The following is a 72,089-nucleotide window of genomic DNA, read 5'->3' as shown; positions in this document are numbered from 1 at the left end:
AAGCCAGGCGGCATTATTTCTGGCCCACTCTGGAGTCAAATGTAATGGAATTTGTTAGAAAGTGTGACAAGTGCCAACGATTTGGCAAGCGCATCCATCGCCCGGCTACCTGACGGCAATCCACAACCCGGTCCCGTTTGCTAAATGGGGCATGGACATCTTAGGTCCATATACGCCTGCACCAGGCGGAAAATGCTATATACTTGTGGCTGTGGACTATTTCACCAAGTGGGTGGAAGTAGAGGCGGTAAAAGGCATCAAGACAAAGGATGTCATCTCCTTCATATGGAAGAACATTATCACCCGGTTCGGGGTACCTATGTCTATGGTATTTGATAATGGACCACAATTTGAGACGCCTCAGCTCAAAGCTTGGTTAGGAGATCAAAGGATCTCACACTGTTTTACATTAGTCGGCCGACCCCAAGCAAATGGCAAAGTTGAAGCCTTCAACAAACTCATCGCAGACATTATTAAAAAGAAAGTTGAAAGGGCCGGTGGTTTATGGGCTGAAGAGTTAATTCATGTCCTATGGGCCATCCAGACCACAGAAAAAGGGGCAACCAGCGAGACCCCGTTTCTCATGGTTTATGGTGTTGAAGCCGTCTTGCCCATTGAACATTATGAACTGACTCTTCGAGTCATGTTATATGATGAAGAGGAAAACTGGGAGGCTAGGCGGCTGGCATTGGACTCGCTCCCGGAGCGCAGGGGCAATGCCGCCTTGCGTCATGAGATTTACCGTCTGAGGATGACTCGTGCTTACAACAAGAGAGTGCACAAACGACCCTTGAAATTTAGGGACTTTGTGCTATGAATGATGGAGGCAACCGGTAGGGCCAATGAGTAAGGGAAGCTAACTCCTAGTTGGGAAGGCCCCTACCGGATCTATGAAGAAATAAGAAACGGCGCCTACCACCTGGAAACTCCAGACGGCAAACGGCTGCCTAAAACTTGGAACGTAGATAACTTTAAAAAGTACTACTTCTGAGACATGTAAATTTTTGTAAATGAAAAGCCTATCAATGAAAAGCTTCTTTTTGTTTCCATATCAGTTTAATTGCTTTGTATGCATGCGTAATTTAGTTATTGTCTGTGAAAAACACAGGCGAATAACAACTTAAATAAGCTAAAGTTAAAACTTAGCGGCTAACATAATGCTTGCAACAGAACCTCCGTCTGGGTAATGCACAGACGGACATTTAAATATGAAATTAAACTTAGTTAAAAGACATAGTGGCTAAAATTAGAATTAAGATTGAGGCCAATGGCCGGATGCAAAACTGTTTTTATAAATTCGTCTGCTCCGATTTGAGTAAGGCATCCGGCGACGCCCCTCCGGGTGTTAACGTCGCAGGGGCATTCTATCGTCTCCTCTAACAGAATATGCAGACGGTAAAGATTGAACGACCAAATTGGTCAACGCATAGTTGTCTGACCAAAATAGTTTAAAAGAATGATCAAGTTTAGGAGCTGAATGTCAAGAGACATCAGCCAGCAAATACCGAAGTTCTCTGTTAGATTATTGAACAAGTTGTGCCACCTGCTCCAATGGGGCGGGCGATGAAGGTGCAATGGATTGGGAATGTCCCAAACGACCACTATGCTGTCTGAGACTCGACAAATAGGCGAACAATGTGTCTTGTTCCATAGACAGACAAGCGGAAGCATTCCGCTTGGCTATCAGATAGGTGGACAATGTCCCCTGCATTAATGACTAACAAACGGTTGTCGTCCGTTTGCCTAGTAAAGAATCCTATGAGGATGCTCGGATTGGATATAACGACTGCTGGATGTCGGTTGTGCACTTGGTTTGGGGACCGAAACTAATTACACAGCCGTCAGGGGCAAGAATAGCTGGTATACAGTTCTACTGTCTGAGATTGTCGCATGATTTAAAAAGATAGGCAAGATATTTCAAAATGCAAAATATATATATGCATAAATCAAGACAATAAAATTTCATAAAGTCGACGTAGTTGGCATACTTTCATTCAAAACCGGCAAAAGCCGGATAAATATTGTTACCGGATCACATCCGGGAAAAGAGAAACTAAATTGTTTATCGACTTCATAGTCGGTAAAGAACATAAATACTCGACACGCTGGCCGGAAAGAAAAAAGCATAAATGGCATCCTACTGCTGAAATCATGGCTGAGAGAGGTCCGCCTGGTTCTCCGAACGCTGAGCCCCTTCGTTGGTAGCCACCGGGACCTCTTTCGTGTTCTGCTCGTCAGAAGGGAAATCAATGGCTTCCCCTTCCTCAGGCAGTTCCATGGGAGGCTCGGCGAACTCTTTGTTCATCCAAGGGGAGAAAGACTCAGGCTCCGGCTCACCCTTCTCCCTTAAATAGACCATAGTCTTGGCATATTGAAAAGCCAAAGACCACAGGTGGTAGTCTTTGTCAAGATAAAGGGCAGCCCAGGCGATCTTCATCCGAGTGTTAGAATCCTCCTCGTTCTCGGCAATCACCCGATCCTCAGCCACCTCTATGGTTGCCTTAAGGTTTTTCTAGACCTACACCGCGTCCTCCTTTAGCTTCTCAACCTCCGCCTTAAGTTCAGCATTCTCTTTGGAGACTCCCTGCAGGGTCAAGAGGTCATCCTCCGCCTTCTTGAGCTTGGCCTCAGCCGTGCTGGTTTTCTCCTTAGCCTCCTCCAGAGCTTGTTTGAGACCCTTAACCTCCTCCACCCGTTGCATCAAGATGGCTTTAGTTTCAAGTTCACTAATTGTACACTCACATCCAGAAACATCTTGAGAATCCATAGCCGATTTAATGGCTCTTTTTACCTCCTCCCTCTTCCGGGCATAAGGCCGCTTGAGCCCCTCAACCCTGAGCATGGTCTGCAAAAGCAAGCGGTGTCAATCATGCGTGATACTTTATGTTTAATTGGAGAAAGATTGAGTTAAGTGTACCATAGACAGAAGTGACAAGATCTGCTCAACATTGAACACCTCAATGCCGGGAATAACATCCTTCTCCCTCTTATGCACAGCCGCCAACATGGCCCGGGCATGCGCCTGGACATCCGGCCATCTGGGGGATTGATCTACACCAGACATTAAAGGTGAGTGATCCATATAGGCGGAACCAGATTGATACCGGCTGTCTAACGAAGAAGTCTGTTGCGAGTGTGATTTCACTCGCAACGGCCAACCCAACTCAGGCAGGGATTCGAAGGGATTGAGTTTACCTTCAGAAGCTTGTGGGATTGCTCCACCCACAAGCGCAGAAAGGTCTGATGGGACCAATTCAAAGCCCACTCCAAAGCCTCCCACGGTGGTGTTCTTCCCCCCGATGCCGAGGCGGTTCTTTCTAGAGGACCCATCCGGGCCCGTCCTACCTGAAGCTGCTCTCGCAAACTTAGCAGGTTTGGTGGGGGTAGAGTCGTACTCAGGGCCCCGTTTAAAGAGGTTCTTGGTGAAGGACTTGGGAGGTTCTCCACCTTAAAATGTCAATAACGAAGCTTAGCATCCGATAGCGCCTGATAAAATAAAGAGATGCAAAAGGAATTTACCTCTGCCCTCAGTATGGCAGCTTTGGCCTTCGCCAGGTCCCTTGTTATCTGAGCGGAGGACTGTTTGGGGGTTTTCTCTTCAGCCACCATGTTTAGAGCTTCTTCTGCAAAAAGAAAACAAAAATATTAAAACTCTGATTAAGTAGCATATATACAAGCGTCATTAAGTCTGATGCCAGTCAGACATACGTTTTGGAAACATGGTGCTGAGGCCGCAGGCGGACAAGAATGCCTCGTCCTTAAACCATGCGCACATAGGAATCTAGTTGTTGGGGACTTTGATTACGTCCCCGGTAGAGATAGTCTCTGGATGGAGCTCAAAAAACTCTATCTCCATGATTGCGTCATAGTCGTCTCCCGGTATTTTGGGGAGAGCGCACTTGCAACCTAGAAGGTCAGGTTTCTTATTGTACCGGCGCATCTCCCGGTTCTCCCTATGGGTTGGGGCAGACAGCAAATAAAATCGCGTCTTCCAACCGTCATACTTGGACACCTTGTCCAACGTTATCTTATATTTTAAAAGGGTGGTCAGTGTGTACCACGCCCTCCAGCCGCCTGGGTTGCGACTCAAGTAGTGCATATGGGTAAACGCCTGCCAGCTGGGATTCAAGTTCTGCATCTCACAGGCGGCAACATACCCCTGAATGTTGGCCCATGAGTTTTGAGAGAGCTGCCAGACTCTTAGGCCATAAGCCCTAAGAATAGCTCTCACCGCATGGTGAAGAAGGAAGCGGAGACCTGCCAAAAACGCCGTCTCATAACATCCAAAGTAGGCGTCGGCGTTCGGTTGGTCATCCTCCCAGGCAATAGCGCCCAGAACAAGCGGCATCCATATGGTGTAATCTTCACAAAGCCCTTTATACCGTTTATCATGATGTCTCTGTCCTCAAGAGAGACATGAATCTGGAAGGGATTGTCTTTATCCTCCCACTTTTTTCTCTCCTCAACCTCACTATCCTTAAGCGGAGGGAGGGGAGTGTCACTGTCATCCTCAGAGCTTGACCCCAAGGCGGAATCTTCAACGGCTGACCCAAGAGTGGACTCATCCCCGTTTTGGTGTGCAGGGTTCAGCTTGATCAATTTCCATTTGGGAAACGGTTTTTTCACCGTCTCCACCCTCATTTAAAATTGTATCGCTGGGGGTTCTTGGGATGCTAGATGGAATACTCCCCAGAACCTTTGTTACCCTGAGACCCCTCAACCGGGGTCACCTCTCTAGACGATACCTCCAAAGTACCGTCTCCTCGACGCCGTCTGGTGGCCGTCTGTTTGGTTCTAGCCATCGTGTCTTGCACAGACACATAGATGGTCGGTTGGGGAGTATAATGTTGCTCCATGCACCAGAGCCGGCACTCCCAGTCCTCGACTCAGCCGTCCCAGGTGACTGGCTGACTACTGACCTAGAACGTGTCGTGTGTGTTGGTGATGAGTCCATTTATTGAATGAAATTAAATAATTAAAATGAGTTGAAAGGGGTAGAGGCGGTACCATACGTTTGTCTCTGAAAGGGGGGCAAACGGCGAGGTCCGATTGAGTTGCTGCAAAAGATCCTGCTTGCTTGAGGCAAAGGCGATTGGTAACCGGCTGACGCAAGCGGAGAAATTCAAAGTTTGTGTTCACACACAGACGGTAGGCAGACTCTCTCTCTCTCTAGAAGCTCTTTGACTTTATCTCTCTAGAATGTTTTGGAAACATTCAAAACTACAAGGGTAAAGTTAGTATTTATAGAGTGGTAATTTGAGGGTAATTTTGTAATTTCCCCGGAAGGTGAAAAGATAAAATTTACATAGTAAAAAAACACCTTTTGAATCGCCACCTATGGAAGAGTGACACGTGTCACAGATGCAACGTAGCGTGCCACTTCACATTTGTGAGGGGCAAATGTTTTGGGTAATTTTACCCATGCCACGTGACCCAATCAAGCCCTAACACGTGTAATACCCTTGTTGGTCCTTCTTGGGCCAATCTCCTTCTGACACATGTCTTTCTTAGAACTTGGGAGCAAAAGGCGGCCTTCAATGGCCCAAATCCTGAGAAAGCTGCAATGCGGCGCAGCCAAGAATAACTAGGTTAGAATGACCTAATCGGGGGCACATTTCCCCATGACCCTATAAATAGGGAGATTTCCCCCAATTTAGGGACATCTACATTTATTACAGCATACCCTACACTCTCTTACATCAGAGAATCACCTGATCTCGAAAGCCGAGAAGATCTCACCTATTTCTCCGCACTTTCTCCCATTGTTCTTCAAGTACTAACTTGATCGTCAAAGGCGGAGCTCCATCCACCTGGAGTCTCCGTTGTTTTGCAGGTACAGGCCGCGCGCAACCAGTCTCTGAGCTGTAACTCTCCCGAGGTACAAAAACACCCAAAACAACAACAACAACAACAACAACAACAACAACAACAACAACAACAACAATAACAACAACAACAACAACAATAATAATAATAATAATAATAAACTAAGTTAAAATACTTAGTAGCTAAACTAACGTCCAAGTGACGTGAGGCCAATGAGTAGCTAAACTAACGTCCAAGTGACGTGAGGCCAATGGCCGGATGATAAACTAAGTTAATAACTTAGTAGCTAAACTAATGTCCTAGGGATATGAGGCCGATGGCCGGATAATAAACTAAGTTAAAAACTTAGTGGCTATACAACCGTCTTTAAAAGACATAAGGCCAATGTAGGGAATAATTTCAAGCGTTAAAACCCTAGCTTGAACCCCACTGTGATCATACACTAAAGTACGGTGGCGTCCAAAAGAGAAGAAGATAGAGAAAAAGAGTCGCCAACAAGTTTTTTTAGGAACTTGTAAACCATTCACAGGGTGAAGGTTACACCCCTTAACGATCCAAGAGATCGTCAACTCCATAAGGTCTAGAACCAAATAAGGGTTCGGGGATGAAGGTACAAATCCAACCTAAAAGAGATTGAACCTGCCCTAATAATAGGCCTCTACTTTATTCTGATCGTATTCATGTGCGCTTTCTGACTAACATGCAATCAATAGGATTACTCTAAACCTGTTTGTCTATGTTGGTTGAATATTAATGCACAAATAAATCTATTATTGGCGATCACTTGAATTATAATCAAATTAACCCTAAACAAGATTATTAATTATCTTATTAAACGTTATTACAAGTACCAAATTCCCCTTTAAACATGCATAAAAGGTGTGATCAAGCAATAAAAATAAATATCAAGCAACATAATAAAAAATCAATATCATGACAATAAAATTATAATCATCATCAAAATAACAAAAATCATAATCATCATAAATTATAACAATTATAATCATAATCATGTTCATGTTAATATTAAAGCATAATAGCAAGATCCTAGGTATGATACTAACAAGATTAATAACAAACCCTAGCATGTCACTAAACATTAAAAATCAAATCTTTAACCCTAACATGATACTAACAATCATAAATATTAGGAAGAAAATAGGAAGCATCGCAGGAATCATATTTAATATTAAAATTACCCTAGACATAATACTAGGAATATCATAATAACAATTTAAACATGATTTCTACATCATAATGTCAATTAAAACCATTAAAGTACTTACTTCGATGCCTCGTACCTCTTTCTAATAACAAAATACACGAGTTAGTAACTTCAAGGAAAATAGTAATCAAAACAATCAAATTAAATAATTGAAATAGAGATTTGGGACCAAACCCTCAGAAATTAAACCTTTCACGTCTAGGGCGAAGGCAACTTCGAATATGGCTAGGTGTTTCTAGGTCTAATGAATGCGGAATTTTGTATGCAAAAGCAAGGTTTAGAAAAAGGGAAAGAGGGAGATGGATGAATGATTAAAGAAACCTTGATGAGAATTAGTGAATGATTAAAGAGAATGAGAGAGAATTGAAAAACTGATTGTAGGTGAATATTAATTAAAACTGATTGTTGATGAATGAAAACGGAGTTTTTACGACGTTATTTATAGAGAAAATCAGCCAAAAAGATAATATTAACATAACAGAGTATTGGCACACGAAAAACAGAGCTGGCGCCAACCCAGGCTAACTGGCGCCAGGCACAAACACTAGCGCCAGGCGCCGGGCCTAGCTCCAAGCGCCAATGCCTGGAGTTAGGCGCCAGGCCTGTTTTTGACGCATTTTCGAAAATCAGATTAGTTTGTCGTACTGGAGATTAAAATCGTATATTTTCCTCAAAAATGCTATTTGATTTTAATTAAAACTCTGAAAAGTTAACAAAGGTCAATTTATCAATGCTAATTGAATTAGGAATGAAAAGAACCTTCTAGAAGAATCTAGAAGACTAAAACCATTCCTAATTGCATTAGGAATGATAAATCATATTAGGCCCTCCCCTAGATCATTGGGCCGCATATAAGGCTCAAACCGGGCCCAATTTGGTAAATTGGCCATAACTTCCTCAATATTCATCGGAATTGGGCTTATAATATATCATTGGAAATCTCTTTGCAAGCCCCATCCAACTACACTACTAATGGACCCATGTCATGGATCAACCAAACTGGATTGGTTGTCTTCTTAAAATAAGTTTTTAAAAATAGAGAGAAGAGAAAAGAAATTAAAACTTTCCGCAACACTAAACTTTCCACACTTTCGCTTCATTCGATTATGATTCGACGTGAAAGGTACTCATCACCGGGTCTGGTTTTGGGGAGACACAAATGGGTGTCTACAGCCAATGGCCGGATGGTAATCTGTTTTTTACAAATCCGTCTGCTCCAGCATTAGTAAGGTCGTCTTCTCCAACATGAGTACGACAACCAGCGACGCCCATTTGGGTGAATTCGTCGAGGAGAGCATCTCCCATTTGGGTGGCACATTTCTCTACAAACACATGAAGGCGGCAAAGATTGAACGACCTAATTGGTCAACTCTTAGCCGCCTGACCTAGGTAATCTAAAGAAAAACTAAGTTTTCGGGAAGCGAATGTCTAAAAGATATCAGTCGGTGACCGGCCGAAGTTCTTACCTAGATTACCTTCCGGAATTATACGAGTCCACCCAATGGGGTAAAAATCACATTGAAAGTATAATTACAAACTTGCCATGTGGCCATTTGTCTCATGCTCTATGATATGCCAGGCGGCCATTTTACCTCCAGTCTTACCAGGTAGCCATTTATCTTCTGCTCTATGATATGCCAGGCGGCCATTTACCTCCTGCTCTATGATATGTCATGCGGCCATTTTGCCTCATGTCCTACCAAGCGGCCATTTGCCTTCTGCTCTATGATATGTCAGGCGACCATTTGTCCCCTGTCCATCTAGGCGGCCATTTGCCTCCTAGGAATGGCAACAGATCGGATTCGGGTCGGATATGGCTAAATTCGAATCCGATCCGTTTAGTAAACGGACCCTGGACTTGGATCCCAATCCGAGTCCGAATCCGAAAAATCCGAGTCCGAATCTGATCCGACTCATAATTTTCGGATCCGAATCCGGTCCGTTTATTCGGACCTCCGAAATGGTCCGAATATTTTTTTTATTATTATTTTTTGTAATGTCATATACCTATAATTGCTTGTATTGTCATACCAATTAAAGTATAAACATAACATATTTAAATTATAAACTAAGTTACATAACAAAATTTTGCTACAAAACAAGTAAATAATTGTCCCAAGTTATAGAGCATATGCTTATACTCTCGGATTCGGACTCGAATCGAACTCCGTCGGACTTTGCGTAGGGTCCAAGTCCGATCCACCTCCTATTCGGATTCGGATCTATTTTATCGGATTCGGATTCGGACTAATTTTAAACGGATTCGAATCGGAGTTTTTCCTTCGGATCGGATCGGATTTGAATCGAACTCGGATTAAATTGCCATCCCTATTGCCTCCTGCTCTATGAAATGTCAGACGGCCATTTGCCTCTTGTCCATCCAGGCGGCCATTTTGCCTCCTGTCCTACCAGGCAGCCATTTGCCTCCTACTCTATGAGATTTCAGGCGACCATTTTGCCTCTTGTCCTACCAGGCGGCCATTTGCCTCCTGCTCTATGATATGTCAGGCGGCCATTTTGCCTCATGTCCTGTCAGGCAGCCATTTGTCCCCTGTCCATCAAGGAGGCCATTTGCCCCCTACTCTATGAAATGTCAGGCGGCTATTTGCCTCATGTCCATCCAGATGACCATTTACCTCCTGCTCTATGATATGTGAGGCGGCCATTTTTCCTCATTTCCATCTAGGCGGTCATTTGCCTCCTGTCCTGTCAGGCGGCCATTTACCCCCTGTCTATCCAGGCGGCCATTTGCCTCCTACGCTATGAAATGTCTGGCGGCCATTTGCCTCTTATCTTGTCAGCCGGCAATTCGCCTCCTACCTTATGAAATATCAAACCTCTGAAATATATTCTAAGTCACCCAAAGGTCATATGACCACCATAGTGGGGCTAAAAGAAATAAAGGTCAGCATCTGTCTAGTTCAGGCGGCAATCATTATTATGATTTATTAACTTAGAAAATATCATATCATATAAGGTATCAAATTTTCCAAGTTAATCAAATCTCTCTTTTATTGAACTAGACATATGCCGACTAAAGAGCTTTTGAGCAAATGGCAAATTAAGCCTTAATTTCGAAAGGAGCAATTCCTCTTGAGAGAGAAATTACCCCTTCCGAGGAGCTAATGTTTAGGGTAAAAATACCCTATATATATGTGCCAATGCCACCGCGACACGTGTCCGCAAGCTCAGCGCTCAATGAGCCAACTAGAGCATGACATGTGTCACTCAATGATAGAAGGGTGAAAATGGGCTCTAAGCCCACAACCTAAGAGCCAACTAGAGCATGACATGTGTCACTCAATGATCTTCACATTAGGTCAAGGGGAGTTAATTCATTCTCCAAGGGCATTGCCCCCCACAATCACTATCCCTTCTCTCTACTTTCTCTCTCTAAAATACATCATTTCGATCACTAACTTGATCGTCGGAAGAGGACATCCGACCCCGCTTGGGTCCGTTTTTTTGCATGTGACCGGCCGTTTGAGTGTTGCATTGCGGATCTGTCTCCCGAGGGACGTACACACCCTCCATTTGGGTACGTACAAAAAACCCCAAAACATAGGGATCTTCCAGATTCAACATGTTCAAGCACAGACGCTAAACAAGCATGTCCTACTCTACCGTTTGCAAATAAAATCTTGCTAAACACGCAAAACAAATATAATACCTTTTACTATATACATGATAAGACTCAGAGACCGGACGATTGAAATACAAATTTGCAAGCTTTTCTAGATCTACTTCATTACCTCACATGTGTTTGGGTGTTTTTGTCCCTTGGGAGAGTTACGTCACAAAGACTGGTCCGAATTGAGCTACACCTGCAAAAACACGGAGACTCCGGTTGCAGGAGCTCCGCCTCCGACGATCAAGTTAGTAACTTGAAAATGAATAAAGAGCGCGGAAATTTAGGTGGGTATCTGCTTGGATTCCAAGCTCAGGGGTTTCTCTGATGTGAGAGAAAGTAGGTGTAATAAATGATTGACTGTGTCCCAAAAATGGGAGAATATCTCCCTATTTATAGGGTCGTTGGAAGGTGTGCCCCTATCTATGTCAATTGACTTAGATTTTAGTGGTTTGCGCCGTTTTACGGTGTTCTTAGAAATTGGGCCCTTGAAGGCCGCCATTTCAGAAGACATCTTAAGGGGACACGTGTCAGATGGCTATTGGCACACTTGGACCAGTCTGGGTTTGACACGTGGCCTTCTCTCATTGGTCCACATGTCTAGGGTGTTTTTACCCTAAACATTTGTCCCTTACAGGGGTCACGTGGCAGGCCACGTGTCACAGAGGTCCCTTAGGAGAGTTACGTCACAAAAACACGTGTCCATCTGAGAGAGATGAACTGTGAAAACGCCTATTAAAATCTGGGGTATGACGGGGATGCCCCCGTTTCACCCCTCTATAAATAGGGGTTTACCCCCCCTCCCTTCTCTCACTATTTTCTTTATTTTGACTTTCTAGAGAGAGAAAGAGAGATACTTTGATCCCGTCTGCGTAAGATTCTCAAGACTTCCGTGTGCTCACTTTTACAACACCCGGTCACCTGTCTATAGCAATTTTCAGAGTTTTTCAGAGCTAAAGTAAGGTAACCGCCTGTACCCCTTTTCAACTTTTCCTTCATTTCAATTTGTAGACATTCTTTTTTCCATCTGTATACATAGTCTTTAAAAATAAAAATGAGCTCTCAATCCACACACTCGGCACTGCCTATGACATTCAGCCGATCTCCCGGTACGGCTGAATCTAGAATAGGTGGTGCCTTTTCAGGACTGTCGGAACTGTTGTGCTCATCTCTGAATTCCTCCCTTTCTGTGTCTTTGTAGGACACAATGGCTAGAGTTAAACAAACGGCTACTAAGCCTAGAAGCCGGCGCGCTATGGAAGTGCCCGCGGATAAGGTTGTTCCATATGGGAAACAAGAGGAATCGGAGGAGAGAAGTGGTTCCGATGATGATGCTCCCTCTTCCTCTGGTAGTTCAAGCGTGAGGGAGGTAGACAGTGAAGAGGCCGCCTCCTCTCATGGGTCAGGAGAAGAGGCAGGCGACAACGATGTCGCCGAAAGATCGGGGGGCGAAGCATCTGGCTTCGATCTGGACAATTTTGCAGCTGACTACCAGCAGCCAGCTAAGACTTCAGCTAACCCCGACCTGAAGAAGATAAGGATGCTTCCGGGTGATATAGCCTTGGTGAAGAGCGGCTTCAAGGCCTTCAAAGAAAAACACCCTATTGGAAAGGGGTGGGATATAATAGTTCCGCCTAGGGATGCGATCCTGGCCTGGGAGGACAACATTGAAACTGCAGACAACTACTTTGTCTGCTACGAGGCGGTAATAGAAGCCGGCCTCCGGTTCTCCCTCCATACTAGGATTAAGAAAATCCTCAAGGGGTATGATCTGGGCGTCTGGCAGCTCACCCCAAACTCGTGGGTGAATATACTTAGTTACATTGCCGCCTTCGAGCTCTAGAATATAGCCCCCAGCTTTTCTCCCTTCGCTCATGTGCATTATCCGAGCAAGGCCCCAGGCGGTCATGGGGCGTGGTATACTCTTACCACCTTGCCCCAATATCAAATGACCTTGCACAAGGTATCGAAATGGTCTAGGTGGAAGGAGAATTTTTACTTTATCTCCTCCCCCACACTGAAACACAACCAGACACTACGCCGGTACAATAAAGAATCTGCTCTCTTGGGCAGAAAATGTCCTCTTTCGGCACTCTCTTCTAGAGCCCGGGAGCTAATAATGGACCCGGGTTTCTTCGAGACCACAACGAAGCCCTTAGGGGATGGGACTCATATTATTGTGCCAAAGAACTGGATCCCCCATCCGGACTTCTTCAAGGATGAAAGATTCATGTCCGCCTTCGGGTTAAGCACCATGTTTCCCAAGGGTAGATCCACTTTGCATCTTGCAATTCTGTTGTTTTTTGTTTTTATACTTCAACTTTTTATTATTTTAACTAACTCCCCGTTTGCCCCTTGCATCCGACGCCTTGAAAATGGTAGATCAGGAGAAGACCCCGGCAACATCTACTGTGTAGCTGCGCAAAGAGAGCCTGCTCTCCAAGAAAGCAACCGTTGAGGCCAAAGAGGCTAAGAAAGGCGGGGTATGACCGCCTGACCTGTCTTGTTTTCTTTCAATTTCTTTTAAGTGATTTTGCCGGCTATTAACTTTTTAATCTCCTATTTACAGGATGCCAGCAAACGCGTTCCGAGCTCCATCTCCAAGCTTTTCAAAAGACAAGGGATGAGCTGGAAAAAACTCCTGCTGCCAAGGCCGCAAAGAAGAATCCTTCCCAGTCAACTTCCTCTACCAATTCGGATTGTCCCACGACCGGTGGCAAGTCACCATCCGTTATGAAGGTTCTAAGGGAAAGCTTAGAATGTTCAGGGAAGAAAGCGTCGGATGCCTCTACGACATCGAAGGGTTGCCAGCCACCCAATGTTGCAGGCGGTACGACAACCGACTGGGGAGGAGGATGCCTCAAAGCCCCATCCTCAAACCCAAGGTATGAATAAGATTGAACTTCCTTGGCCACTTGACTTTATGCAAGTCAAGACTAAGGTTGACCCTTTGGGGGGTTTAGTCAGCAGTCGACAACGAATGAATGTCAAATACGCCGCATCCCTCTCACGAAGTACTTCTTATGGTGCATATCTTACATCCGATGAGCCGGATTTTCCTGGGTTTGCTAAACGGATGGTGAGGACCCTCACCTGGTCTGAGAAGAACTCCATACCTAATCTGCAGGTAGTGGACTTCGACCGGATAATGGGCCAACTGGCTGAGGTGAACTATTTTCTAACTTAATTCTGATATATTTTCTTCTGTTTTTATTAAGTATTTCATATTCCGGCTGCGTCTTTCTAGGTTATGCTGAGGGTGGATGGGCTCCAGGGCCCCTTCAGGCGAAACAGGAAGTGATAAATGACGCCAAACGGAGGGCCACTCAAAACCTCAACTCTACTGAATATGCTAATTATATGTCTGAATTAAAGATTAAAGCAATAGTGTTGCAACAGGAGGAGCTGATCCGGAACCTGACGGCTGCTAGTGATGCTGCCAACGACCGGGCTAATGACCTTGAGCTAAAACTGAAGAATGCTCAATTTGATCTCAAGGCATTAGAAGACGCTAATAAGGAGAAAACAAAGCTCCAGGCGGACGTTGCCCGATTAGGGGTGGAGCTGATCAATCTAAGGAACCAAGTAGCAAGATGAAATTGCAAAGGAGTAGACCCGGCTGGTAGAGGAGAATGAGCGGGATAATGAGGACCCTCTGAAGATAGCATGGGGGCTCCTCTATCCAGACATAGACTTTGAAGTCTATAAACTTAGGTATGATTACGCCACTGCGGTGTATGATGCCCAAGTTCTGGGAGAGGCAGCTCCGCCTCGCTTCAAAGACTAGGCTGCTGAGCTGGGATATGAGGTCTCAGATAATGAAGAGGAGCCGGCAGAGGGCCAACAAAACCAAGGCAGCCAGCCTCAAGACGCTGAAGATCAACCATGAGCCCTCCCTACCGGTCATGACCAGCCGGAGCAGCAACTACCCCCTCAGCCTTGAATCAGCCTCTCCAAATTCTGCGGCAGTATGCCATTTACTTTCTTTTCCGGCTTGTAGGCCGGGGATGTTGTAATTTTACCAACTATGGAGTTGGGTTGACAATTAGTTTCTTTTGTTTCTGCACCGGATGTGATTCTGGTTAACAATCATTCTGGCCTTTGTGCTAGTTTTAATTTTATGAATTGTTCCGAGTCAGTCGGTTTTTTTATACATGTTTGCATTTGTGTTTGAATTTTAATTTTTGAATTGAATTTTGTGTATATACTGCAAGTCTTTGATATTTTGCCTTACTTATAAATTCAGCACCGTATACCATGAGAAATGGGGTTTCACCGGTTGCCCCTTTGGCAGTTGTCCGGATGGCCTATAGGACATGAATCAATTCTTCTTCCAATAAACCACCAGCTCTTTCAATTTTCTTTTTGATGTTGTCTAAGAGGAGTTTGTTGAAGGCTTCAACTTGGTTGTTTTCTTGTTGTCGGTCGACTGATGCAAAACAGTGTGAGATCCCTTGATCTCCCAACCAAGTCTTAAGGTGAGGCATTTCAAACTGAGGGCCATTATCAAACACCATAGACATAGGCACCCCAAACCGAGTGATGATGTTCTTTCAAATGAAAGAAATGACATCCTTTGTTTTGATGTTTTTGACCGCCTCCGCCTCCACCCACTTGGTGAAGTAATCCACAGCCTCTAAAATATAACGCTTTCCGCCTGGTGCAGGCGTATAAGGACCCAAGATGTCTATGCCCCACTTAGCAAACGGGACTGGGCTATGGATTGCCGTCAGATTAGTAGCCGGGTGGTGAATAAGCTTGCCAAACCTCTGACATTTGTCACATTTCTTCACCAGCTCTTTGGCATCTGTCTCAAGAGTGGGCCAAAAATAATGCCGCCTAGCTCTGACGACTAGGGACCTGTCGCCTATATGGGAGGCGCGGTATCCCGCATGCAACTCTTCGAAAAATTCCTTCCTCTTTTCTAGGGTAACACACTTCAATAAAGGTTAAAGGAAACCCGCCTTGAAGAGCTCTCCGTTTCTCATCTCGAAGTTTGCTGATCATTTCTTCATGACGGCTGCCTCCTGTGGTGAATCAGGGAGCTTGCCGTCTGTTAAATACGCCCGGATGCCATCCATCCAGGTGGAGCATTGGTCCAAGATTCCAATGGGTTCTTCATATATACTTCTTTTTTCCAGAACTTCCCAAAAGACTAACCGAGGCATATCACAGCAGGCGGAAGATGCCAGTTTGGACAATGCATCCGCTTGGTTGTTATCTGACTTGGGCACCTGACTCAGACGAAATTCTTCAAGTGCCCCAGCCTCTTCTTTGACTGCTTGAAGGTATTTGATCATAGCCGGATGAGTTGCTTCATATTTTCCTTCATACTAGCTTACGACCAACAGCGAATCAGAATAGGCGTCAATCTTTGTTGCCCCTGCCGCCTTACGCATGCAGATTTTTGGCTAGCAAGGCTTTGTATTCCGCCTCGTTATTCAAGGCCTGAAATTTAACCCGTAGTGCATATTCAAATATGTCCCCCTTAGGAGACTCATATATAATTCCCGCACCACAGCCGTTTTTTAGTCGAGCTCCCGTCTACGTACACTTTCCAAACCTGATCAATGTTATCTGGAGGAACCAGCTGTGTCATTTCAACAATGAAGTCGGCAAACGCCTAACCCTTCATTGCCTTTCTTGGTTCGAAAGTGATTTCAAGATTTTGCATTTTAATAGCCCATTTCAACATTTTGCCAGATGACTCCAAGGTGGACATTGGCCGCTTGAGGGGCTGGTCGGTGTAGATTACAACCGGATGTGCTAGAAAATAAGGCTTCAGCTTCATGAATGCCATATATAGAGCAAGGCCAAATTTGTCAACCATGGGGTACCGGAGTTCAGCATTTTTTAGCACATGGCTAATGAAATAGACCGGGAGCTGGATGCCATCTCTCTCAGCAAGGAGAACAGCACTAAGGGCATTGTCTGAGATGGCTTGGTACATGTATAACGTCTCTTTGGGCAAAGAGCTAACAAGCTTTGGCAAAGAGTGCAAGTGTTCTTTCAGTTTCTGAAAGGCTACCTCAGCATCATCCCCCCATTCAAATCTAGTCTTCTTCCTGATTGCTTGGAAAAAGTAAAGGCATTTGTCACATGACCGGCTGAGGAACCTCCCCAATGCCGCCAGGCAACCGGTAAGTCTTTGTACTTCCTTAACAGTGTGGGGTGACTTCATGTCAATAACCGCCTGTATCTTCTCAGGGTTAGCCTCTATCCCCTTTGATCAATCAGGATTCCGAGAAACTTCCCAAACTCAACACCAAAGATGCATTTCTTGGGGTTTAACATAACCTTATGCCGCGTGAGTGTGGTGAAGGTTTCTCAGAGATCAGCAAGCTGATCCGTTTGTTGCTTGGATTTGACTATCATGTCATCAATGTACGCCTCTACATTCCTTCCAATTTGATTAATGTAGATTGTATTAATCATCCGTTGGAATTTAGCTGGCGCATTCTTCAAGCCAAAAGGCATCACAGTATAACAGAATAACCCCTAATCAGTGACGAAGGTCGTCTTTTCTTGATCTTTTTTCCACAAGGGTGTCTGATGGAAGCCGGAATAGGCATCCATAAAACTCATCAAGGCATGTCCGACTGTAGAGTCGACCAGACGGTCGATCTTTGGAAGCGGATAACTGTCCTTTGGACATGCCTTGTTGAGGTCTGTGTAGTCAACACACATAAGCCAAGTACCATTTGGCTTCTTTACAAGCACAACATTCGCCACCCAGTCGGGGAAATTACATGGCCGAATGAACCCAGCATCCAGCAGCTTTTTAAATTTTTTGGATCTAGGGCCAGTTTGTGGACAGCGAGATCCGAGCTGAGGCCTGGCATCTCTTCCACTTCAAAGGCAAAAATGTCTTTGAATTCTTTCAGCAATAGGTGCAAATCTGCACCCAGCTTAGCATAAGCAGCAGTCCCAACCTTAATAGTACGCTCTGGACGGCAGTCATCCAAAGGTATATCAATATGTTCACCAGCCAGCTGGGGACAGAGCTCATCTGACCGTTCACCGGTCAGGGGTTGCAATTTTTTCTCTTTTTTCACCTCCACCAGCTCATGAACCTTTCTTTTCTTTCCGGCTGCTTGTGGGGGTGGGCTGACGACCTTGACATTGTCAAGTTCTATTGGTTCCTATCCTTGACCGTCTGAGGCCACTATGGACTTGACAGCTGTGAGATAACACTCCCGGGCCATCTTTTGATCCCCATTCAAGGAACCAACATAACCGTCATCCTTCTCATACTTGATCAGCATGAGGGAAGGAATGATTACTACCTTGGCCTCGTTGAGAGTTGGCCGGTCTAAAATAATGTTATAGCTGGTCAGCTCCTCAACTACCAAGAACTTGACGACCAGGTGTCGTCCTTCTCCTTTCTCTCCCAGCCGGATGGGTAGATCAATCCTACCGACTGGGTACACCATCCCCCCTCCAAAGCCAACCAGGGGGTGGTTTATCGGGTGCATGCTGCTGGGCTTATACTGCAGCTTCTGTAAGCACCTCTGACTGATGATGTCCGACGAGCTTCCGGTGTCAATAAGGATTCGCCCAACCAGCTGGTTGGCTACCTTACATTCAATGACAACTGGATCATCATGCGGGCGGCGGACGCTGCCCCTGTCCTTCTCAATGATCAGAACTTCTGGGAAGGGGGAGCTAGTTGACGCCTACTCATCATCATTATTGTCCATCTTTTGAAGATGACTCTTGGTGCCCCGGATAGTAGAACCACCACACGAGAACCCGCCTGATATAGTGTAGACCGGCTCTTTGTCAGTCTCCGAGCTACTAGCAGGTTGGGGTGTCTTAAATGACTGCCCCGGGTTCTTCTTATTAGTCCCTTTGGACTTAGAAATGTAGGACTTTAACATCCCTATGTCACCCAGACGATCCAACGCCCGCTGAAGGCTGAAGCGGTCGTTGGTGTCATGGCCAACTTCCTCATGGTATTGGCAAAATTTATTTTTGTTCCTTGATTGAATGGAACTTTTCATTGGATTCGGCTTCTCTAGAGACATCCGGTCCTTGATCTCCATGAGGATGGAGTTGCAGTCCTTGTTAAACTCGTACTTGGGGACGTACAGTTTAAATTCTTTCTTTTTCTTGTAGGACGGCTGGTCAGAATCACCCACCGCCCAGACTTCTTTTCTCTTTTTGCTCTCTTCTTTTTTCTTAAGCAGGCCGGCTGTCTTTTTGTTTGTCAGACTTCTTGGAGTCCAACAAACTACCAGGCGAGCAGAGGTCGGTTGCTTGAATATAGCTTTCCACCTCCCTCAGGGCCGCATGTAGGGTAAATGCCCCTTTTCTAACAAGGTCAAACTTAAAGGTCAACCCGTCTCTCAAACCCTAAAAGAAGTTTGTGAAAGCTACTTTGTCAGACAGTCCCTGAATCTGAATTCTGGTAAGATTGAATCGCCTGACGTAGGAGCGTAATCCTTCTCTCTCTCCCTGCTTAATGGTGCTCAAGTCAAGACTTGTTTTCTTCGCAGGGATGTTCATTGAGAAGTTGGAAGCAAACAAGAAGGCAAGCTTCTTGAAGCTATTAATGGAACCGGCCGGCAGGTTGCCAAACCATTGTTGGGCAATGCCCCTTCAATGTAGCCAGAAAGCATTGATGAGTGACATTTATGTCACTCTTCGTGATAGTGTTTAGTTTCTTTTTCGTGTTTATTTTATCTTACTTTCCCTTTTATTCTCTTGTTTTCTTTTTAATAAAGTTTCTAGTTTATTTCTTAGTTTTAGTATGTTTTAATTTAATTTCTTTATTCAATTGGTTTCTAGTTTATTTTTGTATTTTATTTGCTTTCGATTTATTTTATTTCGTTCCTTTTCTTTGTTACTTTCATAGTTTTAATTAGCTTTATGTTTATTTTGTTAATTTATTTTACTTTATTTGCTTGTATAGTTTTTGTTTAATTTTTGTTAGTTTTAGTTTTATTTCTCTTTTTTCTATTTTACTTTATTTATTTCTATTTTATTTATTTTATTTTATATATCTTGATTTCTCTTCGGTTTTGTGTGTAGGGTCCCGGGTTTCATGTCAAGTGAGTTCGGAGTTTGGGGAAGAGACAAAGTGTGTGCACATTTCCCTGCTTCTATCTGCCAGCCTATCCATCACCCCACCTTCCTTATCCTCCACCACATTAAAACAGCCTCCCCTGCTCCAACTCTTCTTCAACTTTGCTGCACCAACCTCCACCTACAACCAACTCCCCTACTGCCACCAACCAAACCAGCCTCAACCGTCACCAGCAACAACCTACAACTGCAAGCAACCCCCAACTAAACAATAGCCACACAACACCTGCTCGCTACCACAACCGCACCTTCCCTCGCTCAGTCTGTAGCAGCACCCCAACACACAAAACCACCTCACGCACACTACCAGCTTCCACGCAACTGCACCACCGTTAACAATCAGCGTAGCCCCCTGCTTCCTCCAATTGCCACCTTCGAGCACAGCCGCAGCACCAATTTACAGCAACAAATCAGCCACCAATCGCAAGCACCCAACATCAATTACAGCATTAGCAGCAATTACGCCACAACAAATCACCAATTTGCACAAGCAACGGCCACAATCAGAGCAAATTGCAAATTGATCGGGTTCGGGCAAACCGTTGAGGAGTTCGGTTGAAGTGCCAAAAGAGTCAGAAACATTGGAAGTTTTCAAAATTGAAGAGGTGTGGTCGAACACACCCATGGTTCGACCGAACCAACCCCGTAGTTCGGCCAAACCAACCCATGGTTCGGCCGAACCACTCCACGAGCTTCACACATGGTTTTTAATGAAGATCGAATGGCCTTGATTTGATGATCGATTATAGCCGTTGAGGATGAACGGTGGTAATTCTTTGATGAAGCTTGATGATGGATTTTGATGGGTGTGAAGTAGGGGATTGAATCCCATTTTTTTAGCAGCAAATTTTCGAAGAAGGGGAAAAAGGGGTCTGAGGTTTTGTGGGATTTTGGGTTTTATTTTTCTTATTTCTTTTTCTTTTTAATTTTATTTCTTTATTTTATTTATTTTATTTTCCCTTTTCTTAATTCTTTTTAATTCTTTTTTTTATTATTTTTTCCTTCTTTTATTTTTCTATTTTTCCTAGCTTAGTATAAATACCCAATTTTGGGGTAATTAGAAATAACAATAGACAATTAACAATTATTTTATTCTTTAATTAGTTTTTAGGAGAGCTTCTCTCTCTAGGTTTAGCTTAGGATTAGAGTAGTTTAGAGAGCGAAAGTGATGGTTTCACCATTGTTGAGCTTGGATATTGAAGAGGAAGATTGATGATCTTGCTTATAGATTTTCACATTCAATCAATGAGAATCTCTAACTCTCTCTCCTCTATTTTATTTGCCTTCTTTTGATTATTATTTTTGTTGTTGGTATTGCTTGTTAATCATGTTGATTCTTAATTATTTGTTGATTAATCTTGTTGTTATCATGATTAGTGAGTAATTCCCCCATTAAGGGGATGGTTGTGGTGTAGTTGGATCTTGAGCATGTTCTAGGGTTTAGAATTGATTTATTTGTGATAAAAGTCTTTATATGCTTGATATTATTTAATCTTCTTGCAAGTGCACACTGTTGGTTGATTAAAGGTGAATCTTTGTTAACAAGGAACGGAAGTTGACTTAGCTAGGGTTCATTATTATCGATTGTTATTTAATACTACCTCCTAGTATATGGTTCTAATGTGGAAACATAGAGGCTATGTTAGGAGAAGCCAATTAACCCCGGAAGGCGGCTAGATTGGATCATTTACTTCGATATTCGAGCATGTTTAGTTCATAATTAATTCAATTTCTATGCCTTTATTTATGTTCAAGTGAATGCTATACCTAAACCATTTCTCTTAGTGTTTTATTTCTTATTTTTACATCTTTAGACTTTAGTTTATTTATCTTCTATTCCGGACTAGCTTAATTGTCGATAACATTTGGTGGTGTTTATTCGTTCCCTATGGTTCGACCCCTATGCTTGCCTTATACTCGTATTAGGTTTTTTTAGGTTGTATAAATTGTATTTGATCTAGGGATAGACAATTGACGACGCATTTATTACCTTGTCAAATCGGCGCCGTTGCCGGGGAACGGCTTCCATTACTGTTGTGTTATCTTATTGAGACTAGTCCATTGTATATAATTTTCATTCTATTTGTTGGTTTTTATACGTGTTGCTTTATTTGAAAAAATGGCTTATATTTCTATTCTTCAATTTGATAATGAACCGTTTTGGGTGTATTTCAATAGACTTGATGATTTCCTAGATGGTGTTAAAGGTTTTACCAAGGGTGATTATTGTGAAATCATTAATTTGGGATTAAATGAGCATTTTAGAGGAGTAGTTGACAATATGTTTAATGGTAGATTTCAAGACATGTCTTCGGATGAAGCTTGGGATTTCTATTCATAGTTAGCTAGGGATAATTATGATTGGGAGAGGGCCAATCATGAGACTTATGTTCGGGATTCTCATGCTTTTAATGTTGATGCTAATTGTCATGATTTGTCTAATGTGAATTCCCATGATGTGCTTGATGCTCCCCATAGTGACCATGTAATGCATGATTTCAACTCCCTTCCCTCTATAGCCCAATGTAATGAGGTACATTCTAAAGATGATGAAGTGCATGTTCTTTCTCATATTGCATCCGATTTTTGCATGAATTCTAAAGTGTTCCCCATAGTCCCCTAGATGATTCCAATGAGAAAGTTTTTGACTCGTCTATCCATGATGATTTGGACTCAATTGAGATTATGGCACAAATATTTCTTGAGTTTCAAACAGTAGCCCATAACCTTATGAGTGAGTTCATTGATAAGGCTTCATTAGAAAGAGATAAGTTTGAGAGAAATTTGCCCCCATTCACTCTTGATTTTGAGATGGTAGGCCTTGAGAAATTTAAGGGAGATGTTGTTCAAGGTTGTGAAGAGGAGGTTGAGGTTGAATCCTTTAGAAATTTTGAGCTTGAGGGAGATGTAGAACGTGATGGTTCTTCATTTGAGGATTCCATGATTGATTTTCATTCCCTCATTAGTGATGTGAGACCTTGTGATGGGGATTAGCTACCCCTTTTTCCCTTTCTCATTCACCTTTCTCCCAAAGGTTTAACCATATCTCCTACTATCCTATGTTCCTCCCTTCTTTTCTCAAAGAACCTCTTAGGGATCCTTTTACTATTCATGCTTCCGAAGCCCCCAACTCTTTCATTGTTGATGAGGAAAAGAGTTATAATTCCAACCAAAAAGATTTTTGCGAGGAGTGTTTGCCTCCCTATTTTTCTTTTTATTCTTCTACTTTTTCTTCTTATTTTCTTGATTTTTCTTTTGATTCTTTTACTTTTTCTTTTCTCCCTTCTCTCAAGCATAAAGTCTCCTTGTACTTTATGTTTGTTTGTCATATGAGCATCACGTATGCTCTATTTCTTGATATGTTTGCCGGTGCATATGACAAGCTTTTGCGTTCTTTGTCGGGTTATTTACTAGATTGGTCATGCTTGGACGTTAAGCAAGCCTTTCTCGGGAAGTAACCCGTGTTTTATTGCTTTCTTTTTCTTTCTTTTACGTTTCTCATTTTTGTTTACTCTCTTGTCTATGTGTATAGGTACTTGATGCATATACTCATTTGCAAGGATTTTGGATTGAGATCCTTAAGAAGCACACCAATGATTGCTTGCATTTGGAAAAGCAACAAAGACGAGGAATTAGATGAAAATGTGGACAATGTGCTCAATTGCGGGTTCCAACACCCACCTCACATTTGGTTTACTCTTTCCTTCTTCCCTTATCTTAAATTTGCTTTCCCAAATGCATGTGGATTGAATGAATTATGATTTGTTGTGTGGATGTGTTTTCTTTCTTCCCCTCCCTCCCACCCTTTTTGCCTTTATTTTGAGCATTGAGGACAATGCTCCATTCTAGCTTGAGGGAGTAGCTATTCGCTAGCTCGGGGGGTTATCTATATCTCTTGGTAGTTTCTTAATCAATAGTCTCTTGATTGCTTGATTGATTCCACCCGTACTTGCCAAAGTCTATTATTGAGATTGGTTTTCTATGTTTGGATGGCCATGAGCGCCTTATTGAGTTGACTTTTGGTATATGTAGTTGTGATTGATCATGCTTTCATATTGCACAATTGTATATGCATTCTTGAGTATTGTTGTTTTGTGAATATTTGTGTGTATAGTGTCTTTCCATGGCATTCAAGGCAAGGTTTCAAAATATTTTGTTTCAAATTATGACATAATTGGGCTTTAGCACCTAGAATACCCTCTTCCCTAGTTGTTAGAGGTGTTCATGCACTTGGATGTCGGGGTTGGTTCACACATATATCATTGCCAAGGTAGTAGAACTTAAGGGCTATGAGACCTTAGCTCACTCGGTTTGTGGTAAGATGGTTGTCGCTCTCTAGCTAGTTGAAGTTTTAAAGGTGATTTTTGTTATTCCACTACCGTCATTCTTGTGAGGATGTGTCTATATTGTTTTAGCCTTCTACATTTCTTGCATGTGTGGCGTTTGGATCCTTGGCATTTCTAGCTCATATCGAGAATTTGGCTTGATTCTACCCGAGATCGAGACCGAACCAACCTAGGGGAAGACGAAGGAAATTAGGAGTTTTGTTTTATTTTATTATTTTCCATTCTTTTTTCTTTTGCATTTTCTCAATTAGTACCCCAATTTGATCCATTTTCCCTTCTTTGGCATAACCACATTACAAACCAATGGACCTTTGCTTTATTTTCACCTTTATTAGTCTTTGTGAAGCATTCTTGGGACTTGATTTGTATTTTTGATTCATGAAAGTGAGAAAAAGAATGGAAAAGAAATGAAAAACTCAAATCTTGGTGCGTGTGATTATCTTTGTTATGTTGAATAGTTTGAGCAAATGAGAAGAAAAGAAAGGAAAGAAAGAAAAAGTCGCTCAAAGTTAAAAGAGGCGAGAGCAAAGAATAAAAAGAAACGAAAAAAAAGAAAAAAAATTTGAGAAAATACAAAAAATATTTGTTGTTTGGTTTAAAAAGAATAACCTTGGGGGAGGAGTTGTTTTGTAATCTATTGCTAGAATTTTTTATTTGAAAGTTGGTAGTTTATTGAGTTTGAATTGAGGAATGATCAACCTTGCTTCACTTCTAAGTTTACCACCAATTTCCAAATTTATTTCCACGCCCTTTACCCTAGCCTAAACGTTTCAACCCTTTTAAGACCTTTTGACCTTAGTGAGGTTTAGTTACTACCGGTGGAGGGTAATCAAGCCAAGCCTATTGAACGAGCTATCAAACCTTAGTGAGGTTTAGTTACTACCAGTGGATGCAAAACTAGTGAGGACGCGGAAGTTTGGTTGGAGATAAGGAGGTGTGTAAGTCCCTCTAAGTTCTCTACCCTTTGCACGCTTTATGTGTGTACCAAACTTAGCTATTCTTTTGCTTGGCTACCTTTAATGTCTATAAAGGATTGTATTCTTGTGCACTTAGCCCGTTGTTTGTGTTTGGTTTGAAATGTCAAAACTCGAGTTTTCTTGATTTCACCTTTGCCTTGAATGTTATGTATTGCCAAGAGTTGTGGGTTAAACCACTTAGGAAACCCCCACGAGAGCTTACTCATCCTCTTTGGCGACATGGGGGTTTAAAGGGCTTGATGCATACGCTAAATGCATCCGTGATTCCTACGACAATGAGTTAGTGTACATTCTTTTTCTCTTTGTTTTTTTTGCTTGAATAAGTGTGTCATCTTCGCTTATGTTTCGTTCTTGTTTTGCTCGAGGACGAGCAAAAGCTTAGCTTGGGGGAATTTGATGAGTGACATTTATGTCACTCTTCGTGATAGTGTTTAGTTTCTTTTTTTGTGTTTATTTTATCTTATTTTCCCTTTTATTCTCTTGTTTTCTTTTTAATAAAGTTTCTAGTTTATTTCTTAGTTTTAGTATGCTTTAATTTAATTTCTTTATTTTCGTATTTTATTTGCTTTCGATTTATTTTATTTCGTTCCTTTTCTTTGTTACTTTCATAGTTTTAATTAGCTTTATGTTTATTTTGTTATTTTATTTTACTTTATTTGCTTGTATAGTTTTTGTTTAATTTTTATTAGTTTTAGTTTTATTTCTCTTTTTTCTATTTTACTTTATTTATTTCTATTTTATTTATTTTATTTTATTTGTCTTGATTTCTCCTCGGTTTTGTGTGTAGGGTCCCGGGTTTCATGTTAAGTGAGTTCAGAGTTTGGGGAAGAGACAAAGTCACTACTACAAAACACGCATATTTTAGACGCTTTTGCTTTGACGCTTTGGATGTGGCGTCAGCGCACAGTTTTCAGTTCCGCTTTTTCTCGACGCTTTTTGGTGTCGAAGGTTTTTTTCAACACATAAAAGCGTCGAGAAAATCACGAGTCTAACACGTGACTCCCTCACACCCTACTGTCCGCAATTTTAAAATTTTGTGAAAAAAAAACGGGTTAGTTGTATCACTCCCAATTATTTACTCAAAAAAAAAAGGAAATACCCAATTAAACCACCCACTTTTGAAATACGACTAATAAACATTGCTATCTACTTCACTCGATCTGCGTCTCTGCTCATAATCAAAGCTACAACATTCATCTTTTTTGTGTTAAATTCTGGGTTTCTTGCTAATCTTCAACAAATTTAGGGGATTTTGCTTTTCACTAGGAGAAATTTCAGGTAATTATTCACAATTTGCTTCACAATTTTTGGTACCCTAATTTTTCACAATTTGTTAATTTTTGTTAAATTTGGAAATAATTCTTTGCATGTGTTCGATTTACAATTGGAGTAGAATAAGAATCGATCTTATTGCAAGGTAATTTTTTGCCCTTAATTAGATAATTTAAATTGTTTTTTTGTTATTTTTTTCGTGAATTTTGTTTTCAAATCTCAGATTTCCTTGTTGTTGTTGTTGTATTTTTTTTAAAAAAAAGTTTTTTATGGGTTTTTGTGATGAATTTTATGGCGTTTTGTAGGGTTTTAGTTTGGGATTTTTCGACTATGAATATTATAGGCTTTGAATTTTTGGGTTTTTGATATGAATTTTATAGGCTTTGAATTTTATGGGTTTTTGATATGAATTTTATAGGTTTTTTATATGAATTTTATAGGCTTTGAATTTTATGGGTTTTTTATATGAATTTTATGGGTTTTTGATATAAATTTTCTGGTTTTTCTATGGTGATTTGGTGGCTGGTGATTACATTCTGTCTTTGCATGCTCTGCTCTTAGAAGCAATACTCATTCCCTTATAAATCATTAGACAACAACCCCAATACTCACGGCCTATTGCTGATGAATCAAGTCTTATTGTTGAGCCTAGAACTCTTGTTATATATGAAGACTATATGCTCTTATAGATTAGATGGATGCTGCCTGTTTTTTGCTTAATTCTGTCACTATGGTAATCATTGCTCAAATTGCTGACTGATGCAGGGATCTTTCATTCAACAAACTATCTGGCAGCTTGCCTCAGAGTTCTAAATCTCTTTCAAGCCTTTCTACGCTGTAAGAAATAATTGCTTATACCTTATATGCCTGATTTTCATTGCATCAAACATCGCTATATTCATAATCTTGTCTGATTTTGTTATGATTGAGTTATTGATAGTGAAAATGCAATTGTATGAAAGTCTCAATTTTATACATTTTAAAATTAGTCTATATATGCAGTCCTAGTAGACTCCTAGTGTTGTCTAGCCAAGATAGATTACTAAAATGGATGTGTGTGAGTTATTTGGATTTGAATAGCTTCATGCTTCAACTTACCTTTTTTTGTTCACTATCTACGACACTACATGTAAGGTCGTGGACAATTGTATTAAGTAATTTCATAATTGTTGCATTTTGTCTTCCTATGTGCTTGACAAGGGAATAAACGCGTCGTTAATTGTCTATCCCTAGATCAAATACAATTTATACAACCTAAACAAACCTAATACGAGTATAAGGCAAGCATAGGGGTCGAACCACAGAGAACGATTAAACACCACCAAATGTTATCGACAATCAAGCTAGTCCGGAATAGGAGATAAATAAACTAAAGCCTAAAAATGCTAAAACAAGAAATAAAACATTAAGGGAAATGGTTTAGGTATAGCATTCACTTGAACATAAACAAAGGCATAGAAATTGAATTAATTATGAACTAAACATGCTCGAATATCGAAATAAAGGATCCAATCTAGCCGCCTTCCGGGGTCAATTGGCTTCTCCTAACATAGCCTCTATGTTTCCACACTAGAACCATATATTAGAAGGTGCAATCAATGAACTATCGATAGTAATGAACCTTAACTAAGTCAACTTCCGTTTCTTGTTAGCAAAGATTCACCTTTAATCAACCAACAATGTGCACTTGCAAGAAGATTAAAGAATATCAAGCATATAAAGACTTTAATCACAAATAAATCAATTCCAAACCCTAGAACATGCTCAAGGTCCAACTACACCACAACCATCCCCTTAATGGGGAAATTACTCACTAATCATGTTGATAACAAGATTAATTAACAAACAATCAAGGATAAACATGATCAACAAGCAATACCAAAAACTAAAATAATAATCAAAATAAACAAATAAAAATAGAGGAGAGAGAGTAAGAAATTGCTCATTAATTGAAGATGAAAGTCTACAAAGGATTGAACAAGCTCCTTCTTCAAAATCCAAGTTCATTAATGAAGAAAACCTCACTTTCTCTCTCTACCAAAGAAGACTAATCCTAACCTAACCTAAAACTAATTAGAGAGTAGAATAATTGGTTATTCCATGTTTTTCTAATTACCCCAAAATTGGGTATTTATACTAAGCTAATAAAACTAGGAAAAATAGAAAAATAAAAGAAGGAAAATAAAATAATGAAAGAAAAGGAAAATAAAAAGGAAATAAAAATAGAAAAGAAAACAAAAGAGAAAAGAAATAAGAAAAGGAAAAGGAAAAGAAAATAAAAATAAAAGAAAAAGAAAAATAAAACCAAAATCCCCCCAAAACATCAGCTACCCCGATTCCCCTTTTCTTCCAAATTCATGGCTGCTCTATCATCATCAACCATCAGCAAGCAATCATCTCAATCATCACCGCTTATCATCATCATCTTCATCAAGCATCCAAGATCGTGGCCGTCCAATTTTCATTAAAAATCACGCGAAAAGCTCGTGAAATGGTTCGATCGAACCGTGGGTTGGTGCGGCCGAACTACGGGGTTGGTTCGGTCAAACCATGGGTATGTTCGACCACTCCTCTTCGATTAACGAAACCCACAAAGTCTGTGTCTCGAAGTTCGATCGAACCACAAACAGTATGCTCGAACTTGATTGATTTTCAATTTGTTCTGAATTGCTTAATTGCGGGGCCGAAATGCTTGTGTGAATTGGTGGATTGATGTTGCCGGTTTAGGTGCGGCTGATTGCGTTGGTGGTCTGCGTGGTGCAGGTTGTGTTGCTGTTGGTGTTGGTGGCGTTGCTGTTGGTGTTAGTGGAGCAGGGGATGTGCGTGAATTGGTGGGTGATTGTGGGCGGTGCAGTGGGTTGTTGGTGCTTGCGGAGCTGCAGGCTGGTTTTGGGGTTGGGGCTGCACGTGAAGGTGGTGTGTGGTGGTTTGTGGGAGGTTGCAATTGGTGGCTGCTGTGTGCGGCGGCATTGATTGGTGGCTGCGGTGCTGTGAGAGTGGGGAGCTAGGAGCAGGGGAGATAAGTATGTGCTTGGTGTGGTGGAGGATAGGTGTGGTGGCAGCAAGGGCAGCAGCTTGACTTGATTGACTCGGGTCTCGAACATCCAATGCAAACCACTTGACTTTGAAATCCGTGCTTGAACCCGAAAACATACCTACACAACCAAAAATACACATTGGAGAATCGGGACATAAAATAAGATAAATGAAATAGAAATAAATAAAATGAAAATAGATAAAGGACGAAATAAAATAAAACCAAGACAAATAAAATAAAATAAAATAAAATAAAATAGGAATAAATAAAATAAAATAGAAAATAAGAGACATAAAACTAAACTAATAAAAATAAAACAAAAACTATACAAGCAAATAAAGTAAAATAAAATACGAAAATAAACTAAAGCTAATAAAATAAAGAAAATAAAATAAAACGCTCCAAAACTACCAAAAAAACAAGAAACTTTATTAAAGAGAAAACAAGAGAAAGAAAGGGAAAATAAGATAAAATAAACACGAAAATGACTCTAAAACTACTCCCTAAGAGTGACATTTATGTCACTCATCAGTGCTCTCACTCATTCCCTTGCCCAATACTCACGACCTGCTGTTGTATTAGTGCCTTGGTGCCTGGTTTCTTCTTCTATCTACCATACGTGAGGACCACAAGTGGCTAGATCATTACAGAATATATTGTTTGAACTAAAACAAATCAATTGTGTAATTAAATATCATCATATAAACTTAAAATCTATGTATATCAATGGTTTAATGTTGTATATTCTATTAAAGCTGGTGGTTATGAATATAATGGTGATAAACAGGGACTTTCGTGTCATAAAAGCTTTATTTTAGTGAATCAGAGAACCTGAAATTGAAATCTTTAATGTATCACAATCCTAATGAAGGAAGTCATGTGCTAGCATAACCCAGCAAGAGACGGACATGGAAATAGGATCATTCTAGGATAGAAACTCACTCTGGACTCTATTTGTATAACTTTTTATTTGTTGTTGCATGTTTTTTCTAATTTTCTTCTTTCCCTATTATATATTGGTTTAAGGATCCTTGTAACATGATTTTTTTTTTAATGTCATTATTTTTAATTAGGAATTAATTATATACTTCTTTGTAGAAATGGATACTAGTTGGATTGATTTACCAAGAGATGATCCTGGTTATTTTAAAGGTTGCATGAATTTCTTGAAACTTGCTAAAGAGACTCTTTTACCAAATACATGGGAAACTAAATTCCCATGTAATAAGTGCAAGTTAAATAAAACGAATTCTGTAGAAGAAGTTGGAGGCCATATTTTATTTTATGGTTTTTATAAAAACTATAGAAATTGGATATTTCATTGTAAAGATGAAGGGAGTAAGACCTATGATCTAAGTGATGATCAAGTAAATGCAGTAGGTCGAGATGATATGGACGGGTACTAAGAGCAGCTTTTAGAGTTAATACACGACAAACCGACAAAACTCAAGATCCATCATTTAGTGAACAAAGTATTGAAGATGACAATTCATATGACATGGATGAGGGCTTTACCATTTATCGCGAGGTAGATGATGAGTATCAATCAACTTTCTCAAATGAAGAACATGCAAAGTATAAAAATCTCATGGAAGCTTCTGAAAAAGGCCTGTACGAGGGGTGTACTACTTTTTCGAAACTTTCATTTCTATTGCATTTGTTTCACCTAAAGTGTATGTTCCATTGGTCTGCAGAGTCATTTAATAAATTACTAGAACTTCTAATTGACGCATTTCCCATTATTAAGGAGTTTCCATCGTCCTATTATGAAGGCATGAAGATAATAAATGATTTAGGATTAGGATATGAGAAAATCCATGCATGTCCAAATGATTGCATGTTATATTGGGGCGAATTCGCAAATAAAAGTGAGTGTCATATATGCAAGACATCAAGGTGGAAAATGTGAAAGGAAAGGAGGGTGATGTAAATGAAAAAGGAAAAGAAGCATGTAAGAAAGGCGAGGCAGCTAAAGTAATGCGGTACTTTCCCCTTATCCCTAGATTAAAGAGGCTTTACATGTCATCTAAAACTGCAGAGGACATGAGATGGCACTTTAATCGTAAGGATGATAAGATTCTACGACACCCTGCTGATGGCGAGGCCTGGAAAAAGTTTGATGAAAAATATACAGAGTTTGCCGCTGATCCTCGCAGTGTTAGATTAGGCCTAGCGAGTGATGGTTTTAATCCATATCGTCTTATGAACACAAATTATAGCACATGGCCGGTGGTCCTCATTCCTTATAATTTACCACCATGGCTTTGTATGAAACCATCATCCTTTATTATTTCTATAATTATTCTTGGTAAATTTGGTCCCGGTATGGATATTGATGTGTACTTGCAACCACTAATCCATGAATTGAAATTATTGTGGGAAGGTGTTGATGCTTTTGATTCTTATAGTGGAAGCAACTTCAAACTGCGAGCAGCCCTACACTCTACTATTAATGACTTTTCGGCTTATGCTATGCTGTCAGGTTGGAGTACGAAAGGCTACAAAGCTTGTCCTTCTTGCACTCATTCAGATAGATTTGGTGGCAAAATTATCTACATTGGATATCGAAAATGGTTGCCTATTGATCACCCATATCGTTCACAAGATAATTTGTTTGATGGGAAAGAAGAATATGGTATTGCTTCGATTCGACCAGCGGGACCGAAGTTTTGAAGCAACAAGAAGGGGTAAAGTATGTATATGGGAAGACAAAAAAAGTTCCTAAAAAAAGAGGGAAAAAAGCTGCCAATGAACTTGATGATGATTGCGATCCCGATGGTGATCATATTCTTTGGAAAAAGAAAAGTACATTTTTTTAATTAGAGTATTGGGAGCATAATCCTCTTAGACATAATTTAGATGTTATGCACATTGAAAAGAATGTGTCCGATATTTTATTAGGAACTCTTTTAGATATGGATAATAGTAGGGATGATGAGAGTGGCAGAGAAGCCCTAAAGTATTTGAATATAAAACCTCATATATGGATTGACCCTCAAGGTTACATCCCGCCGGCTGCATACACCATGTCTAACGAGGAGAAAGAACGATTTTAGAAAGTCTTGAAAAAGATGAAAGTTCCTGATGGATATGGATCTAATTTGCAAAGATGTGTGAATCTAAAGCAACGGAAACTTATTAATATGAAAAGTCACGACCATCATAATCTCATGCAAGGTATCCTCTCGGTTGCTTTAAGGGCGTCGAATGCCACAAGAGTTATTGACTTGCTTGAGGAGTTGTCTGACTTTTTTAAAATGATATGTTCAACTGCTATAGATACAAGAGAATTAGATACCATTAAATCAAAGCTCGTGTTGACTCTTTGCAAGTTTGAAAAAGAATTTTTACCAACATTTTTTACAATCATGGTTCATCTACTAATTCATTTAGTAGAAGAGGTCAAACTAGGCAAACCGGTTCACTATAGATGGATGTATCCTGTTGAAAGGTACTTATTATTATTATTATTATTATTATTATTATTATTATTATTATTATTATTATTATTATTATTATTATTATTCTTTTTATTTGTATTATTTATTTTTATATAATAATTTTTCCTAATCTTTCACATTCACATACAAAATTGTTACTATAATTCAAGGTACTTGTCCTTTTTGAAATCTCATGTAAGCAATAAAGCGCAACCGGAAGGATCTATAGCGAAAGGTTACCTTTTGTGGGAGACAATTGCATTTTGTTTGAGATATTTAGAAAGTGTTGAGACTATGTTCAATAGACCTAGAAGGAATGAGGATGGTGTATCAAACATTGACAACTATTTGTATAACTCTGGTGGTCGTGTTGTTGGAAAAAAAGAAAATGTTTGTTTGGATGATAGAAGTTTAAAGCAAGCTCATCGCTATGTTTTACTTCATTTTGATGAACTAACCCCAGTGCTCAAGTAAGTAGCATTATGTGTTTAGTTAAAGCGTCCAATATATACTTGTTACTAACATAAAATTTACAATCTCGATAGTGAGTTCCTAAAACTAAAGAGGCAAGAGAATGACGTTGGAGGAAGTCAAGCTGATGAATCTATTGAAAATCAATTGATAATTGAGGAATTTGCAGATTGGTTGCAAAGCCAGGTCATATGCTTTTACATTTAGGGTCTTTTTATTTTCATATTATACAACTTTCTAATTCTAACTTTATTATTCTCGAATTATAGGTCCATAATTTAGATGATAGCATGGTAGATGGAAAGTTAAGAAAAGCCTTAGTCGGTGGCTTGAGTAACCGTGGGAAAAGGATGAAAAGTGTTATTATCAATGGTTACAAATTTTATATTGTGGATCGTGAGCGATTTCGAGTTACTCATAATTCAGGAATCATGGTGGAAGCAGAGGGTCACGAATATTATGATTCAAAGAAATTTTGGAATTAGATTATTATGGTTCTTATAAGGTTGTATTGTTTCGTTGTGATTGGGTCGACATCCGTAGGGGTATCAAAACAAATCCGAATGGAAGTGTTCGTATCAATTTCTCAAAGTTGATGCACACTGGTCGATTTTTGCGTGATGATCCATTTGTTTTCTCATCTGAAGCAAAACAAGTTTTTTATATTGAGGATGAGATACAAAAAGGGTGGTGTCATGTTGTGAAAACTAAGCCTAGGTACTTGTTTGATATACCTGAATAATTTGTTTACAACTTTTATAATTTATTATAGATTTGAGTTCATAAATTTGGATGGGTGTGTATTTTTATATTTCATTTAGTTATTCTAATTCATCAAAGTTTGTATTTTGTCAACTTAATTTTTGTTTCTGTTAACTAAATTCTATAACTGAAATCAGAACTGAAATTCAAATTTGAATTCGGTTCTGGATTTCAGTTTTGATTTCAGCTCTGAACATCATAAATGTATTCTAGAACTGAAATCAGAACTGAAAGTCAAATCTGAATTCAGTTCTGGATTTCAGTTTTGATTTCAGCTCTAAACATCATAAATGAATTCTAGAACTGAAATCAGAACTGAAATTCCAATCTGAATTTAGTTCTGGAGTTCAGTTTTGATTTCAGCTCTAAACATCAGAAATGAATTCTAGAACTGAAATCAGAACTGAAATTCAAATCTGAATTCAGTTTTGAATTCAGCTCTGAACATCATAACTGAATTGCAGCTTGTGTGTGTGTATTTGCAAAATTCATTGGCTACAGTGTTGGGTTATTTTGTAGATTTTTTCTAAAAAAAAATTTATCTACTTCTCTGTTAGAACATATTGTCCACTTAATGTATCATTTCATGTGAAGTTTCAATAAAATTTATTTTTCTAAAAAAGGATGATGACTATAAAATGTGTGGACAAACTTTGTTTATCTTTCTTGATGTGTTTACCTGTCTTCATGCATTTTATATATACTTGCTGGTGCTTTATATTAAACATATGGATTATGGTGTGTTCTAGAAGCCTATAAGTGCTAGAAAACTTTGATTGTAGTGACTACTTGGAACCTTTGGTTGAAGATGATTTCTTCTTTTGTGCTTTCTGGATTCCTAAGAATAAGTGTGGTTGTTCTTGTTTCTTAAAGAGGCTTTTATGCATTTAACTCACTGTTGGGCTTCTTAACTGTGCTTACTATATTCAATACTTGTTTCTTATTTCAACTCTACTATGTTGCTCATTTATTTTTCTAATTTCATGGTTTCTTAATTTGGTTTTGAATCTTCTGATGACTAATCTTATTGTCACGCTTATGATAATTTTTTTATTTATGTTCTTTTTAATAACTTATTTTGCGAATTTATCAGGTAAAGTATGATGTACCGAAGTAAGAGAGCAAGGGACATACTTGCTGCCACATCCAAGTCACATGATCTAGTATCATCACAGTCACCAATTATCTCTAATGCACATACTTCTTCTGCTGATGAAGCTTCACAACCCACCAAAAAACAAGCTAAAAAGTCACCACAAACTGAGGTTCTTAGGGATGACAAATGGGGACCTTTTTCTCCACCCATTTCCACTACAAAATGTTACCACCCACCACCTAATAATTTAGGATCCATTTGGAAAACCCCTCCTGGTTCAACATTAAATTCAGTTAAGGAAGCAGTTACGCAAGGTCAGCAAAAAAAAACCCACCAGAAGTTTCATCTTTAGTCCCACCTAATATTCCACATTCAATTGCACCAGACTCATTGAACTCCCCTTCTACTTCTCACAAACCTCCTGAGTGCCCAAAACCTGCTACACGAGGAATCCGGAACCGTGAAACAGGTGCTATGAAAACTTCAGCTACGGCTAGGGGTTAAAAAGGGGTTAAAAGGGGGACATTTTCGGAGTACGTGGTGTGTTAAGGAAGGCTATGGAAAAGTTCAAAAGAGGACTATTGTGATGGATAGTGTTAAAGAAGAAGTGAATGCTTTGCACAAAAAAAATGATAAACTATCTCAAGAAAATGAAAAGCTGAAAGACGAGGTCGGACACAACAATCTTCTTCTTAAAGCGCTTGTTGGACAATTTTCTCAGATTGTAGGTGCAGTTCATCAAGGGAATGCATCTCCGGGTCTTCTAAACAAAGCATCTGAATTCTCAGGAAAGGCAAAACATCAGGTAACAAAGTCACATTTCTCTTTATAACTGAAATCAGAGCTGAAATCCAGAACTGAATTCAGATCTGAAGTTCAGAACTGAAAATCAGATTTGACTCAAAGCTGAAATCTAGAACTGAATTCAGTTCTGAAGTTCAGAATTGGAAATCAGACTAAATTGCAACTTCGATCCTAAAATGCTTGTTTGTGTGTGTGTGTGTGTGTGTGTGTGTGTGTGTGTGTGTGTGTGTGTGTGTGTGTGTGTGTGTGTGTGGGTGGGTGTGTGTGTGTGTGTGTGGGTGTGAAAGTCAGAGCTTGTGTGAGTGCTTGCTTGCTTGTGGTGTGTGTGTGTGTGTGCCCTGCTCCCCTGCTACTGCTTGTCTTGCTCCCCTGCTGCTTTTATACTGCTTGTCTGCCCTACTCCCCTGCCTAAGCTTTGGATAAAGTTACAACCTAAATAAGCTGCTTGTGCTGAGGCAAGGATAGAAGCAAATAGTTTATAAAACAAAGACTAGATGTGTATTGGAGAACATTTGAAGTCCATGACAACTTGACAAAGGAAAAGAAATATGCAAGTTTTGGTTTCACTTTAAATTAGTTTAGTGAGTTAGCTCACCCAAGATAAACAATGGTGACTAGAAAAGAACTAAGCACCAGTAGTAGAAGCATAAAAACCATGAATAACTTTGTATTTTCTGTAATATAGTGTAAGAATTACCTGCTGGCTGAGAATGTGAGGAACTCTAACTCTCTTGGATCCATCAGCCATCAGTTTGCTTTGTAAATGGCTTTCTGATGGAGCATTTTCAATCTGCAAGGATTTCAGCATGGATTTCAGCTCCATAACTAAATAAGTTTATGCAAACCTAGCACCTAGGATTGACAAGCAACAGAAAATGGTCTCAACTTCATACAATTACGTCCACTAAAGCTCCATACTAATGCTACCAGGGCACTGACCATGCAGCTTAAACTTAAGGTAGAAATAACAATGAGACAATAGACAGGAATAGTCAGCTTAAACCTCTCTGAACAAAGCAAGAATTAACATAAGAAACCTTAAACTTATTTGGATAGCAAAGTAGTATTGAGTATGGGGCTATTTTGCTTGTTTTCGTGTATTGTCTTTGTAAATTAGATCCATTGTTTCTTTAACAATATGTGTTGACAATTACTGTTTTGTATACTGCTGGATGTAACTGAAGGTACTGCTTATAGAATTTCGTGCCAGCTTTTTTATTACTTGATCCATGATTCGTTTAGTTAAGCTTTGGATTTGTCCGCAATATTGATCTAGTCAAGAACTCTTGATGAAAGACCTTTTGGCTTTTTTAGTTCATTTATATTTTTATGTTTAACTCACAATTCTATGTTTAAATACAACATGTTGAATCTTGAGCCTATATTGTGTAATGTACTAATTTATACTTTGTATTTTTTTTTTTTTTTTTTTTGAAGATTGGAAAAGGCAATGTAGGTGCAACAAAAGAATAGGCCGGGACACTTGAGCATCAACAAGCGACTATATCGATTAATGTGGCCATCATCTATCTATTTTGGTTTTTAGTCTTATATTAGTGATGTATTTATTTAGGGACAAGCTACATACTATAATATGCGACTTTTTTTTTTTAAATGATTGTACTGTGTTGATGTTTTCTTTTATAAATTTGGTAATTAACTACGTACTCTTATTATTGTTGATTAATTATTGTTTTTTTTTTAATCTAGTTATATAGAATATTTGTTTATTTTTATTTTAATGTTATTAATTTAATTTAATTTATGATAAATTTAAATAATTATAATGTATGTATGATGATAATAATTTAATAAAAGAAAAAAAAAATCTTAAAAAATAAATCTAGACGCTTTTTAATGTCGACATAATTGCACATTTTCAAATTTCAAAGACTTTCCCGCCATACCATAGGCTGACACGAATAAACGCAAGACAACAAAATGCGTCGCTAAATTTGATTATGTGGACAGGAAAAAGAGTCGCTAAAAAACTACATACATTTGGGATAATGCGCGAAATACGTATTTTTCGACGCTTCGTATATTAGTTTGGACACTAAAAAGCGTCGAGAATCTCGACGCTTTTTTGTGTCCCTGAAAAATTTTCGACTCACAGATTTTCGACGCTTTTTTGCAGCATCGAGAAATAATTTTTCGACGCTTTTTAGCGTCGAAAAAAGGCCTAAAAAGCGTCCAGAAAACACGCTTTTTGTAGTAGTGCAAGTAGTTAGCAATGTATAGCACATAGCGAGTGAATTTTAGAATTATAACTAAGATCAAAAGAAGCTCAAGAGAGTCAAACCAAATCCGCACACGGTTCGAAGTCAAAAATATGAAAAATAGACACAAGTATGCACTATAAAAAAACTAAAAAAAAAAAACTAAGAAAACAATACATTGTTTTTCATTGTATGTAAACTCCCACTCCTAATGAATGGTACAAACCATACAACACCTAAAAAGCAATAAAAAATCAACTAAACACAACTAACATGCACAAAGTGATGATTATAATCATCCTCCCCCAAGCTAAACATCACATTGTCCTCAATGTGAACAAAGAGGAACTAAAGCATAAATAAGGGAGAGGTACAACTCACAAAAGGGTGGGTAAGCAAAGGGAGCGTCAAAGGTATAGACACCTCCACCACAATTGGTAGTTGTAATTGAGTAGCCGACGTAGCCAAGGAACTTAGCTTGGTTTGTACCTAGCAAAAGATGTCATCACTAGAACACATATTAGCATAATTATTTAAATAAATAAAAAAAAAATAAAATAGAAAAGGAAATAGAAAAAAAAAAACAAAAAGAAAATTGGGTTGCCTCCCACTTAGCGCTGGTTTTTAAGGTCCCGCACGACCCTACTCAATTCTTCAATCAGAAGAATCCAATGCCTTGAGTAACTTATCATATGCCCCTGCAAACATATCATTGAGAACTACATATTGGTCGAAAACAAGCACAAAAATCTTAAAATACAGGGGGTTAGAAAAATCAGAAGAGAAATTAAAAGAAAATGAAGAGTAAGAAGAGTAAGAAGAGGAAGAAAAATCAAAATAAAAAGAAAAGGGAAAAAATTTACAACTTCTCTCTACTTGTTCTTTGGGCAATATAAACCTCTTTGAATGAACACCAAGGTCCACTTTGGCCACTGTCATGCAATGGAGATATTCTGAGAAAGTTAAAGCAATAAAGCATAGAGGATGAATTCACAAGTTTAAGACTCTCTACACATGGGACATAAAAGGAAGGTCGAGTTGGCTTAACATCCATGAATTTACCATTATTAATCGCACCCTCTTCTATAAGCATGTCTGCACAAGAGTCCGTAGCTTGAATTTTCATACCCAATGATTCCTCAACCATGTATTCATCATCTAACGGTTCATCATCCTCAAAAATATATAGCATATCCACTTTGTTCTCATCATGAACATCTATTAATTCATACATGTTCTCATGGAAATTTTCATTCTTAATCCACCCTTCATCGTCATCATAAATATATTGTAAGGCACTAGATTTTACAATAGAATGCGCTTCATACTTGGGAGAGGGGTTTGGAACATGCATGAAAGAATTATTGTAAGGACATGAAGAGTCATCACGATCATATGAATAACAGTGAGAACAATAACAAGGGTATGGAGCATTGGTCAAAGAAGTGAAGGAGAAGAAATTTTCTTGAGTTGGTTCAACATACAATGTCATTTCCCACTCATATGTATCTCTATCAAACCACTCAATAAAATCCCAACCAAAAGACTCTTCACTACATATAGACTCAACAATATACCTAGTTTCTTCATTTAGACCCTCATAAATCATTAAGCACATATCCCATTCTTCAATTCCATGATTAGGACCAACAATGTCACCAAGCCTATAATAATATCTCCAAAACACCTCATTCTCAAATTGTGGAAAATAAAAAATAGCCATTGAAATAAATCCAAAAATGAGAAAGAGAAACCTACAAACACAATAATTAGTAGAAAAAAAAATAAAAAAATATATATACACAGATTAGTCTCACCAAATAAGAAGCTAAATAAAATTAAGTCGTCTCCCCGTCAACGGCGCCAAAATTTGATAGGTTGTCGTACACCTGTCAAAAATAAATTCCTAACAAAACCAACTAACAATGTAGTAGGGTAAGTAGGGTCGAATCCACAGAGAGATGGCTATTTAATCTAGCTTTCAAGGTATGGAGAAACTAAACTATGTCACAAATTGGGATAGAAAAATAGTCTAAATTAAAATAGAAATAAAACAATTAATAAAAAGACCTAGGGTTATGGTTCACCATGTTTATAGCTCTAAATCTATCAAATATCAATAACAATTCAATTAATCAATTATCTAGAGCAATTGCTAAGCCTACGGTCGGGTCTTAATGCTCTCAATTCAACATGTGCAGTACGGTCGCTAACATAATCAGAATTGCTAATTGTAGGGAAGGCTCTAAAAGTAAGATCTTTCTATTCAAACTCTTATTAACATGAATTAATCAGGTAGCAAGATTAACAATAAAACACTATCAATGAGAGAAATTAATAATCAATATATTAAAAAAATCAATCAAGATTCATTGTATAAACATGGATTCCCAAACCCTAGAAATAAACTACTACTCTAGCATGAAATAAATAATAAAAACTAAATCTAATGAATAAAGCATAATAAAAATAAAGAAATAAAATTACCTCTATAAATTAAAGTAAGAAATTCAAGAACAAATCCGTGGAGGAATCCATGGAGTTGTCCATGAAAAACTAGGGCTAGGGAGAAAATGAACGTAAGATAAAAAGTATGAAAAGGCATAAGGGAAAATAATAATCCCATGAAGTATTTATATCATCCTAAAACTAATCTAAAGATAAAATAAATAAAATAAAATCAGAAAAATAGCAATTAAATAAGTCGAGATATGATTGGTCGATTGAAAGAGTTATAATCGATGTAGGATTCCTAGTAGCTTGCGCGCACACCCCACCCATCGGGTGATGGGTGGCCGATGGTCGGACGAGCTTCACAAGGGGGAGTTCAACCAGCAGCCACTGGTTTTTCATTGCCCCAACCAGCATCTCACGGCCGATCGCACAGCACGTCCATCGCCCGATGGCTGGGCGATGGATTGGCAGCTTCGCAGGGTCAACTTCAAAGGCTTTTATCTCAAGATCTAGGAAGCGTATAGGAGAGTGCAACCTATCAATGGAAATCTCTTCAAGTCTAGTTTCTAATGCAATTTGAATCGATTCATTCTGATCTGTATAACTCAAGTTATGATAAAAAGAGTGACCAAAGGTCTGTTTTGCCACTTTGTAAAATATTGTTTAACTTCGTTTCTAACTCAAATTCAATTCCGAAAATTGCATAACAACCCTTGTGGATTATATATTGATTCCTCATGCATATAAATCTCAAAATAATATTCCACAAACGCATATTTTTCATTGAGCGACCTCGATACATCAACGTTTCATCATTTCATTGTCCGATTTTTCCAAAACTACTCCGAAAGCGTCCAAATAATTATAAAAACTACCTGAAACATTTAGAAAACACAAACGAAGAATAATAGAGTACAAAACAAACAACTTATGCATTAATGACCTAAAAAGCGACAAAAAGACCCAAAAACATTTATAAAACTAGCATAAACGTGCCTACAAATCCTATATAAATGTGATTCATCATTTTAACGTCTGAGAGATAGCATTCTCTAGCCGTCTACTAATCTCCGTTCATGAAGCCAACAGATCCATCATCCCTCTCATATTTGAGAAGCATGAGAGATGGGATAATGACGACCTTACACTCGTTCAAAGTGGGTCGGTCAAGAATGAGGTTATAGGCGGTCAGCTCTTCGACCACCAAAAACTGGACGGTCATGTGCTGCCCTTTTCTCTTTTCTCCCAGCCGGACAAGGAGATTTATCTATCCGACTGGGTGCACCACTCCTCCCCAAACCCAATAAGAGGATGAGAGACATCATGCATGCTATCCATCTTATACTTGAGCTTAGAAAGGCACTTGTAGCTGATGATGTCCGATTCGCTACTTGTGTCAATCAAAATGCGAACAACCAATTGGTTGGCCACTTTGCATTCAATGACCACATGATCATCATGCGGCCGACGCATGTCCTTCTTTAAAAGAATTTACCATCTTCCTTTGATGATCCTTGGTGCCCCGCATGGTTGGGCCACCTCCAGCGAATCCGCCTGCTATAGTGTACACCAGATCCTCATCGGTGTCCGAACTACCAGCGAGCTGGGGAGTATTTTTGGAGGACTGCCCCGGATTTGGTTTGGAAGTCACTTTAGACTTCACAGAAGACTTCAGCACTCCTTTGTCGACCAGATGATCAAGCTTCCGCTTGAGACTGTAACATTCGCTAGTGTCATGGCTGACATCCTCATGGTAGTAGCAGTGTTTGTTTTTGTTCCGATTTTCAGCAGAACCTTTCATTGGATTCAACTTCTATAAGGTCAACCGGTCCTTTCTCTCCATGAAGATGGATTAGTTGTCCTTGTTAAACTTATACCTTGGAATGTACGGTTTAAATTCCTTCTTCTTTTTCTAGGACGGCTGGTCAGAGTCACCAACAGCCTATATCTCTTTTCCTCTTGCTCTCTTCAAGCTTTTGAGCTGGCTGAGTAGGCTGACTCTCCTTCTGCTTATTAGACCTTTTAGAGTCCGATTGCTTATTTGAGGAGCAGAGTTCGGTTGCCTGTATATAGGCTTCCGCCTACATCAAGGCTCCTTGAAGGGTAAAGATTTTCTTGTGGACGAGGTCGAACTTGAAAGTCGACCCATCCTTCAGACCCTTGAATAAATCTGTATAGGCTACCTCGTCAAACAACCCTTGAATATGGATTCTCACCAGATTAAACTACCTGACATAGCAGCGCAATCCTTCTCTATCTCCCTGCTGCACATTGCTTAGATTAAGGCTGGTTTTCTTTGCAGGGATATTCATAGAGAAGTTCGAAGCAAACAAGAACACGAGCGTCTTGAAGCTATTTATGCATCCAGTCGACAGGTTGCCAAACCTCTTTTGGGCTATACCCTTCAGGTTAGCTGGGAAGCAACGACACCAAGCGGCATCATCCAACCCCTATAACTACATAAGGAGGGTGTATGCCAAACGGTGATCTTCTGGGTTGGAGGTACCATCATAGGTTCCTACCAACACATTCTTAACCTTGGCCGGCTGTTCGGCCTCAGCTATCTCCCTAAAGAACGCAGAGGGTTGTTCTTCAAGGTTTTGCAGCCGAAGCTGCTAGTCCTCCGAAGAAGGCAGGCTGGATGTAGGGCAAAGCAGGCGGCCTGTATAATGGCTGGGCAACATACTATGCCGAATTAATTACATGGGGACCCGTGTGGACGGAGAGACCCCCTGACGGAGTCCCATGTATAGATTGTGAATTCCTCACTGAGGTATTCTTGAAGCTATCTGGGTAAGTTGACGTGGATGCCGACTCAGACAGCTGTTGATTCTTCTTTTGCTTAATGTAATGTCAAGCATTCAGAAAATGTCTTTTTGCTGCCGTTCGGCTGCACATGCTGGATGGCCTTTCTCTTTACCGCTTCAGGGAAACGGAGTTTGGAAAGAATAATCAGAGGTCAAGCCTTCTCCTTTGTAGTAGGGTGAGGGGTCGAATGTCGGTCCTTGATTAACTTTACTTTCACAGCTTGAGCTATATTTTTTTTTTTTTTTTGCCGACTTCTGACAAGGGGAAAACTAGGTCGTTATCTAATCTTCCCTCGGTCAAACTAAATTTATAAACACTTAACAAACCTAAATACGAGTATAGAGGCAAGTCAAGGATCGAACCCAAAGGAACGGTAATGTTCAAGCACTTTCAATTATGCACCTAAGCTAGGTCGAAGACGAAGGTAAGAGAGAATACTAACAACTAACAAAACAAGTAACCAAGGAAATAAAACACTAGGAACGGGGAACAACAAGTAATCATGTCAATTGCAACAACTTGGAAGAGTATGCCAATCAAAGGTTGTGAGGACTAATGAAAAGAGCAATCAATTGGAATCAAAGAGCTATCTCCTAATTGTTAAGGTAGGGTTCACTATGAATAACAAATCAAGAGAATCACAATCAAAACCAATAGACAATTGCAATCCCTAAATCAATTGTTCGTGTCATTAGCAATTACAATGCAATCTAGCATAATTCTCAAGGCCTAATTGAATTACACACATGCAAACCTTCATTAATCACTTTAATCTCAACAATTAATCAACACAATTCTAAAATTAATCACAATTAATCAATCATAAAACCCTCGGGGAGCCCTCGAGACAACCGCGGGTGCTTACTGCCCAAATACGGCAGTTTTGGAGCTGGAGCAACCCCGCGCCCGCGGGTACTGTAGCCCGCGCCCGCGGCAGTTTTCCAGGGCCAACTTCAGAAGGCTGTAACTTACGATCTAAGAATCGTATGAAGGCGTGCAACCTATCATTGGAAAGCACTTCAAGTCTAGTTTCCAACCCAACTTAAATCACCCTAATCCAATCTGTAGAACTTGAGATATGACTAAAACAATGCACAAAGGTCCTATTTGATACTTTGCAATCCTTCGTTTTCCTTTGTTTCAAACTCAAATTCAATTCCGAAAAGTGCATATTGATCCTAGTGGGTGCTATTTTCAATTCCCATGCATATAGCCCGCGACGTACCTACAAAACAAGACAAAGAAACGGAGAATCAAGAGAAATAGCCGAGAAATGAATAAAATGATAAGAAAGCCATTAAAAGCATGCATTTCTCTAAACTAACCAAAAACACGCGAATCGAGCATTATTCTCTAAAAACACGACATAAACAACTACAAAGGAGCATAGAAATATAAAGAAACATAGCCTAAAGCTGCCATAAATGGCACGGATCAACTTCTCCTTTCTAGGAGCAGTCATCCTTTTAGTGAACAATTCCTTGATTTCACCCTTGAAACTTGTCATGACTTTCATGAGCTCGTCTCGGGTGACTGGGGTTTATCTAACCGCCTGCGTCTGATCATACGACTATCTAGGGGGCTTGCTTGTACCCTCCTGGTCACTGTTCCGCTCCCGTTTTTCTTTGGGACATATGCGGTTATAGATGAGTGACCCATCAGGGGCCACATAGGTTTGACTTCACAGTCGTCGCCGGTGTCATGGTCCGAATAGCTAGACCTCTCCATCAACCAGAGGCCGGTTGGTCTCTGGAGGCGGTACAGGCTCTTGTGAAACCATCTTTGAGGTACTCTCCCCATAGACGGCGCCAAATGTTTCGGGGGTTTTTGTGTCCCTTGGGAGAGTTAAAACTCGAAGACTGGATCCAACAAAGTCTCCTACACCTGCAAAAAAAAGAAACTCCAGATGTTCAAAGGTCCGCCTCTGAAGATTAATTTAGTACGGATTCAGAGTAAAACGTGCGGAAAGTAAATATCTTCTCGAATTTTGAGATCAGGTGCTCTCTGTTTTCGAGAGTAATAAATTATGTAATGATAAGAACGTGCCCCAATAAAAGGGGGAATCTCCCTACTTATAGGATCCTAGAAAATTGTGTTCTACCCTAGGGTTTGTTGATCTAGGTGTAGACACCCATTTGTGTCTCCCCAAAACCAAACCCAGTGATGAGTACTTTTCACGTCGAATCATAATCGAATGAAACGAAAGTGTGGAAAGGTCTAGTGTTGCGGAAAGTTTTATTTCTTTTCTTTTCTCCCTGTTTTGGAAAACTTTATTTTAAGAAAACAGTCGATCCAGTTTGGTTGGTCCATGATATGGGTCCAATAGTGGTGTAGTTGGATGGGGGCTTGCAAAGACCTTTCCAACGATATATTATAAGCCCAATTCCGATGAATATTGAGGAAGTTATGGCTAATTTACTAAACTGGGCCCGGTTTGAGCTTTATGTACGGCCCAATGATCTAGGGGAGGGCCTAATATGATTTATCATTCCTAATGCAATTAGGAATGGTTTTGGTCTTCTAGAATTTTCTAGAAGGTTCTTTTCATTCCTAATTCAATTAGCATTGATAAGTTGACTTTGTTGACTTTTCAGAGTTTTAATCAAGATCAAATAGCATTTTCGAAGAAATAATATTATTTTATCTTCCAGTACGGTAAATCTATCGGATTTTCAAAAACGCGTTGAAATCCAGTTTGGCGTCCAACCCCAGGCCTTGGCGCCTGGCGCTAGCCACTGGTGTCTGGCGCCAGTTAGCCAGGGTTGGCGCCAATCCTGTTTTGCGATCTTCAGACTCTGTTTTGTTAAATTATCTTTTTTGGCTGATTTTCTCTATAAATATCGTATCAAAAACTCCGTTTTCATTGACCATTCATCATCTACATCTATCTACAACCAATTTACCAATTCACCAATTCTCTCATTCTCAAGTATTCTTTAACATTCATCTTTCTCTTTCTTTGTTTTCATACAAAATTCCGCATTCACAAGATCTAGAAACACCTAGCCATATTCGAAGTTGCCTTCGCCCTAGACGTGAAAGGTTTAATTTCTGAGGGTTTGGTCCCAAATCTCTATTTCAATTATTTAATTTAATTGCTTTGATTATTATTTTTCCTTGAAGTTACTAACGTGTGTATTTTGTAATTAGAAAGAGGTACGAGGCATCCAAGTAAGTACTTTAATGGTTTTAATTGATTTATGATGTAGATATCATGTTTATACTGTTATTATAATTCCTAGTATCATGTCTAGGGTATTTTTAATATTAAATATGATTGTTACGATGCTTCCTATGTTCTTCCTAATATTTATTCATGTTAGTATCATGTTAGGGTTAAAGATTTGATTTTTATTGCTTAGTGACATGCTAGGGTTTGTTATTAATCTTGTTAGTATCATGCCTAGGATCTTGTTATTATTATGCTTTAATATTAACATGAACATGATTATGATTATAATTGTTATAATGATTATGAATATTATTATTATAATTATTATTCATGATATTGATTATTTATTGTGTTGCTTGATTATTTATATTTATTGCTTGATCACCTTTGATACATGTTAAAGGGAATTTGGTATTTGTAATCACGCTTAATAAGATAATTAATAATCTTGTTAGGTTAAATGTGATTATAAATTCAAGTGATCGCCAATAATAGTTTATTTGTGCATTAATATTCAACCAACATAGATTAAACAGGTTTAGGGTTAATCCTATTGATTGCATGTTAATCAGAAAGCGCACATGAATACGATCAGAATAAAGTAGAGGCCTATTATTAGGGCAGATTCAATCTCTTTTAGGTTGGATTTGTACCTTCATCCTCGAACCCTTATTTGGTTCATGACCTTATGGAGTTGACGATCTCTTGGATCGTTAAGGGGTGTAACCTTCACCTCGTGAATGGTTTACAAGTTCCTTAAAAACTTGTTGGTGACTCTTTTGCTCTATCTTCTTCCCTTTTGGACGCCACCGTACTTTAGTGTATGATCACAGTGGGGTTCAAGCTAGTGGGATTTTAAAGGCTTGAAATTATTCCCTACACTAGGGATTTGGGTTGCGCCGTTTTACGGCTACCTCAGGAATTGAGCCTTGAAGGCCGCCAATTTTGGGGGGTATATCTGCTTGACACGTGTTGGCCCCTGAGAGGTCCATTTGGAGGCCTTCTTAGGTGACACGTGGCAAGCTCACATTGTGCCACGTGGCGGGGTAGAAATACCCAAATTAACGCCCTCTCTTGCAGGATTAAATGGAATTTGTACTTGAAATCACACTTGATTAGATAATTAATAATTTGATTTTAGGCTCGCCAATAACAGATTCGTTTGTGCATTAATAATCAACCAACATAGATTAAACGGGTTTAGGATTAATATATCGATTGTATGTTAGTCAGAAAGCGCACATGAATATGAGAAGAATAAAGTAGAGGTCTATTTTTAGGACATGTTCAATGTATTTTAGGTTGGATTTGTACCTTCATTCCTGAATATCTAATCATGGTTTAGGACCACTAGGGAATTAGCGATCTCATGGATCGTGAAGGGGTGTAACTTCACCTTATGAACGGTTTACAAGTTCCTAAAATTTGTTAGCGACTCTTTTGATGTAGCTTCCTTCCCTTTGGACACCACCATGCTTAAATTTATGATCACAGTGGGGTTCAAGTGTGGGATGCTTGAAATATTCCCTACAACCATCACTAATGGAAAAACTGTCATTTGTAACACCGTATTCGTAACGGGCATGGAAAAATCTGTTACAAAAGAGTAATGTTACTGGAAAAATATATGATCGTTACGGAAAAACTTATTTGTAACGGGCAAACAAATGCCCGTTACGAACATTTAATATTTGTAACGGGAAAATAAATGCCCGTTACAAACAGTTATTATTTGTATCGGACAAATAAATACCGTTACAATTAAATAAAGCTCTACGGTTCAAAACCTTTTTCTGTTCGCACTTCCTCCAGCCGCATTTCTTCCTCAAAGATCTCTCTCTCTCTCTCTCTTTCCTGTCTCCTCTTCGTACTCACTTCTCTTCTCTTTTTCTCTCCTCAAATCACTTTCTCTCTACTCAGTATTGCTCATTTCTCCTTCATCACTTCGATTTATTTCCAGATCTTTGCAAAACCCTATATAAATAATTTTGTTCGTCGATTAATCGCCGAAAATTGCGAAGAAATTACCTCTATTGTTATGGATGTTGTTGATTTTGATTATAATTAGAGAAAGTAGTATGATGTATACATCCAGATCATCGTTATGCCGAGAATGTCAAGCCTTGAGATGTCGCACCAATTTTCCGACAAGTTGCGAGGGTTTTCCACCACCTGGCAAGCTTTTTACGCCCATTGTTATGCTTGGAATGTCAAGCCGTGAGATGTCGATCCGAGCATGCAATTGGTCAAGGTTTTTCAATTTTAGATTCTATTTTAATTTAGGTTAAAATATAAATCTTGTTTTTCTTTTTTTGTTTTTAATTCAAATTTCTGATTAAAATTAATTTGTTTTTTTTCTTAATATTACTTAGATCTGATTTACTTTTTTTATTTTGAGATAATTGTTTGTGTTAATTTTTATTTAATTTTTTTAATTTTTGGGCGGTGTGGCAGATTCTCCCGATTTTGGTTTTTGATTTTTTCTTGTTCTAGATGATTTCTAGTTTTTTTTTTTTTTTTTTTTTGAAGTTGAAACTTATTTATTAATTTGGATGATTTTTTTGTTGATTTACCTTGAATTTTAGTGTGAATTGATCGAGATTTGTATTTTTTTATATTGAAGCTGTTGTTGATTTAAATAATTTCAATTATCTTCGTTTTGATTTTTCTAATTACTAGGTTAAACTGGAAATTGAACAGAATTGGCTTCTGGTAGTATTTAAGCTGTTTGGTTTGAATGCAGTTGAGCGAGTTATTAAATTTTGTATTTTATATGTGATCTAATTTTAGGATCTGCTTTTGCTATGCATTGTCAGGATTTATACTTGACGGTTGTTGATTGAGATATTGTATCATTTATATATATATATTGCAATAGCTTTCGTCGTTCTCGAGGGGTGGTGTAGAAGATTTTCTTACCTTGTTGGGTCTGTAAGCCTGTTAAGGTTGTGTGGCACTATGACAGTAAAACAATATATTGAGAAAGGATTATTGAATTGTGACCCTGTGGGTGTTTTTTTATCAACTGTACGTGTAACACCCTAGAAATTCCTTTCTTTTAAAATACCTGTTTTGCCCTGTTTAAAACTTTAAATAGGAATATCTAAGACATTACCACCACCGTGAAAACGGCTAAGACAACTATCAAAGACACAGACAGCGGAAGACTAATTTCAAAACCATTCAAAACAAGTCGACTTGAAAAGTAAACTAACAAAAGTAAAGTCAAACCAAAGTCAAACGAAGTAAAATATAATCAACCTACAACTTGGAACCATCGTAGGCCCTTATTAAAACCAAACAAAGTCCAAAACTTTACGTTAGTCACACACATAATAATATCATAAGTAATCAAAGCATTAAACACATCATAAACTAACGAAAACTAGCATAAATCGCTCTTCACTCATGCCCCATCATGAATATGCTTCAATACCTGAAAAGCTTATCTCTACTTGTTTTCACTACTCTCCATTAAAAATGGGTCATCATAGGGCCAAGGTAAAGACAAGGCCAATAAACACACAAACACACAATCAGCAAAGCTGAGTACATAAGCGTATTTAAACAAACTAACATGCTTTCACCTAGCAATACACACAGTTACCTCAATGCACCTGTACACAAGCACACAACAATCAACAAAACTTTCTAAATAGTCATTAATAATTTATTTAGCATTGATTACGCATCGAACGGGTTTCCCAACCAACCTCCCCCAATAATTTGGGGTTTTAAAACGGGAGCTAACCGTGCTAGCATCAAATAACCACTCGTAAGTGGTGGAATTCCTGCGCATAATAATAAATAAAAGGAATATCGTTACTTTGACTTTTGTTTTCGAAACATAAGTTTCTCCAAACTCAGTCAAAGTGGGGGCTTCTGTAGACACCCAAATGTGTCTCCCCAAAACCAAACCCGGTGATGAATACCTTTCACGTCATTTGATTATCGAACGAGGTGAAAGTGTGGAAAGTCTAATGATGAGGATGTTTTTATTAAAATATTTCTCTTTTTTGTTTTCTAAAAATATTTCTTTTCTCACTCCTATTTATGAAAAATATCTAGTCCAATTTGGTTTGGTCCATAATAAAGGTCCAATAATTGTGTAGTTGAAGTGGGCTCGAAAAGAGCTTTCCAATGATATATTATAGGCTCAATTCCGATGACTTGTGAGGAAGTTATGGATTAATTTAGATTAGGCCCAATGATTTTCAAAGGTGGCCCGATGATCAAGAGGAAGGCCTATTATTTTAAAAGAATGTTTTATTTAGAATAAAATATATTAAATCTGATTTCGAGAACTGCTCGGACGCTTAATTACTTGCAACCGGTGTTGAAGGTAATTACGCGTGGGAAAGCGCGTTGACTTTTGGACCAACACGAGACGACAGAGTCGTCGCCAGGTGCTGACCTTCGTCGCCTGGCGACGAGCTCGTCGTTTGGCGCTGGATCCTGTCGTTTGGGACGAGAGGAGTTTTATTTCGAATATGATTTTCTTTGATCCCGTGCTATTTTTCTTATAAATAGGGGTCGTATCTCCCTGTTTTCAAATCATCTACATTCACAATCTACATCTTCTCTTTTCTCTCTAAAAGCTAGAAGCTTTCTCTCTCTCTTTTCTTTTTGTAAACCTTCCCTCTCTCAAAATTCCTCATACATTAGCTTTAGAAACACCTAGCCAAGTTCGAAGTTGCCTTCGCCCTAGACGTGAAAGGTTTGATATTTCTGAGGGTTTGGTTCCTAATCTCTTCTTAAATTATTTAGTTTAATTGTTTGATTTTTATTTTCCTTGAAGTTACTAACGCGTGTATTTTGTTATTAGAAAGAGATACGAGGCATCGAAGTAAGTACTTTAATTATTTAATTATTCTTTTGATATAGAAATCATGCTTAGATGGTTTTATTGGTTCCTAGTATCATGTTAGGATGTTCTATTGCTTCCTAGTATCATGCTTAGGGTAATAATTAAGTTTCTAATACCAAGTATGATTAAAAGAATGCTTCTTATTTATTTCTTAATATCATGTTAGTATCATGTTAGGGCTAAAGCTTTGATCTTTAATGTTTAGTGACATGCTAGGGTTTTTTTATTAATCTTGTTAGTATCATGCCTAGGATCTTGCTATTAATATTATGATTGTTATCATGAATATGATTATAATTATTATGATGATTATTGTTATCATGTTGCTTGATATTTATATTGATTGTTATTGCTTGATCACACCTGTTATGCATGCTCAAAGGGAATTTGTACTTGTAATCACGCTTAATAAGATGATTAAAAATCTTGTTTAGGATTAATATGATTATAATTCAAGTGATCGCCAATAATAGATTTATTTGTGCATTAATATTCAACCAACATAGATAAACAGGTTTAGAGTTAACCTATTAATTGTATGTAAGCCAGAAAGCGCACATGAATACGAGAAGAATAAAGTAGAGGCCTATTTTTAGGGCAGGTTTTCTCTTTTAGATTGGATTTGTACCTTCATCCAGAAACACCAGTCATGGTTCCAGATCTATTGGAGTTGACGATCTCATGGATCGTTAAGGGGTGTAACCTTCACCCATTGAACGATTTACAAGTTCCTAAAACTTGTTGGCGACTCTTTTGCTCTAGCTTCCTTCCCTTTGGACGCCACCATGCTAAAGTGTATATCACAGTGGGGCTCAAGTGTGCGATGGCTTGAAATATTCCCTACACAAACAAAATCACAAAACAAAAATAAATACTAGTATAGTCGCACAAAATAAAATCACATTCGATATTAGTATACTCACAAAACCGTTCCAAACAATCCCAAGCTAAAGGAGAATAAAAAAAATTCCAAAGCATTCATATTAGCCATCAACCAGACAATAATTGTTCATATGAATAAAAATATATATGAATAAAAATCCCAACAGTTTTTCCCCACTTCATACTATGATTAATCATACTTGACTAGAAATTAAGATGTAGCATACAAAAGAACTCATGTTGGAGTTGCCTCTTATACTAGATACTGACTGAAAATTGTCACAATTCATGCACTAGGTATTTTGTAAGAAATTTGGTTGACTTCCAATCATAGGCTTAGGTTTTATCAATGAGGTGATAGTGATGACGTAAATATGGGTTTGTAACCCAACCAAATCAAAAGCAGTAAAAATCAAGAAATCTTTACAAGGTAGAGATACAGTCATTGCACTAATTCAAACTAGGCATCTCCAAGAAGGAACAGAAAAGCACTCAGAGAAGATGCAAATTATATCAATCAAAAGATTGGCCATTATATTATAATTCTATGATTGATCTTGTCTCTTTGATCATGGATGTCTAAAAGTAAGGTATCATTAATTATATATGAAAATAGAACATTGTAAAGGAAACTTAATATGTGAAAAAAGAACTAGGTAAGGGCTTATGCAAAAACAAGCATCATACTCTGTATAAACCTTAAATTATGTTATTGTTTGAATACAAATAAAAAGCAAGAAACAAGCATCATACTCTGTCTAAGAAAAAAAAAAAAAAAAGTGAAAGCTAGAATTTCATTTTTTAAAAAAAAAAAAACTAGGCCAAATTAAAGGCTAGCTTGAAAACAACATATGTAAAGCAAAGATCTAGTCTAAGTTATCATTAGGCTTGGACGTTGAAACTTACTTGCTTATCGTATCAAAGCAAATTCAGACAGTAGTGATACACTACACAAGTACTAAGAGTTTGTTTGGTTGCAATGGGAAGTTATTTCCCAAAGGAATTTGTAATACATGGGAATTTAATTACTACATGAAATTCCTAGGAATTGGCTTAAAGTTGTTTGGTTGATACTTGGGAATTTTAACTTCCTAGGATTTTACTTCCCCTATCTTGTTTGGTTCACTTGCTACATTTCCCATGTATTTTAACAAACTTAACTACCTTTTATCATTCATTCATGGCAACTTCTCCTATCTTGTTTGGGAAATTTTTTTTATTTTTTTTTAATTCATGGCAACTTCATGCTCCACTGATCTAATCCACTATATCAAAACTCAATCACATATGGAAACTAAATGCTCCACTAGTCCACATAAGCGTAAAAATAAACATCACTTTTCAACCTAAATATCAAATTAAAAAGATGAGTCATGAAGGATTGTTTCTTCCTTCCCTTACAAAAGATACATTATACTTTACAAAAGAGTTAACCTGATGAAAGCCATAAAATGTCAGGTTACGAGCATTACAAAAAATTTACATTTAATCTTGCTATTTTAAATTATAGTAAGCTGCACAAAATATTATAATCGGCATAGCAGCAATAGTAAATTAGCCGACACATATATTGGTGTCGTATAGTACTGTATCATCACAAAAAGTAACAATAATAGTCCTGCTAATTAAGAGAGCTCATATGATCCTTTTAGGTAGTCTCTTCTTCATAGTATACTTGCAAAAATTCTTTTAATTGGGAATCAACAAACCTTGGACATAAGCATATTTGTAGTCGTCTGGAAGGTTGAAAAAGAAATCGACTTCAAGAGGATTAAGAGCAATCTTCTTTGAGACCGTAAGAACCTCATTTGGAGATAATCCCTCCATTTTCATGATTTCACTTGTCACTTTCATTCTTCTCTCTGCAGAATTAGACTCATGTTGAAAACAACTAGCAAGACGACCAATATGTTCACTTGCACCTTCCATCACGTCACTAATCTTTGCAAGCTTGGTCGAAAAGTCTTTTAAGGCTTCAATGGTTTCTGTCCTTGCTCTCTTTGTCTTGGTAGTAGATCGTGTTGCTGATGGTGGAGGACCAATAGGACTGCATTCAGAAGTTGGACTAGGTTCCTCTTCATTACAGTGGACTTCTTGTTCTTCTCCACCTCTCTCTTCTTGCTCCATCTCCTCAAGCACATCAAACACACTTTCAGCTTCATTTCCCACTGCTCTGTCTTTGCCAAAAATCTTTCCTAGGTCATCATAAAATGGAAAAGGTTTGTTCCGTAACCCTGCAGCATTCTTATGGCTCTGCCAAGTAGAATGATAAAACAAAGTTCATTCATCAAGTTATTTTTTTAAAGAATTAGACAAACAATATAGGATATTAGTTCTAATACTACCTTAATCCATTCATCCCAAACAGTTTGCGGGCATGTGACAAACTTTCCCTCATCATTCCACCCAAATCCACTTGCACTAGGGCTAAGCATTTCAGTAATAGCATCGTATTGCTTTCTCAAAAGCTTAACTCGAGACTCAATATGAGGCTTAGCTTTTTTTTCACAACCAGGGAGTTTTCCTTTCATAAGAGCTTCAAGCTTAGCATAAGCACCATTTTTAAATTGGCCGTTGTCAGTTTTCCATCTACCAAGATCGACTAGATCATTCAGGGCATTAACAAGTGCACGATCCTCATGTAATGACCATCTTGATAGGTTTCTGGTAGAGTTGCTTCCAGCACTGTGCTTGAAGCTCCCTTGACCAGTACACTGACTCATTTGAAAGCATGTACTCTGTCCAGCACACATATTATAGGAGACATATAAAATATTTGTGATCTTTAAGTATATAATAAGTAATGACATCTATAACTTCATAGTTAGCAAGTATGCAAAACTCATTCAAAATAATAAACATCATAAAAACAAAAACAGTAGATATATATATATATATATATATATATATATATATATATATATATATATATATATATATATATATATATATATATATATATATATATATATATAATTCATCAAAATTGTTCACAAAATTGACCATGCTCTGGTATGATCATGTCATGGTACAACTAATAATAATAGTATTCTTACAAAAAAAAATCGTAATACAAGTTGTACGAGGGTAGATTATTAAAGTCAAAACAACAACTTAATCAGCCCTAGATTGCAACCAAGAGGCATACATCTCAGTTGCTAGGTCATGTCTAAAAGAATTCCATGTTGTGCTAGTCTCCATAACCTCAATACTTTCACCAGCATCTTCTTGCATATAATTTTCAATCAAATGCTCCATAGGATCGACATTCATATAGGTTCGAATGAAGTTATGTACCAAAGCACAACCCAAAATAATCCTACATACGACCTTACAACGATACCAAGTTGTGTTTCGTAGAATACCCCACCTCATTTTCAGCAATCCAAAACATCTTTCTATGACATTTCTTGCTTGAGAATGCTTCATGTTAAAATACTCTTCAGCACATAGTGGTTGAGCACCATTTTTCCAAACACTCAAATGATATCTTTGACCCCTAAATGGTGTTAAAAATCCTTCATAGTTCATATATCCAGCATCACATAAGTAGTAGTTACCTAGGAAAAAAAAAAGGCCTTTAATCCATTTAGTCTTCAACATATCTTTATATTTAATTTACTAATTAATGAAAAATTATATGTTCTCATTACCTTGAGGGACTCTTAATGGACTTTTTCAAGAAAGTGCATCACGAAGAACTCTATTGTCATGTGCTGAACCCTCCCACCCAAGTAACACATACACAAATTTCATATCTCGTGTACACACACCTAGGACATTAGTAGAAATCTCTCCTTTTCTATTTCTGAATCTAACTTTATCTTTGTCTCCAACACGAACATTGATATGTGTCCCATACAAAGCACCTAAACAATTCTACAATAATTTTTCACTTATTAATTTAGTTTATATATGTGTATGCACTTGTTAAAAAAAATTACTATAAGCTGCGTGCAACTTACCTTGAACCATTTCCACCTGTCATCTTGGCAATTTTCAGTCACTGGCTCTGGTTTTTTGAATAGAATATGGTGACATCTAAGAAGAGCTTGTAAAACTAAGTTGAAGTGCCTTGAAATTGTCTCCCCACTCCTTCTAAAGTATAATTGAGTTCTTCGATTTTTGGTATCATGAGAAAGTGTAAAAAGGAATAAAGCAACTACTTCTTCCAAACTTGAATTCCTATTTCCTTGCAATTTACCAACATCCTTAAGCATCTCACAGAACTTATAAAAGCAAGCTCTATCCATTCTAAGGTTATCCAAACATGCTACATCACTCCCTTGGATCATTGGTCTAATATTTAAAATCCTAGCTTAAACCCTTTCCTCCATAGAATTATCAAGTATGTAGGTTATGGGCGTTGGAATTTTGACGTTCAAAATAGTAAGATGATACACAAGATCAACCATTATTTTCATTAACATGATCATCAATTGCCTATAAATGACAATACATGTTGTTGCAATCTTCTTCTGTTTACTTAAAGGCATACGATCCATAGCTGAGTAACAAATAAATATTAGTCTTAGTTGCATAAGAGTAATTTTAAAAAGAATCAAAGGAAGGTTGTATTAAATATCTAAACTTAATCGTACCTAGAAAATATATACGAGTATATGAAAGACAAAGATATAATGGCATATTGTACATCTTATCTATAGCAAAATTCAAAAATAATGAGAGGAGTTGCTGATTATTGACAAATATATATAAACAATGCTCTTCATAAGCTTATATCACCAAATGTATACTAATTCTACTTCACAATTTACAATGAAATAAAATAGAAAGTTGAAAAACTATATTCATTCACATAAAGAGCTCCTTAAAATGAACAATATTCCAGATGCATTTGATTGGAAATATGTAAAAATCATTAACAAAAATGAAATAAGCACAAATGAAATACACTATAGGATTCAATCATCAAGTTTAGATGTGTAGTATGAAGTAACAATTGTAAAATCAAGCAATAACCTCACAAATAACAATATACCAATATCTTCATATTATACTCTTAAGATATGCTCTAGTAGTCAAATATTTACTCCTAAATCCATGCCTTAATATATATCCTTACATTTTTTTTACGCAAACAAAGAATGTATATACTCCTTGGAGGGGCCCAAGTTCAAGCATACACCAAATTCATATATATCTAAAGCTGGCTATTTAATATCCTTAGCAATAAAGAATCATGGTGAAATTGTGATTAATCATAGTGAAATACAAATAATTTGAGCCAAAGTATCTCCAGAATCATGGACTCATGATTAATACCCCCAAAACAAATTTAAGCCCTTTGTTCATCAATTATACTACATGCTAATCAAAAAGTTAAACCCCAATTCCATCCAACTATATATGAAATTTAACAAAATTGAACCCACAGATAATTAAAGAAGCAACATCCAGAAGATTACATAAACCAAAATTTGAACCCAGAAGAAGATTCTAGAAACCAAAATTTGAACCCAAACGTTTTTATTTTTTTTACTAGAAACAACATTATCTTAGTGATTATGCAAAATCATACAGAAAATTGCAAAAAAATAATTCCTTCTGCTCTATCCATGCTATGCTCTCCATCCCAATTCAGAAATATTCTATTCTTACCAGAATTAATCTAAAAGATAAATTAAAAGGGGTAATTTAAAAACCTAGGTTATCAAATTGGAATAATTTTTCTATCAATTCAAGAACCCCATAATTTATATTACCCATTTTACTTACATGCACCAAGATTTCCGGAGAAATAATGAAAGCAAAATTCAACCCTTGCTAAACCAATTTAGACAAGCCTCCATATCAAATCCTTTACACAAGTTTAGAAAAATTAAATTGTAGATATACTAGTTCTTACAAATCAAATTGATAAAAAAATCAAGGAAGAAGAAAAAATTACATACCTATAATTTGGTTCTCTGGTTGATTATGGAAGAAAATAGATGGAGAGATATGAGAGATTGAGAGATAATAGTCACAACACCCAAAAAGCCTACGACTTGAAAAGTAAAGGAATTTGGAGAGAGAAACAAAAGCTACAGGAAAAGGAGGGAAATGAAAAAAAAAAAGCAGCGCCATTTTAATTATTTCAGGGCTAAAACTGTAAATTCACTCAAAATATTCATGTGGGAAGTGTAATTGACCAAGGGGGTACAAGGTGAGAAATTTCCTATACCGTACAACTATTTTGATTTCCCAAGGAAATGCCATTGCCTACATTTTACAAATTACAAGGCAACCAAACAACCCATGAAAATTAAAATTCATGGGAATTTTCATTGCCCATGGGAATTTGTGGTAACCAAACAAGCTCTAAGCATCAGCAAGCTGCAGACTAACCAAATTTGGTCTGTAGGAGAGGGTTTACAAAGATCCTACATTAGATACGAACGAGTTTCGAGTTCAAGAAAAGAGCATATAAAAAAGTTGAAATCATACAGGCATACTGAAATGAAACATTGCATATTGTTCATCGAGGACGATTATTTAAAAAATGAACACATGAAGTGAAGCACATACTAAATTTGGCCTAATGCATACTGTCCCTCTGATGGAGAATAAGATAGGAGAAAGTTTGGATACATTTGTTTATACCCCTCTCCTCCTCCTCTAGCTTATTTATTTCTAGCTAAAATTGAACCAGACTGCCAGGCGAGAACAATAACGTAACAGGCAGTAATATTCTCTAATTAAGGGCATACTTGGATCAAGGGTGAAGCAAAGAGGGGATAATAACAGACGAATATAAAAAGTGGTAAGTGGTGGTGATTGAGGAGGGATATATGGAGATATCAGATCACTACCCTTCGAACGGGTGTTAGTTCAGCACCAGCCACCTAGTGTAAAAATTGTTCCTTGCTTTCAGCTAACAATTGTTCCTTACTTTTTATTTGTATTCAAAAAGCAGTTAAAATTCCCATTTCATTAAAAACACTTATTATGAACGAAACCCAAAAAATATTTCCAAAATCTACCATCAAACAAAAGTAATGTATCCCAAAATTAGCAATTAAATTTTTTACGGAAATTGATAAAAAGAATTACGTAATCTAGCAAAAAAAAAAGAAATACTAGAATGAAAGATCTGAGATTAAGCTAAGAACTACACTTAAATAAATTAGTAACGAATAGATCTACCGACCTTGTTAACAAAAATCCCAATATAACATGCAAATTGAGCTCCAAATGGTATGAATTAATGATTCAGAAATTGGGTTTTTTTTTTTCTTCTTCGAATTTGCTGAAAAGCCAGGAAATCTCGGTTAGTGCCGTCGCCATCCTCACAACAACCACTAATTTGATCTAAGAAAATTTGGAACCCTAGATTATAAATTAATACAGTTAGTTTCCACAACAAATTAATTAAAATTAAAAATTAAACAAGAACATTTATTCACCTGGCCGCCGGAAATAACCCCAAACTTCCACCGGAGTTGCGAGGGGGAAAGGGACGGAGGAAGGAGGAAGCTTGCGAGGGAAAGACGGACGACCGACGACGCTTGAGTAACGAACCCTGACTTCAATGGAGAGACAACAGATCTACGCTTCAATGGAGAAAGAAGGGAGTTCGAAGGAGAAGAAGGGAATGGAGAGGGAGAAGAAAGGGCCTTAAGGTTTGGGTTGAGGAGAGAGGGAGAGAGGATGAGATCGAGACATATGAGGAGAGAGAAAGAATGTGAAAAAAGAAAGGAAAGAGAATGAATATGGGAATTAAAAGGGTCGGTTTATTAATGCCACCGGTTTGAACCGGTGCCCTTTAAGGACTTTGGCACCGGTTTGGTTTGAATCGGTGCTATTTCGATTACACTAAATCCCGCCTTGTATTCTTCCCACTGGTTTTTAAAAACCGATGGCCATTACTCGGCGCCCTATTGATATTTTCTACTAGTGATTGCACTTAGTCGAAGGAGGGGTTTGAGTCTAACAAATTTGGATTGTTCAAATTTGACTCTAATGGATTTACCCTAGTGAAAACATCTGTATCTAAGCAAGGGAAAGAGAAACATGGGCCTGAGGGTTTATTGAGATAAGGCTGGATCATCTTACCTAATTCATCGTAGTTATTAATAATGGGGTGGGCCTCCTTTTCTTCAGGGTCAGTCAAGGTTGAATCTTAGGCTACAAAAATTCTTCTTGTGTAGATAGACCAAGGTCAAACAACGCTCGCTTTTGTAATCTTAAAGAAGGAGAATCATAAATTGGACCTAAGAAGGCCCAAGTGGGAAAATCCAAGATAAAAGGGTCAACTTTTCGTAAGTTAGGGATGGAAATTCTGTTTGTTGGACTAAAATTAATGGGCGAAGGTGCTTTAGAGTGGGTAAAAGTTTGAGGAGACCCAAATAGAAGAAGGTCAAACAAGGATTGATGATTCTCCATGTGGGAAAGCAACGTACAACTCAAAATGTGTTTAGATAAAATTGGATAAAGATAGGGGGCGTTTGAAAGCAAGTTGGGACAGGAAAGGGAAAGAAAACGAGTGTTAAATAATAAATAATTTTAGAGTAGTGCTGGGTGGTTGAAAGCAATTAAATTAAGAGAAAATAAGAGCACTAGAATGTAAAACCCCGAATTTTAGAAAAATATTTTGGGAATTTCTATTTGATTTAGAGCCAAAATGAATTTTAAATTTTGGCACCAAATATAAGTATTTACTCATTTGAATAAAATTAATTATTTTTAGATTTCTAAATTAATAATATTGGTTTAATTATCTTTTAAAGGTCGGTCCATATTTTATTCGATATGTATTAGCAATTTCAAGAGTTTTAAAGATAATACCTAATATACATTATGATTTACAATTAATTTTAGTTTTTATATTATCTAAAATATTTATTTTTGTATAATAACTTGCTTTAGTTTTCAAATTCAATTATTTTATTTATGATTCTCTTTTTTTAAAAAAAAAAATTGTGAAACGTGAAGCTGGCCATGGTTTTGAGAGTGATTTTATCACTTTACTTTGTTAATAATTATATTTAAACTTAACCTCTAATTTTCTTCCAAAAACTTTTGCATGCCCCCGGTTTACAATAATTTTATTGTACATCGAACAATTTGCGGAAAGTGACCCTTTTTTCTTACAAAAGTGACCCTTTTTTTCACAAAAGTGACCCCTTTTTTCACAAAAGTGATCTTTTTTCACAAAAATAACCCTTTTTTGCACAAAAGTGACCCCTTTTTTCACAAAAGTGATCTTCTTTCACAAAAATAACCCTTTTTTGCAAGAGTGGTACTTTTTTTCACAATAGTGACCCTTTTTATCACAAAAGTGACCCTTTTTTTCACAAAAGTGACCCATATTTTACAAAAACGCACTACTGTCCGCCAACCTTCAAAAAAAAAATTTAGGTCACAAAATTCAGAAAATATGCCTTCAATTTTTTCATTTGAACTAGTAGTAGGAGGAGCAATTGTCTCCTTCTTTGAAAGCTTAACATTCGACATTATATTCGAAAACTAAAATAAAAATAGAATTAACATGAACATACCTTAAAATAACCAAAAAATAAAAAAAAATATGAATTTACATACCTCAATATTGGATGTAAAAGAAGAATTAACAAAAGAAACTACAAAATTAAGTTGAAAACCAAAATTAGATAGAAAAACGAGAGTGAAATTGAAGAACAAAGGTGATAGAAACTAGAAAGAGGGGTAAAGAAGATGAGAGAGAAAAAGAAGAGCAGAGGAAAGAGAAGAAACAGAAATAAAAGAAAATAAAGCAGGAGAGAGAAAACATGAGAGTGGTAACAAATTTTAAATTTTACACGTGTAGATTGGGCCATAACCACCGCCATTCAATAACTTATTGTAAACCCGTTTTTTTTTTAACTTTTGTTATTTTCTTCTTCATTATCTCATTTTTGTTCCTATCTTCCTTCTCCCAACCATATGTGTATCCATTTAAATTTTTTTATCTTTTAACCCACCTACTAATCTAGACTTAATTTGATTCAATTACCTTAATGTAGGCGTCGTTTGAAGTGCGCCTACGTTAAAGCATATGTGAATATGCTTGGCACTCATAGGAAGTGGGAATTGACATAATACGATTAGGGACAAGGAATGTAGGGAGCCACCAATAAGTTTTTAAGGAACTTGTAAACCGTTCACGGATCATAAAAGGCAACCACGATAAAGGGGCAACGATAGGCAACAACGATTGACCCGTGAATGTTACACCCCATTCATAATCCATGAGATTACTAACTCCATATGGTTTGGAACCACGAAAGGAGGATCGGGGATGATGGTACGAAGTGAGTCGTGGAGTCACATTCGCCCGTATTGGCCTCTACTCGATTCTTATAGTGAAAAGTGATTCCTGCGATCTCAAAGGCATACAAACAGAGATTCAATTCGCTCCAAACTGTTATTAAGCTAGATTGGTTTAATATTAATGCAACACATAATTCTAAAATATTGTGATAACTTGAATTAATAACAAGATTAAAAAGGAACCTAAACCGGTTGTCCAAATTATCTTATTAGGCGTGATTTTCAATTACATAATCCCTTTAACATGCAATATGGTGATCATAAATATAATAGAATAACATCAATATTGGAAGCAATTTAACAATAATTCCAACAATATAAAATTGTTAGAAAAATAATAGAAATAAAGGAATGTAATTCTTACTTTGATTCTGTTTGCTTGCAACTACAAAATAATAAACGAGTTAGTAACTTCAAGGAAATAATAATAAAACAATAATTAAATTAAATTAATAAAAGTAGAGTTGATTTGGGGCCAAACCCTCAAACAGTTCTACCTTTCACATCTTGGCTTAAGGACAGAACCACGAGTAAAGTACGGACTCCTTGGAGTGCTTGAAGAAGGAATTTTAAAAGAAGAAGGGTAGGCTAGTGTTTAGGCTAGAGCATAGAAGAGAGAAAAATAGAGAATTAATTGATGCCCCGTACATCAGAAATGAGGGGTATTAATAGAAAAAATGTGCTGAGGGAACACACGGAACCCTAAAATGATAATAAAAAAATAAAAAATAAAAAATAAAAAAAAAAAACCTAAAAAAGTATACCGTGACACGGAAAAGTGTACCGTGACACGGGAAATCCCACCGTCAGACAGGAAACATTCCCGTGACACGGTGTACTTTTGTGTGACGCGGGAAATATTTATTGAACGGGGGGAGAAAACGCGCTAAGGGTTTACGCGGAAAGGACACGGAAACCCCTCGTGTCACAGCAGGTGTCCCGTGTCACGGGGAACCCCACCGTCAGACGGGAAAGTTTCCCGTGACACAGTGGACTGTTGCCGTGACACGGGAGTTTTCAGTCCGCTTTTTCGTCTAAATTTATTTTTAACCCTAATTTCGTTCAGCATTTAAAGTGTCGATTGATAATTTCGGGCCATTTCTGTTTTTATTATTATTTGGGCTAAAATAAGAAAATAAATAAAATAAATAAAAAAGTTTGGGCCAAAATAAATAACAATAAAATAATCCCACCTTTACCTCATCCGCCCAAAATAATCCCACCTTTCGATTATTTTTTAATAATCCGACTTTTATACCATATTCGCTCCTAATGGTCCCAAGTGACCTGAAACCGGCTAAACAAGTTACCATTTGTAATTTGGGATTGTTTGCACACGTGTTACCACTCAATTAGTCAAAAAACATTTATTTTTTTTTTAAAAAAAAAAAAACAAAAAAAACCAACTGCCACCCTCACTCCAGCAAACCCACCACTAAAAAGACCTCATCTACCCAGTCCACCCACCGAAACAACCTCCTCTACCCAGTCCACCCCACCGAAATTGTCCCTCGATCTTCCCTAGGAATGGCTGCTCTGATGGGTTTAATTTTGCGATTTTGGGGATGATTTGTGGGCGTCGAACTGTCGAATCGGTTGTTCTATTTGTGGTGTCTGGCGGCGGTTAATGGTGCAGTTGTGTTGGGCGGAGGTTGATTAAGATGGTGGGTCCGTTGGTGTTTGCTGCGAGGAGAGTGGTTGTGATGTTGCGGGTTTGTGGGTGGTGCGTTTGCGAAGGAGAAGAAGAGGCGTTGATTTTAGGTGGTTTTGCGGGCTAGTGTTGGGGTTGGGTCGGCCAAAAATAGGGAGGGAGTGGTCGGAATCGGGAAGGGGAAGAGATTGGTGGTCAGATTCGAGGAGGGAAAGGGGTATGGTGGCCGAAAATGGGTAGGGAACTGGTGGCTGGGGCTGCCGGAATATGGGTTTGGGATTTTTTTTTTTTTTTTTTAAATTTTGATTTTTAATTTAATTTAATTTTATGTTTAAATTGTTTTTAAATTTTTGACCAATCATAGGTTGACAAGTGTCTAGTAACTCGTAATATTAGATGACCGGTTGGGACCATTTAAAGCGGAAGAGTTATAAAGGTCGGATTATTAAAAAATAATCGAAAGGTGGGATTATTTTGGGCGGATGAGGCAAAGGTCGGATTATTCCGAGCAATTTTTCCTAAAATAAAATAAAAAGGTTTGGGCTAAAATTAAAAAATATGCTTTGACTAAACATCAAGACTGATCCATGGACTATTCAAAAATTGAATTTAATTAAACACGATTTTTTAAGCACTCTCGAGATTAAATACTGAACCCGACCAATAGTGGCGGTGAAAGGTTGTACATCACCGGGTTTGGTTTTGGGGAGACATTTTTAGGTGTCTACAGAAGCCCCCACTTTGACTGAGTTTGTAGAAACGTCAGTTTCGAAAACGATAGTCAAAGTAGCCGATAGGGACGAAGAATGATTTAATACGTTCTGCGATCCTAAATCACTCTGTATACGCCGATACCTGCAGAAAAATGTTAATTCCACAGATAAAAGAGTAAAAAGATAGAATACGTATCTGGCACCAGCGTATCGGTGACAAATGAGTTTGGCAGCTTCCATGCTTGAAGGAATCCACCGGATGACGTTTGTTGAAACGCTTTCCATGCCTGAGGAAAGCCGACTGAGGAATTTGGTAGCTTTCTAAGCCTGAAGAAACCTACCGGATGATACTTTCAATGCTTGAGGAAAGTCGACATATGAATTTGGTGATTTTCTATGCTTGAAGAAACCCACCGATAATACTTTCCATGCTTGAGGAAAGTCGACATATGATTTTGGCGTCATTCTATGCTTGAAGAAATCCACCGATAATGCCTTCCATGCTTGAGGAAAGCCAACTTGGCGTTTTCCATACTTGAAGAAAATCCACCGATAATGCCTTCCATGCTTGAGGAAAGCCGACTTGGCGGTTTTCTATACATGAAGAAAAATCCACCGATAATGTCTTCCATGCTTGAGGAAAACCGACAACTAATATAGTTGCTGAAATTTAAAAGGGCGTGATAGTGGGCCACAGATGATTTACCTTCAAGTCGACAATCCGACTATATTAGGCGCTTAAAGTGTCAAAAATGCAACCCTAATGCTTGTTAGGGGTAAATCGGTAATTTTGGTACCCTTGAAATACCAATTAAAATTTTCCGCGCTATTCCGGTGAGAAAGTAACTGACCAAAAGTTGCGAAAAATTGTTCCAACTTAGTCAAAGATGCCAGAGTATTTTCCAAGAAGTTTAAGGAGCGTGCAGGACACACAAAATGGCACCGCGCCACGGGGAATAATCCCGCGACACGGTGGACAGGCCCCGTCAGACGGGAAGATTTCCCGTGACGCGGGAACTTTCTTGTGAAATTTTCAACGGGCCACGCGCAACAAATTCGTTAAGCTCTGACGAGATAAGAGGAACGGGATTCTAAGACTGTGCAACGGGATTCCCTTTGTTTAAAATTCGACCCAAACCACAAGAATTCCCATTTTACCATTTTCATTTTCTCACTCTTCTTCTGCTCTCTCTCTCTTCCTTTTTTTTAGCTTCGAAGATTTCCCCAGACCACCGTGCCACAGCCGGCTTCACCGACGTACGGTTACACACACCGTGACACGGTGTTCGCAGCGCACAGTTAATCCCCTTTTTTTATTTTTTATTTTATTTTTTTCGAATTGTTGTCGCTGCTGCTGTCGCCGTCACCTGAGGTCGCCGCTGCTACCGCCGGAGCTCCGTCACGTCCCAGGTTCACCGTGACACGGGCCTTGGACACCGTGTCACGGCTGCTGCTGACCGTGTCGCGGCGGTTGTGCTGCTGTCTTCACGACTTTTGGAGCTCAAATCTTCATCAATTTTGCTCTAATTTTTTGCTACTTTCCTCATTTTTTATTCTCCGCGAGGATCTATGTAAGCTTCCTTCGATTTTTGTCTCGAATTTGCTTCAAATGAGTAAATTTCATGAAAAAAAAAACCCTTAAAAATCAATTTGGGGATTTTTTGATTTTGAGGTTTATGTTGAAATTCTTGCCATGAATTTACTTGTATGTGTATGTATGTGTGTTTGTGAGCGATTTGAGACAAAAATTGCATGATTTGGTGAAGAATTGAGCAAATCACCATTTTTGGTACTACTTGTGGGAAATGGTGTTCTTGTTGTTCATGGTTTTTTTTTGCACTTGAAATGATGACATATTGGTTGTAGATCTTGTAAAATATGTCATGATGCGTCGACCTATTGTTTTCGTGCAATTTTGAAACATGTTTTGTGTTGTGTATGTATTACATTGTCATGGAGAACATTGTATCATGCAATTAGGAGAACATAGTATTAGTTCGTCATGGAGAAACTAAATACTATAAATAATTCCATTATTTTGCTAATTTTTAGCCTTGAGGTAAAAATTTAGCGTATAATAGAAAATGCATCTTGAAATAAATAACTAAATAACTTAGGAAATGATGCTAAGCATTTAGGTTTTTATTAAAATGCGACTCGATATAAATAACTAAATATCTTAGGAAATGATGCTAAGAATTTAGATTTTTATTTTTATAATAGCATGCCTAGACGACGGGATCGCGATCTTTCCACTCATGGCCGGCGTCAGGATTTTCGGGAGGACACTTCCACGATTCCCGAGGGTACGGATGATGACGTCTTAGAGTCTGAGCCTCGACCCTCTACGGGTATAGGTAGGTGGGCTTCGCCTCCGTGGACACCAGACCAGTTGGTTTTCTGTCGTGAGAACCACGTTTCTCATCGTCCACTTGCCGACATAATCGACGGCATGCTTCGCCATCACGGTTCTGGAGGCGGAGATTTGATTCCTCGACTTCATCGGATTATCACGAGGGATCCTGCTACGAACGCCTTATGGGAATCAGCTGGTCTAGTAGACTTTTATTCGGCGATCGTAGGGTTTTGCAGCCCCCGGGGTTGTGGTGCGACAGTCGTTCGCACGTTGTTGGAGTATTTTTGGGATACTACCAACACTTTTCACTTTGCTTGGGGGGAGATGACAGTGACCCCTCTAGACTTTAGCATGATCAGTGGTCTACGCTTCACTGACCGGGCCGTAGCACGGATGTCTGATCTTTCTTGGGGAGCGGTTGAGGCAGCCGATTTGTTAGGTCCGATCGTTCAGCATATCGGGACTCAACCGGTGTCTCGAGGTGGTCTTAGGAGCGGGTGATCAGAGTTGGCTTCGGTTCCGGCCCGTGGTTTTAACATGGAGGAGACATCACCTGAGCAGCGAGTGCGGATCTTCATTTTGATTCTCATTTCCATGACTCTTTCTCTTGATAGGAGTTTGTGGGCGCTCGTTTGCTACCTTCCTTCTTTGCTTAGGATCAGTGAGATAGAATCCTATAGCTGGGCCAGCCTTGGATATGCCGATCTTCTCTTGTCGTTACGTCATGGCTGTAGGCAGCTGAACGACGAGTCCCCTGTCACTGTCTATGGTTTATGGAGAGTCGTAGAGGTGACGATCCTTTCCTCTTCTTGTTTTATCTTAATTTGTTTGACTCATGTGCTTAAAGATTACTTTTCATTGCAGCTATGGTTCTATGAGTACTTTCCGGGATTAGCCCCTCGACGGTGTCGTGGAGCGATTCATGACTTCCCTGTCGGAGCCAGCTGGCGTGACCGAGGCGAGTCACGGGTGGAGTCTGTCTCTGCACTACGCGGGCTGCTACGCCGAGGCACCTCTTCTGTTGGTGTAAGAATTACTTTTGTAGCCTGTTATTTTCTATCTTGACGTTATTTCCGGCGCTTCATTGCAACTTTTTATGGTTTTCAGGTTGCTATTGATGTCCAGTATCGGCCTTGGCCTGGGATGACTAATCTTCCCGAGGCCTTGCAGCTTTCAACTTACCGCACTGTTTTTATTGGTACCGGACGCTTTGTCTGGTATCTGGGGGAGCATGTCGTTCGTCAGCACAGTGGTGATCGCTTTGTGGTGCCCTTGTCTCCACCGGAGTCGATGCTGGACTCGGGCTTGCTTAGGGAGTTGATAAACAGGGGAGAGCGCTACACTTTTCCTTGGTAGGAGCTTATGCGTATGGAGGACGATTATGCGCAGGACTTGCTTCCCTCTTTGGCTCCTCCACCCTGTCTTCCTGAGTTATGATTTCTTTTGAGGAGTTTGTTGCTAGTCTCTGTTTAAATAGTCAAATAACTTAATTATTCGATCGTATTTTCAGACGACTGTTCGCCGTGTGGGGAGGATTGAGATTCCGCCCCAATCTATCCGCTACCCAGGGCCGATTGGTATTACCGAGGACCATATTGCTGACGCGCCAGAGGGTTTCAAACAGGCGCAGGAGTCTCTACCTGATGTTTTTAAGCCGGTAAGCTTTTGATACATTATTCATCCTTTTTAATACCGCTTATTACTGATTTTTCTCTTTGCTTTGTTCTCAGCCTACTCACCCGGAGATGATGGGCTTCATGAAGCTGGTTGATGCTTTGAAGTACTGCATCATCAAGCTTCGGCGTGGCGCGAGCTGTCGAGGCGGTTCTGGCGACATTCTTGAGGTATGTTCACTTTTTCATTTTTACCATTTGTTCTGTCTTTCGCCATTGACATCTTGATTTTGTGTCTTTCAGGAGCGACGGAGGTCCCGCACGCGCTCGAGGCATAGAGGCTTGGACGAGGGGGAACCTAGTCGTGGCAGACGATCTCCTGAGGTTCATCGGCATTCTCAGTCTCAGCGGGAGCCTCAGATTTCTCAGCCGTTTCAGGAGGCTCAGTGGCAGCAGCCTCAGTCTTCCCAGCGCTTTCAGTGTCAGGGTCAGTGGCAGCGACAGTCGTTTTCACAGTCTTCACAGCCTGAGTTCAGGCCAGTTATCACTTTCGTGGATCAGGGCCTATACTCAGCTCCATCGTCTGGGGTGCTCCCTCCCCCGATGCTAGGCTTGTTTTCAGTTCCAGTGTATGGGACGATGCCTCCACCGACGATTCCTACTTCTTTGAGTCATTCTATGTAACACCCCAATAATTCTCTCTTTAAATCTGTGAGGACCCTGAACAATATTCAAGAGAATTATTGGCATGCTACCGCCACGTGTTCAAACATTAAGGCTTTATTAGAAAATAGTAGCGGAAAAACTAGCTCGGTTATAAATAAGTTTCAAAACCAAAACCAAAACCAAATTAGATAATACAACTTGGAACCATTAAGGCCCTTATTAAAAACCCCGCAAAAGTAGTAAATAAATAAACCAGAGTTTAATAAAATCTTAAAATTATTTAAAAACCCCTAATAATCTCCCTTTTTAATGGGTGATTAAACCCTCTTTATAAAACATCAAAAGTTGTACTTAGAAACTATTTCCAGCACTTAAAACTTCAACAAAAACATATATTTATGCTTAATTAACTTTAAACATGATTAATTTTATTAATCAAACTCAAGGATAATATTTTAAGTATAAAAAAAACTTCGTTAAAATCAAACACTGCCCGAAAATCATATTTAGAGGCTGAATTTGGCCACAAGAGAGTGGTGATTCTTTCTTAAAACGTTGTTTCCACATGGAAAACACTACTTTTATATCAAAATCGGATGAGTTCAGAACCTGATCGGGATTAAAACGGGATTAATATTAATGAACGGAAATCTTAAAATAAAAACACGAATTTAAGTGTTTAAAATAATCTGGAATTAAGTTAAACTAATTAGTAGTTATAATCACCAAAATTTCAAAACATCATTACTATAAAAGCCCTAAATCAATTGTTCATAAAAACCCTAAAATCATGATTTTCAATAATTAAAAACCCTAGGTTATAAAATTTACAAAATCTGAAAATTATGACAATTTATAAAATCTGAAATTATAAAGTTTAATCATCAAAATACAATTTGAGACTAATTAAATTAATTTTAAACAATAAAATCAAAACCCATAATTCAATCATTATAATTACACAAATTAATAAAACAAAGGAGAAAGAAAATAAGACTAACCTTTTTGTGTGGGAAATTTTGGGGATTAATGAGGTATTTATAGGGGAGAATGTTGTAGGGTAAACAGAAAGATTGGGCCTCATAAAAATAATGGGTCAATTAAGTAAACAAATGGGTTAAGCTTGTTTGATTGGACATAAATTGTAGAATAAAGGTGCATAAAATAATTTGTTCAAATAATTTTCGACCCAGATTAATAATTTGAAACTTTTGAAATTAATTTATGAAAAATAACAAATAAATATTATAAATAAAATAAATTTGCATTTATAAAATATTTAAAAATACGGGGGATTACAGTCTACACCGTTTGCCAGTTGGACGGGTCCTGCTTTGAGTTTGACTGCTACTGGAGTTACAGGGACTAGTAGGGATGCTACTCCTCGTACCCGGATGATGACGGGACTCTTTGGCTCACCGCTCCCATATTCAGAGGCTGGAGATGACACTGATCCTCACTCTTCTAGTTCTACGGATTTTTGACCGAGGGTCTTTATTTGTACATATTGTGATGACATTTGACGCTGCTTATTTATTATGACTCATTTTGTACATTATTCACAATTTATGTATTTATTAGTGTGTGTTAGTGTAGTGCTTGAGACTCATTGTGTGTGATTGTGTAGTTATTAATGACGCGACAAAAAAAACGTAAGTGGGGTAAGTGGAGGGTACCGACCTTCCCCAAAAGAAAAAAGAAATAAAAAGAAAAGAAAAATATGAATAAGTTTTACAACCACTCCAAAATAAATATGTTTGGAAATGGGACGAGGTTTATAACTTCTCCAAAGAAAAATAAAATAATAATAGAAATAAGAGTAAAAAATAAAATAATAAATAATAAAGATGAATAAAGTAAAAAAAATAAAATGATAAAAATAAAAAATAAAAATATTAATAATAAAAAAAGTTGAGAATTTTATTAGGAATAAAACTCTCGAAAAACAGAATTAAAAAAATAAACGGTGAAGATAAAACACTAAAAAAATCCGGATAGATACAGGAAAAGGATTAAAAAAACGCGTGGGCGCCGTGACACGACACCGTACACCGTGTCACGGCAAAATCTGTCGTGTCGCGGCACAAATTCCCGTGACACGGTGGAAATTCTTGTGTCACGGTGCACGTATTCTACAACGGTGTGGTTTACGCGTATCGAAAGATAGAATCTGAGTAGTTTCGAGAGTTTTTGCTATAAAATAGGACCAGTATATTCGTGATATGCATAATTATGAAACACAAAATAATTAGGATTTCATATTTCAATAATAATGTCTCAGAATTTTGATAATACATTGCGCGACTGGTCTTATTCTTTGACCAATGCTGACAAAAGAGAGTTGGAATTGTTTCATGTCAGGGGTTTACTAGCCCTGAGACATGTAGCAATTGAACATGATTTTCTTAGGGCAGCATTAGACTA

The 72,089-nt window shown here is 38.4% G+C and overlaps 2 protein-coding genes across 2 annotated transcripts; both read right to left on the bottom strand.

The window, feature by feature from the left end:
• Positions 1-53,728: 53,728 nt before the first annotated feature.
• On the bottom strand, positions 53,729-55,114 carry LOC145634780 (uncharacterized). Its single transcript, XM_081686168.1, has 2 exons — positions 54,719-55,114; positions 53,729-54,626 (listed from the first exon to the last, which is right to left on the bottom strand). The coding sequence occupies exons 1-2, from the start codon at positions 55,094-55,096 to the stop codon at positions 54,063-54,065; spliced, it is 942 nt and encodes a 313-aa protein (XP_081542294.1). The 5' UTR covers positions 55,097-55,114; the 3' UTR covers positions 53,729-54,062.
• Positions 55,115-55,487: 373 nt separating this feature from the next.
• Positions 55,488-56,668, bottom strand: LOC145636838 (uncharacterized). The gene is made up of 3 exons (XM_081688380.1): positions 56,339-56,668; positions 56,147-56,252; positions 55,488-55,933 (listed from the first exon to the last, which is right to left on the bottom strand). The coding sequence occupies exons 1-3, from the start codon at positions 56,666-56,668 to the stop codon at positions 55,488-55,490; spliced, it is 882 nt and encodes a 293-aa protein (XP_081544506.1).
• Between the last annotated feature and the right edge of the window lie 15,421 nt (positions 56,669-72,089).

This window comes from Chenopodium album, chromosome 6 (genome assembly GCF_948465745.1).
Source record: "Chenopodium album chromosome 6, dcCheAlbu1.1, whole genome shotgun sequence".
NCBI lineage: Eukaryota > Viridiplantae > Streptophyta > Magnoliopsida > Caryophyllales > Amaranthaceae > Chenopodium > Chenopodium album.
This window is presented reverse-complemented; position numbering and strand designations above follow the sequence as displayed.

Coding starts and splice junctions, on each gene's coding strand:
- LOC145634780 (XM_081686168.1), bottom strand. CDS start 55,096: ATGAGTCAGTGTACTGGTCAAGGGAGCTTCAAGCACAGTGCTGGAAGC. Junction 54,627..54,718: donor TTTGGGATGAATGGATTAAG/GTAGTATTAGAA, acceptor TCTACTTGGCAG/AGCCATAAGAATGCTGCAGG.
- LOC145636838 (XM_081688380.1), bottom strand. CDS start 56,668: ATGATCCAAGGGAGTGATGTAGCATGTTTGGATAACCTTAGAATGGAT. Junction 56,253..56,338: donor ACAGGTGGAAATGGTTCAAG/GTAAGTTGCACG, acceptor AAATTATTGTAG/AATTGTTTAGGTGCTTTGTA. Junction 55,934..56,146: donor GATTTCTACTAATGTCCTAG/GTGTGTGTACAC, acceptor TTTTTTTCCTAG/GTAACTACTACTTATGTGAT.